Raw genomic sequence first — 72,089 nt, forward strand, 5'->3', positions numbered from 1 at the left:
ACATGAGATTTAGGGAAAGAAACAGGTAAATTAATTTCTGGGTTAAACTAATCTCAGAAAACACATTAGGAGGAAACTTGAAATGGATTTGTAAAGACATTTTTTTTAGCAAGAATGTTTTGTAGGAAGAATCAGCTTTGATGCCTTGGCAGATATTCTTGCAGAATGGAAGCCACAGTTAATGGTAAGTGTAGCAGCAAAAAAGTCACCCCAAACTGGAACTGTGGTTCTACAACAATCATGAACACCAAATTCAATTCCTATAGTGGAAGAGGGAACCTCATTACTGAGAACAACTTGTCCAGTACCTTAAGGAATTTAAGGACAGTTAGCTGTGAACACATGGCAGCTCTTCCTATTATCTCCTGGTAGGTAGGAATGCCAGCTGAAGCTGTATCTATATTTATGCTTCTCTATGGGCTGTTGCATCTTTGCTGACATCCAATACAGCACCTTGGTGGTTAATGACTGGGAAAAAATGAGGGTACTTTTGTAGATAAGTCAGGCTGCAGGAAGGACTGATGTGATCTATGAACTGAACTCAACTGAAAAGCTCTCCCTGGTACCATACCATAAACGTTGGCTGTGTGAGCCTTAGGTGGACTACAGGAGAGGGTAGACATTTTGTTCTACCCAGTACTCCAAAATGACTGGGATGGATGCCCAGGGTTGGTTTGTGAAACAAACTTAACTAACCACAGTTTGAGGCCCTGTTCCATTTTGCTAAGTAAATATGCGTTCCCACAACTAGGGAGAAGCTGTATCAGAGGGCCAACTCTATACTATGTAAGCATAGTGCATAAGTGGGCGAACTCTAACTGACCAAATCTCATCCACCAAGCCTGCTATGAAATGTTGTAGGCAATTGCCAAAACAGCACAGGGTCTGCTATTAAAGATCATTTTGTGGAGGAACAGTTTTGGTTTCATTGAAAATAGTTCTAATACCCTCGCCGCACTAAGTTAAGCATGGTCATGGAACTGAATGTGTGCCTAACTTCTAGAAGGGGAGAAAAAGTGTATGCCAGCCTTTCTAACCACTGAATGAGCACTGTCACCAGCAGGATATAACTGGAGTGCAAACAAAAGATCTGAGAGTACCTGATGGTATTGAAGGCAAAAAAGTCCATTTCATGATATTCCCAGGTAACTGAAGAACATTGGGGATATCTGATCTGTCATGAGTGATCCAACATAATAAAGTAACTCAGACTGTTCCATGACAATATTTAATGTGTTCAGAAAAAAAAAATCTAATATGATACAGCAATTCTGAAGTCAGATGAATCCTGTTTAATGGGATGTAGTATGCAGAAGTCATGTCCCTGATAATTTACAGGTACTGTGAATGCCTGAGACAAAAAAGCTCTCGGTATGCCGCTTGACAACCTGATCACCTGCAGGCTGACTTATTTGTTTGTTTGAAGCCCAGCAGCCCTACTATGGTAGCATTTGCTAGCCAGAACTACATAAGTAATTTGTCTGTCCCAACTGGTCTGGGCAGAATGAAGGATAAAGTGGTGTCCCCTTGTACATGTTGTGTTCTACCATTGGAACGTGGAATTTTGGAAGCCTCAAGTAGTCAATTAAAAGATAAAAGGGTGATTGCTTAAGTAGCTCACAATCTGCAGACAAATGTATACTTCTTACAGGTATAGTATGGCATGAGAATTTATGCAGGTGCATGTCAGTCAAGATCTCCCTGTGGTGGAGGGGTAAGAGTCCAATTATGTGATGAGATCCTGTATAATCTAAAATTATTTCTGATGTATAAATGCTGAAGTAATAATGGAGTCCTAATATCACCCTTGAGATTTCTAAGGATTCAGTGGCCATGAGATGCAATTTGTATCCCTCTATCCTTAACCATGTGGAGTCAAAGAAAAAGAAGTAGTGTTTAAGGAATCAGGTCTCCTCATCTGACAATCTCTTTATCCGTACAGAGATGTTGTATTTTGCTAGGAGGTGAACTATTACTTGTGCTAGAATGTCTGTGAAGATACTTCATGCTGTGAAATGGACTGAACTGATGAAAGTTGTAAGCCTGTGCCAATGTTAGACAAAGACATTTTTTTATTGTGGCAACTTCATAGATAGCAGGTGCAGTGAAGGGCAATAAACATGAATCAGTCCTTCTTTTGCAGATGTGAAATAATCCAGTAAGAGTTACCATCCTGAAATTTTAGGTATTTAGGTTACAGATATTGAAGATGAGTTGCTGTCCACCCTTATTCCTTGAAAGTACCTGTTCTTGTGCTATGATGGAGCCAATTCTGCAGCTACTAGCGCTAGCAGAATGCATCTCCTGCCAAAGCAGATTCCCAGAAGGGCTGCTCAGAAATGTATAGGAAGACCAACACAGTTTTATTTACTGGTATAGGTATAACCAAATAACAGTAAATGGAAATGGGACATTTTATGAGGTAACTGAAAGAAAAATTCAGAGGAGGCGTTGGACAATATGAGAAAAGGGCTAGTCATGATCCTTTGGTGTGTGCATAGTGTTAAGGATGCAACGTATGCAGCTGAGCATTTGACAGCTATATAAAAACAAAACATAAAATAAATCCAACTTCCACCTTTTCAAGCAAAATAAATGCCGGTAAAATTCCAGCAAGGAAATGGTGTTTTCCCTGTCTATGGCACTGTGTACAACATATATGGCATGTGTGTGTGCAGTAGAGGTAGCTTATATCCCATATCCTGAAGTCAAGCTGACAGACCTCTGAAGTGAACTGTGAGGTTCATCAAAGACACATTCAAGGACATCAGTAAACAATTTCATCTGTGAATGCCAGGTGCTGCTGAGGAACATGACAAGGTTGGACAGAGTCAGTGATCAAACTATAGAGCCTTCAACAGGAGTGTAGTGAGCTTCTGAAGGGGAAAATGAGATTGAAAATGGGTCCTCCCTACTGGAAATGATCCCATAAGTGGGTCTTCCCTGCTAGAAAATGACCACATATCCTCACACATTTAGGCTAACCTTTCAGAGACAGTGATCTCAGTTTACAAGACAGGGAACACTTGAGTGGTAAATGAGTTAATCATCAGACATATAGATTGATCTATATTAGTACAAAGGGTAAAAATAAAAACCTCAATCATTGTTTGATTTACACTATAACTTGAGAGAATTTATTAGGCAGTATCTAAGGAAAATACATTCTTATGTAAAAAATTCTTATTCAGAAAATGTTAATTTTGTTATATTTTTTCCTGTGGTATCATATTCATTAGTGTTTCAGATTCTTCTTTGTTCAAGTTCTTTTGACTTTATTCATATTTCTTTCAGCCCTTTTATGGATACCCTGTGGGGTTTGTGCACGTGTATACGTATGTGCAGTGATTTAGGTTGGAAATTACAAGATTTCTTAATAAAAGAGGAGTGAAGGTCTGGAATAATCATCCAGAATAAATGGGAAATATAAGTTAACAAATTCATTTAAGCTGAAAACTGAGCAGTTTATGGAAAGAGAGAGCCAATGTGGTTGCTTACAGTAATCTAAGGAACTGATCTCAAGTACCTGAGAGATCCTTTCCAGTTTCATGTTCTTCTATGTGAGTAAAATAAAATTTTAATCTAGATGCTGGGAAAGAAGAAAGACTTTACAAGTTATCTTTTTTATGTTATCTCATTCTGCAGAACATGGTGTAGTTATTTATAAATGTGTAACCACCAGCTGCCTTTTCTCACAGTTTTTTTTCTCTCTCAAAAATACACTGATAAGAAGCAAACAAGGAATGACCACAGGACTACATGCATTTGTAAACAGTTATCTTCAAAAGCAGTACAACTGGGATACATAAAAACCATGAAAAGCCAATTAACAGGATTTCTTATGAACTTTTGCATTTCTTTTTCACTTGCTTTGTATTTTCATAGTGGAGAAAGAGAAGAGAAATGCATAATCGAAGACGTTCCCAGAGACACGTTGGTAATTGGTAGGTACCTGTCAATGCTACATGATGTCTAATCTATGCAATAATAAAGATAGCTTGTTATGTAGCAGGAAAATCTGTGATTGATGAATATGCTAAAACCATGGTGATAAGAAAGAGGGCACACTGACAATAACTTCCTGCAGCAGGGGTTAGTCATAATGTCCTCACACATTGTGTGTATCCATCACACAAAGAAATGCAGGTTTCCGGAGTGCTTGACTCACTACATGAAGTAAAAGAATGTCTTCTAATTCTACAGTAGTGATGAATTGCTGCTTCAATATGTGCTTCTGTACATTCTGACTGATTTACTCATTCATACTAGAATTTCTGTAACATGGTTTTCCCCATATAAATGGGAGCGTTACTTTTTTGATTAATGCTGGTCTGGAAAGAAGCAATTCAAGATGTACTAAAGTTCCATTTTACCTGGGATATCACAAGCACATTAAATTCATCTACAAGATTGTAAATGTAAGATTGAAAGGGGATAGTAAAAATAATATATAATCATATTTTTAATAAATAATGTAATAAATATGAAAGACAATCCTAAAAATGTAATTTGAATACAGCACACTTATGCTTTTGGAGCTCTCGGCATGCCTTCTGTATGCTAATCTTGCCATAGCATTAGAAGTAATCAGAAAGCATTACTTGTTAATCAACCATTTCTGTAGTATTCTGGAACATTTTCTAGTGTGGTAAAAATTTCTTGGATTTCACACCATTATAAAATGCCCCCTGAGAAATTTTAATCAGAGGCACATGAAATGTATACATTGTTTTATTGTTAATAATTTATATTTATATTTTTGCTGAAAAAGCAATAAAGAACTTTAATATTAAGCTACATGTTATTTAACAGATTTTTATCTATGTTTTTATTTAGGGAATTACAAAGTACAACGTTGGGATATACATAAGCAAGAGTTTCTGGAGTCTGCTCCTGGTTTGGGAATGTTTGTGACTGTCACAACTCCTGCTGCTGAGGTAAATATGCTTTACAAATGTTTCCAAAGGATTTATGAGGTGACTTTTGGCACTGGCATGCAGCACTATCTAAAAATAATAGGCACTTTTGGGGAAAAAGTAAATGTACAGTCTTAATCTAAAAGTAAATCTACATCTTCATTTTTTTGATGCTGAAAGGTATAAGCACCTTGTGATTTCTATCAAAGTAAAGAGAAATGGCAATATTTGATAATGATGTGTATGGACAATTTTTGCATTACTACCAGATTTGGGAAACTGTGTCACTAAGAATAGTAAGTGACAACTGAGAAAACAGGTTAAATTCTAAAAATATGAAAATTCACTAATGAAATAAAATGGTACAGAATGTACTTGAGCAGCAGAAAGGAAGGCTGATGATAAACTAAACTGGAAAAGTCAAGATTACCTTGAAGGTGCATATAGCCGTCATGCATAACAACTGCCTGTGTTATCATGAGGTCCTAAGCTTTTTCAGCAATGAACAATTTATTTCTGTGCCTGAAGTTTTCAAACTTTAAATGCTTTAAAGACCATTGGGTTTTGTACACTGCAGAAATCTATAACATTTCAATGTTCACTGTGAGCTAAAATTGTTTATTTTCCTCTAAATCTATTCTGAAATTCAGATAAATTTAATGATGTCAGGAGGTTAATTGATTACTTTTTACATCCAATTCACAGTACTGTTTTTTGATCGTTTTACTGATGTTTATAATGTACATACCCAACATATATAATATCTAAATTACAGGTACTATTGTCAAAACTGTATGGGCCACAAGGAACATTTTCTTTCACATCCTATCTATCTGGGGAGCATGTTATCTGTTTACAGTCTAACTCCACAAGATTTGTGGCATTTGCAGGAAGTCAACTGGTAGGTGTATTAAATATTCTTTGCAGTAATAGTATAAATTGTTTACAAACTGAAGAGATTACAAACTAGATTAGAAGTTGGTCTAATTTCCAGCAGATAATTCAACATTTCCTAGTAATTAAAGAAGACAAACCTAGAATTATGAAGATGAAGAGATAAAAAGACTCTGTTCTGATGTTTAAGTCAATTATTAAAGAGGCAAGACTAATAACTGTAGAGTGATTTAATGTTTGTACAGTGCTTTGTATGTGAAAGATTCTGATCAATAAGAACTATTTGGTTCAGAAAGATAGATATGTAAGATTGACCAACACAAACACTTGTCATAAAGATATTCCATGTCTTCACTAACTTAGACTGAATTCCTAAAGAAAATTTAACATCGTAATTTTTGAAAGGTATTAAAATTAAGAACATATTAGCATACTTGATAGTCTACTACCAGTAAAGTTGGTCTTAATGCAGATTGTGAAAAAAAATAAGAAGCCATCAGAGGTGATATCATGGCTCTAATTTATTTCAGCAAACAATTTCATAAACACTGTTTTGGAAATTTAATCTATATGCCTCTTCTCAGATAGTTGAACAGGTGAGAATTACTCTCTAGGGGTGGGGTTTTTTCCCAGTTGACTGCAAAAGCATTAGGTAACCAGCTAGATATAAACATCTCATAAATGTCTTATGTGAGGTAGGCTAAATTTAATCCTAGATGTAAGCTTTGGGAACATGTAGATGACACAGAACTGAGAGGAGTTAACAGTACTGAAGTGGGACTATTACACTGGAATAAGTAGGTGTTCTTATGGACTGATTTATAGAAATGAGTGGGAATTTAATCATATACATTATAAGAGCACTTAGGTTCTAATAATAAAAATTGTGGAGCTCATCAGCTAAGGGGGATAAAACATTGGTTGGTCATAGTTAACTACACACCATGAATATGATTCTGAGGATACACCAGGAGATTTTTATCTGCTTTAGACGGAGCTGTATTAATATCATTCTACATGATGCATGCACCATGTACAGTTCTGGTTATCCTGTTTAAAAGAAGTGAACAGGTGCAGGGAAGGAGAACATTAACAGCACAAATACTAAAAAGGGTGGTTTGTTTAGCTTAAGAACATAGAAGTAAAAAAGGAAAATATTGCTTTTTATAACTATATCTGCAAGAATAAAGATACCAAAAGGAAAAACAGTCTTTAGCTAAGTTAAATATTTAAGTGGTTTTCTGGAAGAACCAGATGCAGTGGTGGTTATCTGAACTGCTTCTAACCAAAGTTAAATAAATTAATGGATGAAAGCTACCATAAGACCGTGAGATGGGTTTCTGGATATTCAGTTAGCTAACTCTAAGAGAGCTGAAAGAAGATGTGCTCCTCATTTTGCATTGATGTCTGAGTAGATCAAACTTCTACTGTGATAATACCAAGCTATATGATTTCTGCAGGTTATCTGTTTGGCTAAAAATTTTTATTTTGTCTTAGGTACAATATGGCTTCTAGGAGAAATTTCTCCTATCAGTTTTAGTAAAATTTTTAATTCATGCCAAAATAAGTTGCATAATATTGCAAGTTCCATTCTTCTCTTTTCTTTCTATGTGTCTATTGCTTGGCAGATTTGGGGAATTTTTGCTATAGATCGTACGATAGCTTATAGAATATTGGGAGGTATTTCATACTGGATAAACCATGTGTGGAGAAAAAAATAAGAAACCTTATGGATGGTTCTGCTTTAATACCTATGACAAACTGCAAATAATGATTCAGCTGGTCTCCTTCCGGTCTTATATTCCTAACTGTTAGTGGAGGAAACCTGGAAGTCCATCTATAAAAAACTTCTTGCAGTCCTACTGAAGAATTTCTGCAATATTAGGATGGAAAGTGAAATACAATGAGCAGTTCTAATGGTGCTCAATTTTTTAACTAGTTTCAACAAAGAACAGAAAACATTTTCATGGTGGTTGAATCAATACAAGCATAAAATAATGCCTTAACAGTAGTTAAGATTGTAAATTTGTATAATAATTTAAAAATAAAATTAAGAAACACCTTAAATATCTCACCTGATTCTTATTTTAGGAAAGATTTCTATAAGCAACTAAAACCATTTTTCTGTAATGAACTGAAAGGGAAATTACCCATTGTTTCTTTTTTTCTTAGGAATTTTGAAAACACAGAAGACACAGTAATGAGAATATTTTTTCTGTTTGCAGCGTATCCATTTGGACATTAGAGTTGGAGAACATTTTTTGGATGAATCTGTTGTTCAAGCCAAAGACAAAGTGAATGAAGTTAACTTTAGACTAGAACACCTAATTGAGCAAATTCATCATATATCCAAAGAACAAAACTATGAAAGAGTATGTATGTTCCCTGATGGAAATGTTAAAAATATTGTACATAAGCTTATTGATTTATAAAGTATTATGAGGTTTATCATTTAATTGCAGTGTTATTTTTAACTAACTCATAAAAATCTATTGCTATTTAACCAAAATAGCCTACATTACCTTGCAAAATATTTTTAAGCTGTAACATAAAAACTAATTAATCACTGCGAACTCATAGCAACAGGTGGTATTTTAAAGCAGGAATTTCCAAATATAATTTTCTTGGTCAGAGTCAGTAACAGCAGCTGAGCAGGTGGCAGGTACTGTTGCTGGTGATGTTGCCAGCTGTTGTTTCCATGCTGGTCTGTGTGCATAAACTTTATTGGAGTGGGTAAGGAAATGACTGTATATTTATATATCTTCATGCAGTTAGAAATAAAGCCCTCCTTCAAGTAAGTGTACACCTGTTGTCTTCACATTTCTATACATACACAGGCAGTCAGACTGTGTTTGAAATATATCAACTAATTACCTAAAAAAAAAAAAATTTGACTGCAGAAAGGTTCTTGACTGCAATATGGAAGTGACTGTAAACCTAAAAAGGCTTAAGCCTGTACTAATGGAACATATTTAGCACAGTATATCTTTTGTCAACAAGGGAAGCCTTTCTGCTTCAGGAGACAGTGTGTCTGCTTCTCAGGTTTGATTTGCAAAGGTATCCACCTTATGGATAGGAACAGACTTTCATTTTTATCAACATGAAAAAAGCGTTTGTTCATTACTATGCAGAAGAGGGATACCTGCCTAGTTTCCTGGGTAGCAGCATGAAACATACAGATGCCAAAAGGTAATAATTATGCTTTTCCTTTTTTCTTTAGGAGCGTGAAGAAAAATTTCGGAAGACAAGTGAAGAAACCAACAGCAATATTTTGTGGTGGGCTATTGTACAAACACTAATCCTCATCTCCATTGGAATCTGGCAAATCAAATCTCTCAGAGATTTCTTCATATCTAAGAAGCTTGTTTAAGTCTTATAAAGTAAATGCACAGATTGAAAAATTGCACACCATGTAATACCTAACATCCAAAGAAACCCTGCATCTATGAGAAAATTGGTTGTATATGACTCTCAAGCTTCTTTCATCTTCTATTCTGATTCTTACTCTAACTCTGGTTTCCCCATCTATATCACAACCTCTGGCATCCCCTTACATTTTATTCCTTGAATCCCTTATTTTATCAGGTTTTTTTCTCTCATAGATATAAAGCTAAATCTAGAAGAAGGACTCAATGACTAAGGCACCATTTAAGTTCAACTCTGGATTGTTAATAAAATAGAAATCTAAAAATGTTACCTAATATTTTAAATTTCTCTACTTGCTTAGTAATCTTATTTGGTACTACCATGAACAGATCAGCATTTCAAAGTGACTAGGATTCAGATAGTAGGCAGAGAAACAACTATATCCCCTGCAGTGCTTAATTTGGTGAGAGTGTCTTGAACTCAACCTATGTATGTGTAACACCTAGCTTTTTCTCAGATATAATTGTGACTGTTTTTTTTAAAAAAAAATCAAAGTTTTAAGTGATGTTGGAGCTCACCCTTAAGATTATGATCAGTGGTTGCACCAATTACCATGGAAAAGAGAGACCCAGACAAACAACTCGGAATTATTATTTACTTCCAGATAAGCTGAATACATTAGGCTATAGAATTGAGATCAGACGTCTCCCACAGTTGTTTATGTAAATTATAGTCTTTATGAAGTATGCTAAAGTAAACCAAATTACAGGTTTCTTGGTAAACACTGAATTTGTGCCTATGTATTTTATTTTAAGTTATTCCTACACTAAATTCTTCAGCCTGTTTTTGTGTTGGAGAATTATTTTTGTTTTCATTATTCTGTAACTGTAACATGACTGTCTAAGGAACTTACCAGTTTTTGACTTAATTGTATATTTCCACTTTAGTTATTGCAGCTTGGTTGGCTATATCTTTATGCCTTAATTTAGCTAGCTTATGTACAACTGGTAGAGTAGATACAGCATTGTGCAACTGCAAGTAAAAAGCTGTGGTTAAAAAATCAGATAATCAGCTTGACAAACTGCAGTAGTGTAAGGAGTTGGAGGTGGTTATAACATGACCCATCTCAGCACTTGGTTAACGTAAAAACATGAAACAAGTGCTATGGTAGCAGGATATTGTGGTTTGGCTTCCTACTTGTCTTTCCAGACCCTTCAGTAGTCTAGAAGGTCATGAAAGCTGAAATCTGTAGCCCAATTATTGTTTTAAAGGCACTGCTTACTTTCTTTTTTTCTATCTTCTCACCCTGTGTTTTCACTAGCAAGGAAATGACATTGCCCTTTAAGTTCACTTATGTTTACAGTATGGGAATGAAAATACAGCTGTGAGTATGAGTATGTGAGAATCCATACAGTTGATACAAAGTAGAGACAAAAAGCAATGCTCTGTGGACTAAATCAATCAAAATCTCATCAAGCTACTCACTGAGATGTGTCCTATATTTAAAAATTCTGAGACTTTAGAGTTGTCACTTGAAATGCCCAGTACGTAAGTGTTATTAAATTCATTTTTACAGAGCACTCACTTACAACGTGTCTTGTAATAACATCTTTGGTGGTGGGAAAGAAGGAAAGATGTGTTATAACCATATGGTATATGAAGTCCAAGAAGAAAGTTTAATAAAAGGTTGCTATGAGCTTGTGGTTCAGACCTTAGCTGATATTTAGTGTAAGGCTCCTAACTACATCCCAATGACAAACTTACAATACACTTAAGCTTTTAAACCAAATGGACAGCCACACGTCAGAATTTATAAAGGAGCTGATTATGTTCCTCTGTATTAATTAGGTCTAGAGTCAAACCACCACTGAGACCTGGAGCCTTGACTACAGCTTGAGAGTGCTTCATTCTTTATCTGTAATAATAATTAAATATCTTTGCTTTGATGAAATGCTTTCAGTCTCCTCCAAAATTTTTAATGAACTCTGTAAAGCAGAAGCTCTTTTGGGAAGGTCTTTGGGGGCAGCACTCTTTAGGAAGTTAAAAGCCAGAGGTTCCTCCTATGCAGTCTGTGGCTCTGTCGTACCCAGAGCTACAGCCTACACTGCAAGTAGGTCTGCAAGGGAATTTTCCCCTAAAATTTTCATCAAGGGAAATTAGCAAGCTTTGGGTTTTTTTCAGTCTAAGAAATGAAAATCAAAACTCCTTGTTTTGCTCTTTTTCCTCACCAAAAGAAGCGACAACCAACCGCTGACAGTAAATTAATAACCTTCCCAGATTTCCTGAAACACTACCATTTTCCACATACCTACTGTCCCGATGGCCGCCTCTGTCAGGAGGACAGGTCTTGTGGCAAAGCACTTACCCAGAGCCCCGGTGGCTGGCCCAGTTCAGTCACCCACCTTTGGGGAAGGGAGGGAGAAATCTCTCGGCGAGGATCCCCTGTTGTGGGCACCTCTCCAGTTTGGTAGTGAGAGGCCAGAAAACCCCCTTGTTTTGGGGTGTGAGGGTCAAAACCTGCTGCCATCAGGCTCCCCCACGGGAGGGGCAGCACCCGCCCTCACCTGAGGCCCGGCAGTGCCTCAGACCGAGGGAACATGGTGGAGGGAGGCCTGTAGGCCTCACCCCGGGGGCAGCAAGGAGGGCCAGCATCTGCCTCAGCCGCCTGCTCCCTGCCGGGCCCTCCTGCCCCTCCACCCCATGGCCGTCCCGGTCTTTTGCAACGTCTGCTTCTGTGAGCCCCGCAAGCCCACCCCAAGGTTCAGCCTCACAAGCTGCGGCCATGTTATCTGTGAGATCTGCCTCCAGAAAGGTAATGGCTGCTGCAGGCACGGACGGCTTGGCCCTCTGCTTCAGCCGGTCAGGCAGTGCCGGTGTGTGCACATCTACCTTAACCATTAGCATTTCTGACTCACTGTGGAAAAAAAGAAAGGCCTGAGCATTTCTTCTTCTCAATCTAATGTTATTGATAAACCTTTTCAATTCTTGGTATTGATTTGCTTTAAACAGTAAAAACCACTTGCGTCTGCCTCCAGATGAATCTGGCTGGAGCAATGTGGCTTTGAGAGCAAGCCTTAGATACAGAAAACTGGAGGCTTTAATAAAATTTGAGTCTGGATACTTACGATCCATGATTGTACTGTGAAAAACATAAGATGGCATTCTGTTCTGTCTAATTTTGGAAAGGGCATACTTTTTCATTAGTGAAAGAGCAATTTGCAAAGCATAGGATTTGTTTAGTGCAGGTTTTGCTAATAGTCTTAAGACATTTTAAATCTCAGTATTGTCGCCAAAACACTAGAAAATTTTCAGCAGCATTAGGAGGATTGGAGGTGATATTTTGAAGCTCCTCTGTGTCATATGCAATTCTTGAGTCATATTATGGGGCTCCTGTGATGTGCTTAGTTGAAGATCTTTGGAAAAGATAGTGGAATAAGGAAGTTGCTTTGCAAAAGGAAAAAATAACAGACAAATATCAATATTTTTGCCTTTGAGGTCATGCTAAATGCCCTGGTTTTTGTAAGGGCACACAGAATAAATGATCAACCTGTATTTCAGAATTAAAAACTTTTGACTAAAAGTTTTCACAAGGGTGCTCTTGAGGAGAGAGGGTCATAAAATGCAGCCTCTAAATACAACTTGCAGGCTCCTAGAACCTGAACAACAACTTTCCTTTTTGCTTTTAATACTGTTCGGCAGAAAAAAACCTGAGATATTATGTGGGGTTTTTTTTGCTGTGGATTCACTAATAATGATAATATCAGATTTAAATTTAACTCTTTAAAGATGTTTATAAACATTGATCCTTAGAATCCTTACAAAAGAAGCAACTAGTAAAATTATCAATTATAAATATTGTAGTAATATGCATTTACTAGAATATTTGCTAATACGTTTGCAAATAATCAAATAAACATTTTTAAAAATGGTGAAGTTTTAAAAAGTGATTTGATTAATTTTTCACTGGAAAAATTCACAAGGTAAAATTATTAATTCTTTGAAGTCAAGGTTTCATGTATTTTATCAAGCGAGCCAGACTGGGCCCCAATCTAAAAAGTCATATATCTGTTTGACTCTAACTCATTAGTGCACTTCAGCATACATTTAATTAAACCAGGCAAGTAGTCCTATTTAAATCAACAGAACTAAAAGTCACCTGCATTCAGTGGCACAAATAATATTCATAAAATCATTTACATGAATGCTTATTTGCAGGAGTAACAGCTGATGACATACACACACATTTTCCCTGTGCAACTGTGTGCAATGGATACAGAATCAAATTCTGTATTCATGCTTATTTGCATTTCTTGTATAACTTTCAGATTCCTTCCACAAACTCCAAAAAAAAGGTTTAAGCATCAAATTCTGTTAAGTAGGTATTCAATATCTATTCAGTTTGATGTATATTTTAAATGTGTCTTTACCTTACAGGCAAAAAAGATGAATGTTTGATCTGTAGAATTCCTTGTCATACATTAGTCCTTTCAAAACAGGTAAATGAAGCTTTACTATTGCTGTATTACATTAATCTGTAGTTTGCTTAACAGCTAAATTATTTGCATTACAAAATACTTCCCTTTTGTTTGCCAACTGTGACATGAATATTTACTGATGATAGGTTGGTAGACTTAGATATTTATGCACCAAACAGCTTTTAGTTTTATGGATTTCTTCAAATAAAAGCCTACAGAAAGTTTTTACATTTTCAGATTCTGCTGGACTGTAAATCATTCCAACCTTTTCAAGAAACGTGACTGGCTACTGTGTAACTTTCAAACTTTCAAAATCTGGAAAAATGTTTATTGACTTTGACATTTGTACATCAGAGAAAGTGGACTGTAATGAATTATTCATGTAATGAATGGAATCAAAAATCTGCATGGTGGCACATCAATATTTTGAAGTGTATTGGGTTTTTTTCCCTGTTTTCTCCTAAGCTTAACTATTTTCCTCATGGCCATGTGATTAAGAGAGGATCTGGAATATTATTGGGAATTCTTGTTATTCATTAGAGAATTAATAGCCTTTAATTCCCTTTCTTGATACATCATTAGAAAGATCTAATTTTCCCATTTCTCCCAGAAACCATCTTCTTCTTAGCTAATTTCATAAATGTGTTGTGAAAACATTTGTATTCTCCTAGACTGATGCCTACCTAAAAGATAAGCCTGCCTTACAATGGTAGAAGAAAAACAATACAGCTAACACATAAAGTCCTACAAGGCTGTAAGGCAATCATGTATGTGAAATAGGGGACAATTTGGGACTAATCCTGACGAGGTGACCTTGAATGACGTCATGATTTCTCTGGATACGTTTAAAACTGAGCTGATAATATCTAAATACAGAAATCTCTACCTCTATATACTGTATATAAAAAAGTAAAAAACTGTTACACTATATTTCATATTTGTAAACACAGAACCTTGCAAAACTGAAACAGGGTGAAGAAGACGATGCTACCAAAAGTAAAAAATTACAGGAAATTGTCAGAATGCAAACATAATACAAAGGAACAATGCACACAGTAGTCAAATGAAAAAAAAAAAAACCAACCAAAAAGTCTCTCCTAAAACTTCTAAAGCAAGTATTTTAATAAGCTTTCAATATCAGCCTATCCTGGCTGCAAGTTTTGTTATTAATTTCAGTCACAGAATAATTTAGGTTGTCAGGGACCTTTTCAGGTTATCTTGTCCAACACCTTGCTCAAAACAAAGCTAATTTTGAAGTTAGATCAGTCTTAAATTGCAGCATTTCAACAGAACTTGATAATTTACTTCAAAAATACTGAAGAAATTTAAAAATGCAATGACTGGGATACTAACAAAAATATTATATGTTTCATTAGAACCTGCCAGTGCTCTGGAGGACTGGAAGGAAGCAAATTACCATATTCTTTAAAAAAGACATTCATGATGATTGCTTAGCCTTGATTAAGAACAGATAAAATGATTGGAATGATAATTAAAGATGCATATAAAAAAGTCATGACTCTATAATTCAGGCACCCGAGTGGAAATATACCTGGTAACCTTTATGAGCTTGATGCTATGGAAGAATTCCCAATGAGTAGGAGGTCCTATAAATGTGTTAAAACTCCTCATTAAATTGCATATTGGGGCAATCAACATCTACACATTAAATATTCTCATCTTTACAGTAATGGATGCTTGTCACCTTTATATCTTTCTTCTATGTCTCATGATCCCCACTTGCTTTTTCCCAGAGGATGGTGAAGTGTTATGATAAATCAGAATCCCACTGTTCATTATTTCAGAATATCATATTAACATCTGCTACTCCTCCGTGCAACAGATAAAATATTAACAGTGTTATACAAACATTTATTTTAAAGAGTCTTACATCAGCAATGAAGCTGCTTGTTTCTTATTTTTTTCAGATCTGATAGGTACTTAAACCAAGGTCATTGCTTTTTTAGGACCCTAAATAGGTTTCTAGAGCTTGCCTCCTATGAATACATTTTAAAGATGATAAATGTATCTTCATATATACAGTAATTTTTCTAGATGAAATTTTATTGTCCTGTTTGTATTTTCTTTACTTAAATACCATAGATAGGTTAGACTGTGGTTGCTATCTGTCTATCTGCTTTTCTCTTTCTCAGTCTGTCAATTTACGCTGTGGAAATTTTTTAATGCTTTGGCTAATGTCAACCAAATTCAGAAAAGCAGAGGAAGTCTCAAATACAATTAATTTCCTCCTGTGAGTTCTATAAAAATTAGTAGCTGGGGAAAGCAAGGAAAAGCAGTTTAGTTCTCCTGGTGAGAGAAATGTGAGTACAGCTCATCAATAATCAGAAGTGCATTTGGCAGCCACATGCACAGTTCTACAGTAACCAAACAGTGCATGCCATCTTTTCTCAGATGAATTGCTATACAGAACATTGAAGTAGCTGATGTCAGAATATGGGGAACAAAAGATATAAACCTGTTGCAAATCCAGGTTATTAATTTAGCTCCTTATGTAATTATTTTTCATACATATAAGACTTAATTCCCTCTTATTAAAAATATATAATATAAACACATGTTGAAAATAAGTTTGGCAAATACAGCTGTTATTTAGTCTTGGATATCTGACTTTATACTAGTGTTATACTATTTCTGGAGTAGGTAAAAATATTGTGTCTCCACATGTACATTTCTAAATGAAACAAAGCCTAATTCATTTTTATTTCAATACAATATTTTTAATTTAAGTGATAGCACTTATATTTCTATTTTCTTATCAGCTTAGAAAACTGTTGCTTCATTTACAGTTGGCCTACATCCTATTTCTTTTGACAATTCACCTTTCTTTAATTTTTCAGTTTTTTAAACTTTCTGAGATTCTTTAGTACTTCTGGGATTAATTTATATTTTGCCTGCAACTGTTTCAGTTCTTTTTGACTGGATTTTGAAAGGTGGTTCCTTACATGAAGGATGCCTTTTAAATGGGACAATCTTCTTTTATCATCTAAGTACGCTGGGATTGTTTTTGCTTTTTTATTGAACTTTTGGCTAGTTGTAAGCCTATCTTCTATTTTACAATCACAATACATCAGAGAACCCTCCAGTTTGCAGTTTACAGGTAGATTTTTTATTTTTTTTGCTAAATTCCTCATTTTTAAAGGCTGTTTACTGCTACAGTAGAAGATAATTGAAATAAGATCACTGTTAGTTCTTAGTAATATCACTATTTTAACTTTAGTACTATAACTAGTATAACTATTTTGGGGTTGTATTTTGTTTGGTTTTCTTATGAATAAATTAGGAATACATGTATTCTGGATAAAAGTAACACTTAACTAAGTTATCTACATTGCTTTGTAGATTTGCATAGATGCCCAAATGTCAGTATCATTCTGAGAAGTGCTTTATATTTTGTAGCATTTCTTTCTCACCATAAGTAATAAATATATCTTTATTACAATGATAGCTTAGGTACAGCATTTTCTGAAAACACAGATGGCCATTTCTGAGGCCATATCATGATCTCTGATTAAAAGTCTCAGTCATAGAATACTCGAAAAATTCAACTATCATTTTAGGGCTTTTTTCTTATGCTAGGATAGCATTCTGCTGCTTAACAGTCAGGAGTGAAAAAGGGATCCCAGTCAGCATTTGAGCTATTCTGAAAAGGACTTTGAAACAAAACTGAGTATAAGATGCATCCATGTGGCTGGGGACGGTGAGAACCAAAAAGCCTGGAAAGGGACTGCCAGAAACCTGGCTGTTGGTCTGAAGGCAATGTCTTTTCCAGGGGACCGAAACATCTTCCTTGAATGTCCTCTGGAAATGGTTATTGTCTTAGTTACAATAAGTATATATGTGTGGAATATATTTAAACAAAAGCACAAAGCCTTCCAGATGGTTGGTAAGGGCATTAAATAAAACTGTGCCTGTTTTCAATTTCCGTATCATCCCACTTTTGAGCTGTCTATTTTTTATTTATATACATCAATCAGTTTAAGGAACACTTCACAAAATGTTTTATTTAGTATAACTTGCAAATAAAAATGCTAACCTTGGTACACTTTCTTTTCTTGGTAGACAAATCCTGATATTCAATCACTGTTCATGGGAATAGATACGTTATGCAAGAAATATTCAAAAGAAATATCACAGGTGAATCTGCCTTAAAACTTTTTAACTCTATAAAATAATCAGCAACTTCTACTGATCTTTATATAAATTGGAAAAATATATGAGTGAATGCTTGAAAATGAATGCATGCTTATTACCATCTTTTCTTCCTTAATTCCACAGTTTCAAAGTTCTTAAGAAAGCATAAATTACTCAACACGGTCACTGCTTATGTTTTCAAACTCTCTCTGAGGACCACTAGTCTGGTTATTTTAATGGTGTAAAATCACTTTCAATGTCATGCAGTGAAAAATTAGATGTGCCAGAACCTTAAACATGCCCAGATAGTGTGCCCTAATTATAGCAATAAAAAGTTACACAGTGAAAACCTGAGCGGGCTAAAGACCTGAGCTGAATGCATGCGCTCACTCTCTCTCCTTTTTTCTTTTTTTTTTCTCCTTGTTTTAAATCAAAACAGGTCTGCTTTTTTTAAGACAGATGCAATAAATGATTCCAAGGTAAATTTCCTCCCTGCCTTCTGTAAACTCCAGGCAGGATCCTTTCCTTCAGGCTTGGTTTCCAGTCCAGAAATTTAGTAGCTGTCTGGGATAAATGAATACATATAAACTGCTATTCCCTCCTCATTTTCTGAATCTTTTCAGCTTGCTTTTGGGACTTGTCCTTGTCCTTGTCCTTCTTACTGAGCATTTCAGTGGCAGTTTCAACCACTCTAGGTTGAACTGTAGTAGTACATTCTCCCTTGAACCCACCTGTAACCTTCATTGTGTATTCTCATTTCATTTGGGCTTGGTACTTGTTTGATCTTGTGGTGAGCTTCCTGATCTAGCAGGAAAGTAACACAGGGAAGATCACCTGCTTTCTTCAGTGGTTATTATGGATTCACATTTGCTCTACTCTGTGCTTCACAAACTTCTCCAAAGCTAAGCACTGTCGCTATTCTCAGCATTCCTTCTCCTAAGATGCATAGGTGACACAAGATAAACAAGAAGCTTTCCACTTTTAACAGCATGTACAATGATCAGCAGTTAATCTGTAAACTGAACAAATCCAGACAGCTATACCACCAATCACATGTGAATACAAACTTCTGTAACACGTCAAAGAAAGTAAAAAGAGGACACAATCTCAAAAGACTAAGGTGGGTTTTCTGTAGCCTGAGATAAGCTATGGAAAACATATTGGAGTATAATTAAGGCATTAAGATATGTTCAGAACTTCCACCAGCATCAGAAGACATACGAGCAGCTTGTGCTGTATTAGGGAAAAGATTTATCTAATCTAATATCATGTCACAACAGCGGGCATTCTCTTATATGAGAGCAAGGCTGGCATGTAGTGATATGTCTTCAGAACAGCCTCCTAGCTTTCAACAGTTTGTGACACAGGGATTTCTCAAGGTGGGGTTGGTGCCTTTGCATTCAAAAGCTTTTGGTAGATAATTTTCCCCATGTAATTGTCAAGTTGTTTTCTGAATATTTAGCATCTATCGCATACTATGGAAGGGAAGTCCACAGGTTGTAAACTGTGTGATGATTTCCTTTTTCAGGTCTTAACCTGTTACCTGCTAGTTTCGTTTGATACTCTTGAATCCCATTGTAGAGGAAAAAGTAACCATTCCCATGCACTCCATCTGTGCATCTACTCCATCAGTAGGCTGCTAACATATCCCTTCTTCAAATGTCTTTTTTTCAGCATGAAGAGTCATATTGCGTGTGGTCGTTCTTTTACTGAAGCTTTTACATACCTCTGATTAATCTGAACTATCCCCAGACCTACTATATCTTTTCTGAGGTGTTAAGCAGACTCAGGATTTAGTAACATATATTTTTTAAAGTGGAATAATGATGTTTACTATTCTATTCCTCTTTTAACCACTTCTAAGACCTGATTTGCTTTTTTTTTTGACTGGTGCTGAGCACTGAATTGACATTTTTACAGATTTCTCCTTTATAGACCCAAGACCTCATTTCTGAGTGATTGGAAGCAGCTCAGAACCATTACTTTCTGACTGGCTGTTTCTTCCATCAGTTCTGAAGACACTTCTGATCCTTTGATGAGTATTCAGTGGGAACCTCCCAGGCTCTTCTACAGTGAATAAAAAGGAACCATTTCAAATAGATACTCCACTATGGGTTTATCTTCTCAGAGTGTTTCTTTTTGATTTTCTCTATCCCTACACATTTTCTGGCAGTTTTCTTACACATCAGAAAAAAGATTTATTAGTAAGTTATTGCTTATTGTAATTTGTTCCTCAAGCTCTTGTCTTGCCTACCTTGTATGTTTTTACTTTTAACCTGTCATGGTTTATGATCCTCATTTGGACACAAGAAGTGCTTACACACCACCAGACAGTGTGTCTAACAATTATTTTTTAATTAACAGGATATTTTTACAAGGCAAGTTATAATTACCAGTAAGACACATTACTTTTTATGTTGCCATTAATTTTATGTGTTTGCTTAGCACTAATGAGTAAGAAACACCACAGCTAAACTGGCTTCCCAATGTCTTTACCTTGTAATTGAACATAGTGTTAAAATATAAATTCAGTGAAACAAATCTACTAACTCTCGCGTAGGTCATACTAGATTAAATAAACTTTATAAGATTTTCTCTAATAGTGATAATAACTTAGAATGTTTTGTTGGGGAGGATTTAAAGAAGATATGTTAAATACTTATTAAAATATAGAAAAAATTTGAATACTGTGAAGTAGTTCTTCTCCATGACTTTTTTTGCTAAGGTTGCATAAATGTAATTAGGTGAAACTTGATATAACTGTATTTATTTTTAGATTTCAGAATTTCAGGAAAAACATCGTAAACATTTATTAGCATACCACAGACAAAAGGTAACTCTAATTGTGATTTTCTTATTTTTGTTGTTTATGTTTGCCTTGTTACTTTGGTTTATTGTTAGAAAATATATTCAACTTTTATTGGAATACTTAGAATAATTTATCAGGATTGACTAACTTCTGTCATTATAAATACCAGTTTTTAATTGTTTAAAATCTGTGAGGACTTTATTAATTATGGTTACTATTATTTAATAAAACAGATTTTAGTTGTGGGGTGACTGAGATTAAATGGAGAGTCAAAGGACAGGGAGAGAAGAAACCATTTCACTGTAGGAGAACAAAGTGGAAGAGGTGGGGAGAGAGTGGTACTCAGATGATAAGCCTAGAGGAAAAGAAGACTAGGGCTGACAAACTAAATGAGGAGCTTGAGCAATGGAGAATGAGACCCCGAAATAGGGATAGCTCAATGGGAAGAGGAATAGAATGAATTATTCTGTGAAGAAGAAGTACTGAATTTGTGACTATGCCTCTTCCTCTGTAGGTTGGAAAGAAAATTTCTTTTTCATTTCTCACCCACTTCTAAATATTTGATAAAATGGTTGGTTGTTTCATTCATTTCTAAGGACACAGCCAGGTATATTACTTAAAGTTTCTTGACAATACTGGTGAATCAACCCATCAGTAGGTGCCCAATGTATGAAACGATAGAGGCAAACTCATATAGCTGGCCAGGTGGCCATTTTGTGTGTGAGGAGAGCATCTCATATGGCTCTCGTGGGTAGAACAGCTTGGAAACTTAAGTGCTTGTGTCACATTCTCCACTGTTTTCCATGACTGCATTTTGGAATAAGTCCTAGTGTCCTGTCCTTTTGCTTAGAAAGCCAGGCCATGGAGGAATCCTGATTTTATGCCCCCCTTCTAATCTATTGTACTGACTCCAGATGGTAAACCTGAAAACTGTAGACAAAGTAAAATAAAGGTCTTAACAGAATTTTGCATAAATAGAAATCTGATCTCCAAAGAATCTGTGCAGAGTTTTAGTAGTTTTTGATGGTAAGTTTCTAAGCTCTTTACTGTTGAGGTATTCATTTAGCAGTGGCTGTAAAGTACTCAGGGATGCTGCTTGACCCAAGGAAGGCGTTTAGGTGTCAGTACAGAAAGAGCTGAAGATTTAGTTGGTTGCTATTTCAATGGCACACTATTTTGGGTGGTTTTGTTGTTGTTTTGTCCATTCTATGTATTAGTATTTTAAATCTGCTTGCATTGGATCAGGGTCAGAAGAGGCTGGTTGTCTTAAACATCCTATGTGCAGATATGGCTAGCACTGGTGAGGCTAATTTGGTGGAGAAATAGTTTGACAGTGAGGCTGAGGTAAGCAAGGAAGAGAAGCATTTCCCTGTGTAATGACATACTCATCTCCTTCCTGTGAGTTTCAGTTAGCAATGCTCCCTCTTTCAGGGCTACTGGGAGGGAGTCTGAAGGAGCTGGGGAAGGCCAGATCACAGCTGGCAGAGGCACACAGGATGAGAGAGTGGGAGTAGATGCTCACACTCAGGGTTATAATCTCCATCTGAGTCTTCCTTCCACTGTCTTTGAGATGAAGGTGAGTGGGAAAAGGATGGAGCAAGAATGATTATCACTATAAACAGTTCAGCAAATGGCAGTGACCCCAGGGCAGATGAAGCAGCACAAAACTACCCTTTGACACAAGTGCTTCTTCCTGCCACTCTCCACTCTGCAGGTGTTGGCTTTTGAGAAAGGTGGAGTACTGCATAAGGAAATTCTCAATCAGGTTCTCATGCTAGGCTATCTTGTTTGTGGTCCCCTTCCTTATTTCTAGTATGTCATCCTTGTCACTGTCAACCAATAGGTCTCACGACATTGATAAAAGCTTCTTTGTTGCTGTTTCTGCCAGTTGTACAGATACTGTGGTGCAGGTGGTAGTGTGTGATGTGCGCACTTGATGTCCATATTCCTGGCAAGTCTAGACCCTGTGTTGTGCTAGGACCCAAAGATATTGAAACCCAAATAGTTATTCACCTTATTTAAGGCATTTTGGCCTAAAAATGATCCAGTCCTACAGAGTGACAGGGTAAAGTACATTGTTCCTGACATCCGTCCTGCTCACTTTCTTAATCAAACCTAGCTTTCATTAGGAAAAAGAAAAAAGAAGAATACACAAAACCAGATCTTATGTAAATTAGATGTTGTCTTCAATCTGTTTTGCAGAGTTTCACATCTGCAAAAAGAGCATGTATCTCCCACAAACAATATGATTTTATAAAGGTGTATCAGGTAATGTTATTAAAGAATTTGAATAATATTGTGAGGAGGAGCATGAAAAGTTAACAAGAAAATTCATAATTTGTCTTCAAATCAAAATATGAATAGTGTGAAGTAATGAAGGACTAAGGTCACACAGTGGAAATTAAGGGTAAAATATAGATGAAGTATTGAGGCTATTGAGTAAATTTTTACATCCTTCATAAAATATAATGTATGATAGTGTAATGAAAGACTGTAAAAAATACACATACTAGGGAGCTGACCTAATGTACTTGACCTTAATGTTCTTCAATTTTGCAAGCTTATAACATTCTTTAATGGAGATATTTTTGATTGTGTCTATAACATAACAGGAAATACTCTTCACACAAGCTTATTACAAATAGATACTGCAAAGAACTGAATAAATTTTGAATCTGAAATGAGAAATATGGGAACATGGTCTTTGGTATGTTGTACAGTTATTGGTATCTTTTCCAGATAATTTCATATTAAATGCAACATAACTTTTGCATCAGATATGGAAAAGAGGAATAAAAATAAAAGCAAACTATTTTTAAACATTTTTCTTAGTATTCATTTATCCAATATCACCAGCACACTTCACAAAAGGTAATCAAAGTAAGTTCGTAACTGCCAAAAAGAAGCATATATTTTTTCAGACTCTTTAATGGATCCATATAACAGCTTTAGTCTTGCCCCAATAAATCTGGAATAGCAATGATATCTAAGATTAAACCCAATAGAAAACAGCCTTTCAACACTTTAGAATACTAGTTGTATGAAAATGGAGTGGTATATCACACAAATAGATTTTGTTTAAATCTATTATTATCTCACAGACAGTAAAGTTGGAAGAATCTCTCAAGAAAGTAACACAACAAATGCATCAGATACAATGGTAAGAGGTTTAATGCAGCAAAAGTAAATGAGAAATAGTCTTTTTAATCAAACAACAGCAAGTTTAATTGATAAAACAATAAAAAAGTTGTGCTTTGTTTGCCTTTCTCATATAGTGTGTTGTATAAATAGAAGAAGCTTATTTTTATAAAAATAAATGAACAGTTATTTCTGTCACCAGGTCCATTTTCTTCACATTAATCAAGCCTGTCAGGAAGGAATTCTTTTATTTTTAAATTCAAGTCAGTAGTTACTCTAAAAATGAATTTTTAGCAATCTCTATCATATAGATATTAAGTTTTAGAATTTTTATTTGTATTTACATGAACTTGTTTGGTTTTTTCTAATGGGCTTTCCAACATCAGCTTGGGAAGTACTATGATATCTTTCCTAGTACCTAACCCATTTGCAAAATTACCAGTTTTTTGTAACATGATTCTCATCTTCTCTGTTTCCTGTAAAAATCAACTTCTTGACTCAGTTTAGTCTTTTTTCACAAATGTGGCAAGGAGATAGCCAAGAGTTAGCTCATTGTTATTCCCCTGCTGTTATACCTTAATCTTTCCATCTTATTTACTTCCAACTTAAAGCCAAAGTTCTTATTGATCCCTAAGTGCACTCTGTGCTATTACTTTTAATTTCATTAAATTTTATTTCAACTATTTGTTTGAAAATATCAATTTTTTTAAATCATTATGTAGTTCTCCTCAATATTGATGTAATTTTCTACCTTCAGAAATTTCTGTCTTCAGATTTCACAAACTGCGGGCTATTCCCGAGTCATCAGGGAGTATATTAAACAGGACCAGTTGTGAGACTAAACTGAAGGGGACATGTCTAAAAACATTTCTGCACTGTCTTCATCCTTCTTTGTTCCTGTTTCCCTTTTAACGTTATTTATACCATACATGCCTGAATTAATCACTCTTATCTCTGCTTTAAAGTCCACATGGCCTATACAGCACTCTAGTGTTTCAATTGAATTGACACAGAAAAAAATGTAGTATCTTACTACTGCTTAAAAAAATCTGCTTACCAGAACATGAAACAAAACAAAAAAGATATCAGATTGATCTACTGTGATCCACTTATGGTGAAATTATGAAATTTTCCATATAGCATTTGTTTCTATGTCCTATTTTATCCTATCCATTTTCTAAGATTTCAAAAATATCTGGGGAAAAACCCTAACAGGCATTGTCTGCTTTTCCCTTTTAGTGAATATGGGTATTAAGAGTACTTAGTGTATAGTTACAATGTAATTCTCCCTATAGATCCATCTTCTTGAGAGAAGCCCTTCATGAATGCCACTTTATGAACACCGGAGATCAAGGATGTTGAAATCTCCTTAATAAGCCAGTTCATGAAGCCAGCAATTTAATTGCAAAATTTTGTTGATCTTTATTCCTTTTCTGTGTTTTTTCAGTATAGACTTTCTTTTGACTCTGACATGCACATAATACTGTGTTATGCTCTCTTATGCTTCTTGGGCTACTATAATGGAAAGAAAAACAGCATAAAGGAAACTATGTATGTGGTGGATTATCATAGTTTATACATTTTTACCCACTGCCTCCTTTTTCTTGTCTGCATTTCAAATAAATAGAATTTTGGTTATACCACACACAGAGTTCTTACTGAATTTCAGATTTTTCAGAGGTCTACCAAGAAAATGTGACTTAGGGCTTCCCCTTGCATGCCCACTAGACATGTTCTATTTACGGTTATTGGCAAAGGTATCAGTTTTACATAGCTGTTGATCAATACTATAAAGATGCCAACATTTCTTTTGATAACTGGATTTTTTAAAGTTTGGAAAATGTATACATCAAAATGAAGATTTTTGGCTCAACTGTAGTTAATAATTGTATTTTAAGATCTGTTGTTCCATAAAGTACGTAATGTTATCCTAAATTGATATTGTTGGGCATGTGATGACTGATACAGACATTATGATATAGAGAAGTAGTTAATAGCTTATCAAATACATTGTTATTTTGCTTCATGGCAAATAGTGTCATGTTAAAACCAGCTATTAATGAATAAAATGCTTTGATTTTATGCTTTATTGACCAGCTAAACAAATGAACTAACCAAACCAGCTTTCAATTTATACCTGTTATTTCTTCTGTTTCCCCTTTAGTATGAAACTTCCTGAACAAACTACACAATGCCCATTTTCCAGTGCAAGTAGAAATCCACTTTCCAGTAAGAAGTGTTGGTTTAAGATACTAACTATGGGATACATATCACTAGATATAGCTATGTTCTAATATTAAATTTATTGATGTCTTTAGTTCCTTCAAGAAAACAAGATGGTTATTCTTCATGTTCTCTTCATCCTAGTCATCCTTCCTCTTCTGAAATGTAGGTACAAATCTGTAAATTTTCAATGAAAATCTTAACAGTGACAATATACTGATATTTTATACAGAAAGCCATTTTTTTTTGGTAGTGAGTTTAAAATAAGTATATTTTCTGATTTTGCTTTTTGTTTCTGCAAATTGTATAAATAGGAAAGAACGGGAGAGTGTCTTACCTATCCAATTGTAAATCATAACTACTTCTATAGATTGCCTTTGTAATCACTGGAAAAAATTCTAAGGCATGATGCACATTATTCTACAGGCTTTCTGGCTAGATTGATTAATTAGTGAGGAACTCTTCCCATTGACTGCAGGGAAAAACTAAATGACTTGTACAGACACCTATATATACATTGTAGTTGTCTAAAGTTAGATGGGATGAACTCCAATAAGGCTCGCTAAATTTTAAATAAAATACAAATAATAAAATACAACTTGCTCAAGCTAAAAGATTTCCATACCTGTGACTTTGACTTTATTTTTTATAAAAAATAAAATTTCAGAATGCCCTTGTTGTGGATACAAGTAACAAATATATAAACATGCATATTTATTCTGACGTAAATACAAGAATAACAATGCTAATCATAAAATAACTTTCTCTATGAATGTCTAAACCAAAGCTCAAAATCAATAGATTTTTCTTACTGCTAGTGGGTTTTGGAACAAGTCCTAAATACTCATATGTGTTATGCATTATGTATTATGCTTTTCTGTTATTAGTCAAATTTAACATGAGAATATAACGTAATTTTAGTTGTTATAATGAATGTGTTATTTTTATTACAATGTCATAATTATTTTGAACTTTGTTGTAAGAATGGAGTCAATGGAAATTGATCCTGTACCTTCACCAATGAGGAAAGTAAGTGGTATTTTTATGTATGTTTATATATGTATGTATATATACATACAGATGCTTTTGATTTCTCCTACTCTGATAACACTGCAAAAAATTAGGATCCTCTCTCCACCTCCTTCAAAAAAATTCTTATGTATGTGCTGATTTCAGCTATGCTTGATGCTTAGTAGAAGTCAGATGTTCCTAAAAAGGAACCAAAAGGAAATAAATCACAACATCGATTTCTGGAATTTTATTTTAAACTTCTGATGCTAAATTAAATGGCAAATTCTTGAAATCTCAGTATGCTTATGTTAAAAAAATGTTGTAACTGTTTCCAAAATAAATGTTGGTAATGCATGAAACTGAGAGTTGCAATTAAATTTAAGTTCTAACATATTAAGCAATGGAAGTATACATAAGATTTCCACATTCACCAGACCTCATGTGGATGTCTGCAGTGCAGATTTATGCTAGCATCTCAAGGTTTCCTTAATAACCTATAGATTGTTTGTATCCATAGATAGACCTATATCCATAGGTATAACCTATGGATTAATATGTGTGATTCATCTCATTCTAAAGGGAACTTATTGGTTTCATTCCTAATTCTCTTCCTTGACCATAAAGGGAATTTCAGGGTATAAGGCTGGATGTAAATGCTGCCATCGCAGATGTCTGAAGTTACAAGAGGTGAATCACTTGGCACTCCACATCACACTGATTTTCAAAACATTCCTGAAATTTCATTTCTGATGGATAAATGTTTTTTTAAGCCACAAATCAAGCGAGTAATTTTCTTTCACCTTTCATAAACAATTTTGTTTGCTGCTTGACCAGGTGACCTTGCTTCTGTCTGTACTCAGGGGCATCAATGTGTGTACAGTATCTTCACGTGTTAAGAAAAAGCTAGGTGTAGAGGTCAGTGGTCTAAAAGTAGTGTTAGAACCTGATATATGAGTAGGGAATTGCAAGCTTGGAATGACGTCTCTAACATGAGAATGAAGGCAGGAGTTTTGCACTGTATTAGTATTCAGATTAGGAGAGATAACTTCCAGGAACAGGTGATAGTTTAAGAACGGAATCTCAGCACAGAAAATTATGTACGTGATATTTTTCTTATCTGAATGTGACAGAGAGGACTTCTTGGAATAAAACTAAAATACATGTACTTTTTCTGTCCATGTAGATCTGTAAAAAATAACAACTTAATTCTGAGGTTTTGCATTTTAGTGCTATGAACAAAACTGGCAGCAGAGAGCACCAGAAATCTGCAGGCTTTATAGGCCTCAAAAATGTAAAACTATTGCTAAAAATACTTAAATAATTAACATACTTATTACACTGTAATTAATCCCTTGCCATTCATTTAGCCTGAGACACCGACCGGTCCAACAAGATTATCGTTAATAACTCCACCTCAAGATGGACGTATGGGTGAGTAAAAATCAAAGTTTGTAACTGGATAACATTTGTATTGCATTAAGAGGATTAATAAATTAAAATCTGTATATTAGCAATTTACTGAGCAAACTTGAATTGTATTGAGGTATAAGGTACTTATCATGTATACATCAATCCAGCAGATGGGAAATGGTTAAAAATGAAGAATGAAATAAGTCTTCCTAGTACTGACCTACTCTGTTCTGACAATAATTACTTGTAACCAAAATGATTTTTGCTGAGCAATCATAGGCACCAGTTGCAAAGAAAATACTGTAATGATGTGTATGGTTGAACAGAACCGGCATACTTGCTATATATGTTGTTAACTTTCTATTAACCTTCATAATTATATTTGTTTATAGTTACCAGAGATTAACATTGTCCATAATGTCATGTTAAAAATCACATGAGGAAAAGGGGGGAAACTAAATGGAAGTTACAAAGCATAACAAAAGCAAGGCAATTAAGTTGAGACCAAGAATTTCTTCAGAAAGGTGATTTTTGTTTTTCACCATATCACAGTAATAGGATATAAGGCATCTTACCTGCCTGTACTTCCTTTCATTCCTGGGCTGTTGCAGAACTTGGGTAACACTCTGATGTAAATAAGACATGAATGACAGCCTACTGAAATTAGTGCAGTCTCCTTGAGTACTGTTTAATTGTGAGGAGTTTCCCAGATATTCCTAATGTTCTGCAGGTCTATCATTCATGTCTCCCTCCCGTTCTTGGTTTTACATTCAGCTTGTTTCTGTAACAGTCCATTCTCAGGCAGTCTTTCACCTGGCTTCAGCAGTTAATAGAACCATCTCTAGCCACTTAAGGAGCTTTAAGCACTCTTGTGTTTTTACATGGTGTAAATGTCCTGAAACAATGACAAATGCAATTGTAATGCAATTGTAATGAAGGAGCAAAAATTGCTTTTGCTATGTTATGTCTGATTTATATGTTCACATCCTTCCTAAATGCATGATTGCCTATAAATTTTTGGATAACAAGACAGCAAGAGTTGAGGTTAACAGTTTTTTTATTGTGTTTAAATATAAATAGATACTTAATGAGATAGTAAAAGTATATGTAGAACAGTTATTTGTTCAGCACATACCAGAATCAACGCATAAAGTTTTGCAGTGGACAAAGCTGAATGAATCAAAGTGTACTTGCAAAAGTAAGGGCAAGTAGAAACAATGATTTAATGGCGCACTAAAGAAACTTTCCTTCTCAGAGATGGACTGGGCAAAAAAGGATAGCTGAAGAAGTGCAACACCTCAGCAGAGCGATCTTGATTGTCTAATAATAGTCTAATAAATGAGAGAAGGTGAAATAAACCAACATATGTGTTTAACTTGAAAAAGCTTTGCAGGAATGGTGCAATATGAAGTTTTTGTAACAGCTAAGCTCTATATAGGATTAATCTATTGAGATTAAAGGCAATTTTTCACCTTTACCCTCTGTTGGAGTACTGCTGAGGACTTCTGATAGCGTTCACTTTTTCTGGATCTTCTTCTAGCAAGAGGTACTGGAAGACAACTCATGCCTCAGCAAATGTCTTGTCTGTGCTAAATTGTAAAAACACATTATTATTTTTTAGGGCTATTTTAATCCTTTCTCAAGTGACATGGTGACTTAATTTTGTCAGCCAATTCCTTATCTTTCATTGTCTGTTGTAATTGTGCACCATTTCTAATCCTCGAATAAATGGATCATGAGTTTGTCCCAAATAATGCACTTAAAGTACTAATCTTTGTTTCCAAAGTTACCTCTTAAGTAAAATGTGTAATTCATGTTTGTCCAGCTTTCAAAAATTCGATTCTTACAGGTAGTGTATCCTACAGAGGTACTCAGCCATCTGGAATAATGTCAAGTCAAAATAGTAGAGCAGGATCTACAAGGTAATTAAATACTTTTTCAAGATGTTACTGTCTCCTATGAGAGACTGAAATTTCTCTTGTCTGGCCTGTATTAATCTGTATGTTTAAAGGCTATATTCTATATCTGAAGAATGTTATTGTGCAGGCTAGCTATCACCTATATGAATGTGTTTGATTTTGTTGGAAGGTTTTATTTTGAAATTGCTTTGTTCAAAAATGTGCAGAGATAATCTGAGTTCCTGTAGCTGTGGACATCTACAGTTGTGGTACTTTTACACAAAGGGTAGTAATTTTATAGTAAGAAAGTGCAATGACCTCTTTGCTTTATAATTCTTCTAAAAATCAGAGCTGACAACACAATATCTCTTCTCTGAAAAACTTGAACATCTTCATGCAGCATGTAGCAGGTGTTTCAGGTTTTTCATCTAAACATTGAAAATGTCTCAAACTGTGAAAATTATTAACATAAAGAAAAAACTTAAAGTGGTTCCAGAAAAAGTAATCTCTTGTTCTCTATAATCATTAAGCCAAATAATCTTCCTAGCACAAATTTAAAATGTATATATAACAATTTTTTTTTTTTTTTTTCCATTTCTGGCTCTCATATCATTTGTTTTCTCCTTCTGCTTTTAAAAATATGTAAAAATCCTAAAGAAGTAAAAATCTGATAAGGAATATATAGAACACAATAATTTATAGCATTTTCTATTAAAATATTAGCACTCTGAATTTAAGTGGTTTTGAAATCTCTTGTACTATGAAAATAGCCTCAAATCTCATCCATGAATTAATTTCATTAACAGATCCACACCTATAAAACTACCACATAGTGGATGTTCACTTACATCATCATCTGGATCACAAAGCAGTAGAAGGGGGTCATGGGCTGCTTCTGATTTCAGAACCCCTCAGTTGCATCCATTTACATCACCTTCCCCACAGTCATCTGTAACAAGACAGCCAATCACCATCTCTGGACTTCTGCAAAGACAACATTTAGGCAAGTATATTTTATAAAATAACAACATTTAACACTTCCTGAAAAATTTTCAGCATAACATGTTTATTACTCATTTACTAGAGAACAGTAAATAAGAAGTAAATTAAGCAACACAAAAATATTTCAAAATTGGAAGTAGACTATCAACAAAATATGAAAAATGTTGATCTGTATTTTGCCTTAGTCATCTGTGCAATAGAACATCTGCTGTGAAAATGTGTTCTTGCTTCATCTTGGAATGATATTTTAAAAGATATTTAAATCTGATAGTATCCGTAGTTGTTTTCTAGAAAAAATACCCATTCTAAACTATGCAAAGCATGTAATAATTCTGCAAAAATTAATCTTGCAACACGTCCCAAGTATGGAGTAGAGAAAAGAAACACATGAGTGGAGGAAGTGCAGTGAACTCAGTGGGAGTCATAACAAGACTGAGATAGTCAACAGGAGTCCTTTAATAAAGCAGAATAGTTGAGTTGACACATACAAAAGAAGGAAAAAAATGTCTATAATGAAAAGAATGAATGGGAGGCAGTTCCTGTGTGACCGAATGGCGCGCTGTAGAAAGTGGGTGATGGTTGACATCTGACTGTGTCCAACAGAGAAAAAAATTAATATAAAAGGAAACTGCAGTATTCTGAGATTAAGAATTTAAATATTAGTTACCTGGTTATTAGGAACTAAGGAATATTAATGGAAATGAACAAATAAGTGAACTCATTCTGCAAATGAACAATGGATAGGGAATGAGCAGATGATGAGACAGAGCAGAGGAAGGAAGATGTGTTAAGGAAGAGAAAAAAAGGTGAGGATATTAAAAGGGTGGGGAGTAGAAAAGCGCCCAGAACAGGGCATGGGACAGAAAAAAGGCTATAGATGAAACAGATTAAAGAATTTATGAAGGATGGAGATAAGAATGCAGAATATTAGTATAAAAGAGGAAGCAGGATGGACCAAAGGAAAAAGGATGAGAGGACACTAAAGGTTATTTTTCCTGTGAAGCAAGATAAGCACAAAAGAGACACCGTGGATAGTTACTACAAACAGACCAAACAAAAAAGCAAAGAATAAGGACATGATGGGAACAAAGTTAAAGAAGACAAAAGCATTTTCTGGTCTTTTATTTTTGTGTTTTATAAATATTATTATTTATTTCACTGTACTTCTGTGTCACATGCTCTGTATCTTCACAGTTTGGGAGGAAAGGCTTAGATGATAATTGTGATTTATTGCTTGTGGTTCTTCCCATAATCTGTATGATATTAACTTCATTTCTTTTACAATTACCTGTTATCCTGTCACAGACTTCAGTAGTAATCTTCCCAATCCCAATCCCAATGATTTTTTTCAATCCTTGTACTGTTCTCTCAGTTGCCAAATTTTTGGTCTCAACTTCACATTTCTTAAAGATCTAGCTCTCAAGACACCCACATAAATGTCCACAAGTGACAGTAAAAAGGGAGATAGTCTAGGATATTATTTGTTGAGTGCAGCATAAAACTAGCAAAAGTAGCTGCATAGAGACCAGCCCAAGAGGGGTGTAGATAGGAGTTGCACTGGGGAAGATTAATTCATAAAATCCTAGAATCCTAGAGTCACAGAATCATAGAACAGCCCAGGTTGGAAGGCACCTTGAAAGATCATCTGGTTCAACCTCCTGTGGGAAAGGGAGCCTAGATAAGGTTATCTAGTACCCTGACAGATCACATCTTGGAAACCTAATTCCTCATATTGCAGAGTTTACATCGCAAGTGAAATCTTTGTTATTTACATTAAAAGGATAATTCAGCTATGAAGCATTTTTCAGTCCATATTAATAAATGTAACCTTTCTATTCCAGGAATAACACATCCCAAGCAGTCTTGAGTTCATGAAACTTCATGAAACCAAAATAAACGTTTCTTAAGAAATTCACTTGTACTCAAGTTGTGAATGCTTATAGCTTGTGGAAGCTTACATCATAATTGTTTTTCTTGTGGAATTTCTGAACAGTGATATAGCACGTCAAGTAATGCATGAACCTGATAGAAACTGTAAATAATATACTGGAAATTAAAGATAAACAAAAGAGCAGCTATATTTATCTTAAGTATTAGTTTTCTTTGAGCTATACAGTTACAAGTTAATTGCAGTTCATATGCAGAGCAATGTTTTGGATATTCACTTGTGTAGCTGAAATTGGAATAAGGCAAAAATGCTTTTACGGAAAGAGAAACCTGATTCTATTATATAAATACAAAAGAGCATATATGGATTCATAAAGAGAGATATACAAAAGTTCTCATCAAAATGTATGGGTTTTATTTTTAATTTTTGATAGTTTTTGCTTTCTCTCTTCCTTGAATAAGATATCAAAATAATTTACATGAATAAAATTTGCCTTTAGTCTTACTAAATTTTTTTCCATTTGTACTTGTATTCTTGTTCTAGGAGCAACTAATCTTGGAGGACATTCAACAGAAAGATAAGCAAACTTCTGTGAATTTTTTAGTCAATAAGCATCTGGAGAAGCCCTACACAGTCTTTGGATATCACAGTATTTGTAATTTCTATAAAATGTCAAACTGGCATAAAATACCTAACTATTCAGCATGAATAATGTATTTCAAACATCACTGATCTTGCTGATTAACATCTACAGTAGTTTTAAACAGGACTACAAAATCCTCTTGCTGTTTTTAGAAATTTTGGCTTAAAATATATTGTATAAATAAACAACCTTTATAAACTAAGTATTAAGACAAAACATGTTCATATATTCAATGAGCATTCCTTGCTGTGAATGCATTGAGCTGCAGCAGAACTCTATTTTAAATGGTTGCGTCTGTATTAGAGATGAGCCCCAGTCCTAAAAAAAATGTAATTTATGGACTTTTGATTCCAGAATTCCAAATTTTGGATCTTACTCAATAGATCACTTTTTGTTTGCACTGTTGAAAGGGGTAAGGTTTGAGGGATATTACATTCTAACACGCTCTGCCGAGCTCATAATACAGTATCTATTCCACACTCCAAGAAGTTTACCATTTGATTTAGGTAGCAATGATATCTTTCTAAAATAGAACAAAATGGGAGAACTGGGATCAAGAGACAATACACAGTGGAGACTACCTTTACTCTCACATAGGAACAGCAAATGGATACTCTTAATGAAGGGTGCCAGAAAGCAACCTTTTTCTTTTGAGAATAACTCTTAAGTTGAAATCCCCACTATTAGTATGTATGTCTGGCAAAATTTTGCTATGACTGAATCACCAAATACACACCTTTGTTTTGTTTTGTCCCTAACTTTACCTGGAGTATTTAAAAAATAATAAAACTAAAAGCTGGTTTTTTTGAGAGAAAGTCCCCTGAGTACATGGTAAATTTCTTTTGGGTTGAAATGTTTTGCTTGACCTGAAAGAAAAGTTAGACCAGAAAGGGGAGTATAAGGGAGATTTTGTGATGCTGAGACAAAGTGTTAATTCACCCAGAAAACACAAGAGTCAATAATTGTTCTACTATGTGTGAATTTGATTTCATTGTTCTTACATCATCTCCTTAGCTAGCTACTGCAACGAGTTTTTAACTGTCAAGTGTGCCCCGTGAAAGAGAGTAAAATAGATGGATAAAAACCTGTTTTGTGAACATCTCTGGATCAGGAGCTTCCATAACAAATGTTAAGCTTCACATTTCCCTTATTTCAATGTAAAACTGCTTTTACTTTTTTACTATGGAAAGTTGTGTGTTTTCTCCTCCCCAATATTCTTATACTTCCAACTTTAGATGGGATTTCTAAGTAAATTTCCTTTCAAGCAAACTTCTATTTGAAAGATTAAGTTTTACGATACCACAGACATATATAAGTAAAGGAGTGTGGTGTAACTTCTTAAAATTCCTACTCTCCTTTAGTTCCAGGTGAGCTAGAATAGCTTGAAAAATGAGGCTAGTAAAATATGATTGTTGGCTTCCATATTAGTTGTGCCCCAATAGTTTTCTCTTTGTTTGGATCACAACACCGTATTATTTCTAATTTTTATTTTATCACACTGCAGAGTCATACTATAGATTTTATAATTGCTGAGAGTTGCATTCTACAATCAGGTGAAATATTTGGGTTTTATTAGTTTTATTTCTTCCCCACCCTGCTCCAGTCAACTGCACGGTTGTAAATGAAGGCAGGTTCTGAGGTTGATAAAGCTGTAAAGTTGTGTCTGTGAATAGGACTTGTCTGAAGGTTCCCTGGAAAGAATCATATAGGAAGGAGTCACATATGCTAGTTCTACAGAACTAACAATAATAAAAAATGAACCCTGTAATGTGGCTGTATTGTGACTGTAGGTTGAGAAAAGAACTTGGACCATCACATGAATACAGAAAAGAAGTATAGTATAAAATGGAGTATTTATATAATTTTACTTCTGCTTTGAACTACTTAGTAGTATCCAGTAGTATCCTTTACTTAACAGGTACTACCTAATCTATTTGAGCCCACAGTCCCATCCTGAAGAGAAAAAAAAATGCTCATCTTCAGAGATGTTACAGCTTTGAAATGCATTTTTAAGAGAAAACAGAATGTAATCTGAGTAAAAAAAGTCACAGGGGCTATACTTGCTGAGCAGAAATACCCTTGAAAGACATGGTCTTGCTTCCCAGTTCAGACAAGATGAAAATTTTGAAAACACAAGTTAATGAAGTGACTATAATGTGAAATTTTTCAAAACATACGTCTAAGTGGCTCTCATATAATGCAAAACAATTTCTAGAAAAAAAAAAAAAAAGAAAAAAAGCCATTTGAGGAATGTAATTTGCCAAGTTCAATGCTTTTATCACTTGTTCAAAAAAAGTTGAAAATATCTTAATTCAGTATTTTCTTCTTTAAGAGGACGAGAATAAAAAAAAGCAAAGCTTCCTCTATCTTCCAATAAGCACACAAGTTTCTATATTTATCTTTTAGGCATCCATTTTCACCAAAATTTTCTTGCTGTCGTGAGAAATCGATGTCCTTTAATCTTTAAGGAAATTTGCAGTAAACTAACGATACACCAGAGGGTGCTAACTTACCTCTAAACAAACTTATTTAGTCATACCACTCTTTTGGGTAAGGGAAGTAAAATCTACTATTCTGGCCTTTTCAGTTTGGAATTTATATAGAAAAGTTACAGATAATAAAAAGAAGGGCAACAAATTGAGGTAGAGTCTGAAGATAAAACATCAGAAATGCACCTGAAGATGAACAAATGTGAGGGACTGAGTGAAACTAAACTGGAAGTTAAAACATTAATTCAGATACAGTAGTCCACAAATATGTGAAAGGTAAAGATGGAAGCAGGGATTAGTCATGCTGGTGGGGTAAGCAGTAATGATCTGAAGGAAGAAATTATTTAGGCTTGATATTGGGAAACTTCCTTAACAGAGTACTTTGGCAACGCACTAATGTCTTGGGATAGGGTCAATACACCATCACAGTGAGTATTCAGGACTTCAGAGTTAAGATGCCAGTGCTAAAGCTGTGGCATATAGCTTTGAGAACCACAGTGTCTGAACTGGCCTTAAGTTCTTTTTAGTGTCTCTGCCTGCAGCTTTCTGGCTTTAAGTCATAAGAGGGCACTAATTTATCTTTTGCAGTTTTGTGAGAGAGAACACAAGAGTATATATTTCAGTACAAGGGTGTTTTATGCACACACAGATAATAGCATAAGATTTTATTACAAGTCAGAATCATGCTATTCATGCAACGGGGTCACCACTAATGCTGAATGTATCCTCTTGTTTGCATTATTGTTGCCAAATTCAGCTTCATTTCACAGTCATCACCTTTTTCACAAGGTGACGCTTATACCATATAAGGTAGCACCATGTCTATTTATTGCTTTGTAATACAAAGGAAGTCTGTTGCAGACAAATGCTTAGTCTGTTAGACATAATACCTGATACTTGCCAAGTAGCATTTTCTACAATTGTGCCAATTAAAATGCGAAATTGCTACCACTTATTTTTGAACTCTCATGTTCTGGCAGTCAGGAAAGAATGCCATAACTCATCAAGATGCAGCACTGTCGGCTTATCTGTGATAGTCCTATTTTTCCTCTAGAATTTAACCTGCTCGTGACCTGAGGAAATGCAATTTGATAATTCCCTCCTTCTGTGGTCTCTGTGTCAAAAGTGCCAACATACGTCAGTCTGTAGATCAGCTTTGCATGCCTCTGGAGCACATGCTGTTTCTGATGGTCAGACATGTGCCGTTGTCCCAGATTCTTCCTACAAATCTCTTCTGTGCAGACAGAAACATCTGCGCGGATAGGAGGATGCTGCTCATGTCCATGCTGTGAGCATTTGGGGTTCTTTCATGTTGCACCTTTAGGATTACTAAATCTCCAGCAAACTTTAGCACTATGCAGTCACTAAATGATATGCATCACTAGAACCCTGGACTGCTACAGCGCTTTGCAGGGAAAACTGCCTGATTAGCACCAATGTGGACCAGTGCTCTTCCTAACAAAAGGATCAGCTTTCTGGATGTCTTCATGGAGAAGGTTAGTGATGTCCTGCCCCAAGGATCCTTTGGCTGGTGTGCCCCATGAGCTCTGGTCAGCTTTTCCCTCAATTATGTCTAAAGCCCTGATACTTTGTCCCTTAGAAAGACACTAAATATTTGTCCTGGATTCACAAGTACAGTAGTACCAGGGACTAGGGTGCCAGCTCTCTGGAGGAGATAGGGAAAGAAGGAACTTTCTTGGGGAAAAAGTGATACTTGTGTGGTGATGAGGTGGGGAAGGACATGACTGTGCATGTTAAAGGCTTTTCAGTGTTAGGAGTTGTGAACAAGCTGTGTTATCAAGTTACTCACAGTTTACCACCAGCAAAAGAGGAAAACTCTCTATTCTACAAATTAAAAGACTTGCTTTCCTTTTCTATGCAGGACATGGGAAAGGTGTCCCTCACAGCCCTGCCCCTAGCAAACAGCAGTCCCCTCACCTTGCTGCCCTAGAGCTATTCAGAAGACACCAAAGCTTGAAAAGAGGTTGTTCTACCTCCTGGTCCACCTTGCAATAGTCTGAAATCAGGCATTTACCCCAGCTGTGCTGCCAAGGCCCACATGCAAAAAAACCTCTGCAGAAGATCAACAACACTGAGAGAATCCACTTTAATTCTGGCACTCTAGACAATCACCCCATGCAGGCAGTATTTCGTCCTAACCAAAACAGGGCCTCTCAAATAAAGGCATACAACACATATCCTATCAGGGCAGCCTCCATAACAAGATCAAGAGCTATCTATCCCCCTGTTAAGGCATCTGGAGGAAACAACACACAAGTGAGGAGGAAATCAGTCCCACTAGACATTCCTAAAGGCTTTTTCTGGCCCCTGCCTTAACCAAGCACACATTTTATCCATGTTTGACATCCTTGCCCAACTTAGTGTTGAGCCAAACAGAAGCTGACTTTGGAGATGGTCTAAGTACATCTGCGTCTTTATGCATTTGGCTTTGCAGAATATGGTGAAAAAACATTTCAGCCATCTCCAGCTCCTCTGAACTCAACTGATTTGAAAGAGGCAGGACAGAGCTCCGGGAGTCACAGTGGGTGACGACAGGCAAGGCTTCGTGTGATGGGAGTAAGGAACAGATGGGCCATTTGGGATTACCCAGTCCAGTCTCAACCATGTTTTCGACCTATATTTGCAAACAAGACCCAGCCTGGGAGGGGGACAGCTCTCTGTGGGTTAGCTGTTACGCTAGCAGTTGCCTGTAACGTGGGAGCATTGTAAATCGGGGACGGTGCAGGGGAGGGCTGGGAAAGCCTAGCTGGGAGATAGAGGGATAAAGGGAGTAAGAACAAAAGCAGCCATGAGTATCAAGGACTGTTTTCAATGTAAACAACCTTGTTCCAGTCTCGCTCAGCTTTTCTCCTTGTGTGTACTCAGATGCTCATGCCTGTTCTCCTTTCTGCTGTTTCCCATGCAACATCAGCAATGGATTGATCTTGGAAGGCATTTAAAACAAGGAGAGGCTGTGGGATACCTAAAGGCGAGCTGGTTGAATGTCCCTGGTCAAGACTTCTGCTGTTTTGTGCTTTGATATCATTCTTCTTGGAACAGATATGCAGACCTGGATTGCCTTCTTTCTTTCTTTCATTGTAAGCTCTGAAATGAGCATTTCCAGCTTTCTATGTATTTTTTCCCCCTTCTATTAGAATCTCTGCAGTACCTAGTAATGGCTAGCAGGTCTTTTACAAATTATGCAGCTTTTCTAACTAAGGAGTAAATAGATAAAGGGATAAGAAGTGAGGCCAATAACCTTCATAATGTAGAGGACTTGTACTTTTTCACAAGTATAGTGCAGTTACTGTTACTTCTGACCACATTTCACAGTTTACCAAGAGTCTATAGACTGTGTGGGTAAAAGTAACACAGCCTAGTAATGTTACAGCACCATACATTAAATCTTTGCTGAAACATAAAAAAGAGAGCTCTAGTTTGTGTGTGTGAAATTACCAAGTTTGCAGATTATTAGCGTGAACGTAAAAAGCTTCTAGCACAGCATACGGTAAATACATTAGCGCTATATTCCAGAAAGCATCATTTTCCCAAGCTATAGGTCTTACTGACATATGTGGTGGAAAGGCTAGTTCTGCCAATTGTCTGCTTCCTTCATATCCTCCAATTCTGGTGAAAGTTTAAAGCAATATGCTTAATAGCCTTAGGCTAGTATTTTGAAAAATTGCAATACTATCTATCTGTGTGGAAAGTCACATATCAATGACATTTGGTTGGCACAGTGGGTTTTGAGAAAAATGGCAAGGGAAACAGTTGGCACTGAGTTTTGAGAAAAATGTATCAGAAAGTGTGAGTCTGTATGCAGTAAACTCACATTTTATTTGCTCATATATCACTTTGTCAGGGTTTTCAATAGTTCTTGTGGAAAATGTGTAAATGAAATATAAAGCAGCTTTTACATATAGTAAGGATTTTTCCTTTAACCTAACTGGTGTTCTTACAACCTATGCCATATACAGTATGCTGGGTAGTACAATATTGTTCTCCTAAAAGAATTACATGAGGCCCCAAAGTAATTTCTTCGTTAAAGAGCCCATCCATTCACATTTTGCAGTACATGTATGAGGCAGGGGTGGGTGTGTGTATGCACAGGCTGACTGACTGGTACCCTGCCATGGATGCATGTGGACATGGTGGATCTGTGTCTTCACTTGCTCATGTAAATATTGATGCTGTGGTTGCAGATTTAGAGGAAAGCTGCTGTATATTTCCAGTTCAACTCCAGCTGGAAACTAGCAAGCCTCACCCCAGCCGCAGGCCTTCTCCTTCACACCATAAATCACAGCCAGCTAATAATAATAATAATAATAATGATAATAATAATAATAATGATAATAATAATAATGCTAAGGCATCAGACTGCTGAAGCTTTTTGGCACACTGGATGAGACAGCAGCTTTTGGGGGTTCAGGAATAAGGAGTTCAGATTCTCACTGGTGGGCTGAAATTGGCAACTTTTGGCAGTCTTTGTAGGAAAGTGTGGATGGGGCAGAAAGTCATCTCTGTGCCGGTGTATGGAAACCTCTTTGGAGTCCTTACATGGTGGTGCCCCTGCACTTCTCCTCCCGTAACACTCAAAGTGACTTTCCTATGGCCTATGATTAATCGTTGTAACACTTCAGCAGTAAAATCTGCTCCACGTGTCCTGACTCTGTAACTCAGACCAAGGAGTGACTTCATAAGTATTTTTCACATGTGCAAGCATTTTAATGCATTACAACTTGAGCCCTCTTTCTTTGGGGCGATCTTTGTTTCAAACTATATTTCCCTTAAAACTCTTACCTCGGCTGTTGATGGAGCAACAAATATTACCACTAAAGATACAAGCTATGAAATAAATGCCACAAATATATGTACACTGTATATAGAGTACATGGACACTGAAAGCCTGTTGTTTGTAACGGGTAACTGTTCCTTGAGAATCAGTTGAGAAAGATATAAATCAGAAAATCAGCTCCCTATAATATGCTGTTGAGGTAATTGCAAATTTTCTACACTGATTGTTAATATGGCGACAGAGTGTTTGAGGGGACAAAAAAAAGGGTTGGAGAGAAGGGAATAGCTCTTGTAAGACTCAGCTGTGCCTGTCAGAACTGTTAAAAGAGTAATAGCTTTTGTTAGGCAATAAACTGGAAACCCTGCCGTGCTTCATTTAGTTTCCAAAATTCATAAATGCAGCCTGTTTCCAAAAAATTAATTAGCTCCTGAGCAAAAAAAAAAGCACAGACGTTTATGTAGAGTGCTTTAGAGCCTTCTTGTGATATGCTAATTGGTGTTTTATTTTACCTGAATTACCATTCAACAGTATTGAACTATCTGAATACACCATATGTAATGTCATATTACTGCATAGATCATGTTTAATGAGATACTGCTGTACTAGCTATATATTTCCCCCAACTTTACACAGTGTTTAATCCACATTCTTTATACCCCAAGACAGTGAAAATTGTGACTATTCGGGGAATACAACCTCTTACGTTTTCCTTTTAAGCAGTAATAAGCAGATCCTGAAAGAGTATATTAACACAGCACAGCTAAAGCCAAGTCAGTGGGCACAAGCCAGATTTTGCCGTCGAAGAGCCCGGCACCCAGCAGTGAATTTACTCCAGCAAAGACTCTCAGAACACAGCTCATGAGCCAGTGGTCTCCCACTCACGCGCCGAAAATACAACCAAACAGGGCTGAAGTGATACGTGAGCCTGACCATCTGAGCAAGAGGGAATTTTATTCTTTGTGAAGTTTTTTGGGCAGAGGTGCCTGGAACATAACTATTTGCTGCCAACAATTACTTTTAAAATAGAGCAACAAGTCTTTTTTATACTGAAGGGAGAGAAACAATTTCTATGAAAGTCAAGCAGGGGTGAAACACCGCCAGCCATGCTCATAGTTCCTACCCACATCCCGGGTTTTGGTGGTTTAAAAGAGATACACGCATGTGTTTTGCCACATAATTTCATAAATAGTCAAACTTCTGGCAATCAGATTGTTATAACTGGGAAGGTAAAAAATACAAATGTTTGCTCAACAATTAGTAGGGGTAATGTTTGAATTCTTTTCCGTAAACCTGATATTATTGCTTTGGCAATACCAAATAGATCTTGAATGTCTGATTATTTAGCCTAAAAATAATATAAAGAAAAGAACAAAAAACCGCAACTTACTTCAACTTTACAATTTATTTAGAAAAGTCATACAAAAAGTTATACTAAATGGTAGTAGCTACATATATCCTTTCTTGGAGTCGCAGTTATGCCTCGTTATGCTGTCCTGTCATAAATATTTATGTGATGTATAACTCTGATATTTTTAACAGAGTTCTCAGTGATTTTCTGGTAAACATTTATGTGCAAACTGGTGGGGAGAGACAGCACTTATTAGTTCATTGCTGAGGGAAAGCCACCAGCTGGATGCAAAAGTGTTCAGGCACCAGAGAAACCCCATGGGCTGGTGACAGTAAAAATCCAAGCCGGTGTGGCTCGGTCATATTAGACACACAAGAATCCACTCCGCCATCAAGTTGCTTTGCTGTGAGGAGCCTGGGAAGTCTAATTAGCTGTGAACTCTGTCTGAACCATTCCTTGAGCTTAGTGCTACATTGTGTGAGTGTCTAATAAGGGTGAAATCGCACTGCAGCACTAATCTAATTCAGGTAAAAACAAACAAAAGCATAAGATAGCAGTCTGCTGGAGGCCAGCCTTTTTTTAGTTCCTGTACTCAAAGAAGTGCTTGTTCATTTAACCCCAAATAGTCCTTCTTTGTCTAGTGCTTAGTTTAAAAACAAGCAGCAAATCATTTGTGGTATTGATCTGCAAAACAGCCTAAGGAAGTAAGTGTGCAGGTCCCATGCCTGTAGCTAGCACTGGTCTTTCTGTGGTTTAAAGCAGCAGAACTGGTCTTCAGCAAAAAGGAGTGAGTTTTCCCAAGATAGGTGTTTTTGGTTTTTTTTTTTTTAATTTCATGTTCATTGAAAAATATGTGGGCTTTTCATATTCTTCCCACTTGTCAACCTAAAAAGAAAGATCATAAACACAAACTGTTCTACCTGAAATAGCATATTCTTATTCAGAGGATAGTAAAACAGGTATCCTGGCTGCATCCTCTCCCATCTTTTTCTTCCTGGGAGAGCAAGTGGAGCTAAGAAAGCCAGGATGTCACATAGCAAAGCTTGGCCAAAGAACTACTCACCCAGCCTGCTGCACCTAAGCAGGATCAATATAAGAACAGCCACTTGCCCAGTTTCCAGAGGGCTGAGGTGACATCTTTTCATTCGGTCACACTGGATTTTCCTTCCAAGGATGTCTATATAACGTAAACAGGGATATTAATTTATCTGTTTTCAGCAGCAAAGAAGAACTTTCTCTTGTTGCTTCTACATCCATGAAAACATGGTGGGATCAAATTAAAGCAACATACATAGCATTTCTGGACTAATTTTAATATCTAGTCAGACGTTAAACTTATCCATTCCATGGGCCTATTTCTATGCAGCACAAAGTGAGATCTTAGGACCTGAAATGGAATAATCAAGGAATTTACCTCACTTTCATAGCTGTTAATTTAATCCTGTGGAATTTCCAATATTCAGCACAGCAGAATGGAACAACTGTGAAACAGGCTGAAACCTCCCCAAACCTGTTTCCACAATACAAAATATGAATCTGCAGTCTGGTGCAAATCTGAATACAGCTTGCAAACCCTGCAATAAATGGGAACAGCATTTCCTTGTGGCTGTGGTAGAGATAACAGGGTTGGGTCGATGCAAAAGCAAAAAGGCACTCTAAATAATGAATTGCTGAGTAAGAGCGAAGTCCGGATCACAGTACATACCTTATGGCTATCAGCAAGCAATACAGTGAATGGAAATGGTCTCTGAAAAATGCATTCAATCAGGGAAATTGCCCCACCTGTAGCTCATTAACCGGATTAAGTCCTGATACAAAGTGACAGTCAGTATTATTTGTTTAGGCAAAAAGCTTGCTCTCTTTGTAGTTTTTGGCATATCCAGCTGGCTTTAACAATATGGATCTGAGACAGCTAGCGTAGCTTTAATGTTAAATTAGCCAGGGTGAAAAGCTTGCCAAGGCCAGGCAGAAACAAAAGTGTTCTTTTTTGCAAAGCTGGCACGCGGGGCCAGTTTCATTTCAGTAGCACCCATGTGGTAGGTACTTCATTTCCCCCGTCCACGGTAGCATTGTTCCAGGTCTTAGATGGCATTTTGTCACCGGAGCCGCACGCTGTAGCAGCGCGAGGAAGACCGTGCTCTCCGGGGCCAAGCAAACCGTGGAAAAGGCTGAGCAAAAGGGGAAAACCCCAAAGATCAGCCTTTTGTTTAGAGGAGACTCACACTGCAGACATCGGAGGTCTGTTCCGAAGTCTAAACAAGAGATAAAGGCTCGAGTCCTCAGCTGGTAAAAATTAGTGCCGCTACTGTGAACTTCTGGAGCTGCTGCAGTTTTAGTTTATTGTAAGACAGCTGGAGTGTGGTCTGCAGCGCGTAACTGATTCATTGCTGCGTCGTTCCAGCTCCGCGCGGAGGAACCGGCGCTGGAGAGGCGTCTCACGCTCCAGTGCTTGCTAAATATGGCTGGTGGTCTGGATTTAGCTTCGGAAAATAAATATCAGAGGCTATTATAACAGTTGTTAAATTGCTATTTTGAAATCAAGCAGATTGTAGTTTATCTCCCTTTTTGTACTTGGAGGCTAAGGTCTGTGTTTATGGATGTCAGACAACAAAGGTTGTGTCAGTGTATTTAGGGGAATTATTTGTGTATTCCTGTACAACAGCATAGCATCCAAGGTGCAGAAATGTGTTTGTTATTAGTAATCAGTACTTTCCTTTCTAAATGCAACTACTGCATGATCTTCCCTTGCCCCTGCTGCTGCCACCCCACTACCATGCTGCCCAAGGCAAGCATAAACATCTTCCTGCACTGAGAAAATAATATGGAACTAAAACATTTAAAAAACCCATTTCTCATTCTCCATAATTATTTGCTGTGCATCTTTTTCAGGGCTTAATCCAATGCTTAGGCCTGGTGGGTTAGGAAGAAATTTTCCTTGGAGGTTACCCTGAGTCTGCTCATTTGCACCATTTTTTCTGCAGCAGCCGGTGCAAGAGCCACAAATCGGAGCCAGAGAAGACACAGCGGCTGCCATGCTTCTCTCCAGGAGTGCTGCAGTGCTTATGACTTTGGGCTCGTCCAGCCCAGTGATGCTTAAGGTAACGTGAGTTTGAGAACTACGATTTACTGTGTTTAAGAGAAATCAACATTAAACCCTATAACAGTCTGCAACGTCAGAACATGATACACTAATATCTTAAATAAAATGTGAAGTAAACACGGGAGTTTAAAATCTATAAACGACTGTGAACTTTGGCATTAAGGGGGGCAGCAAATGCTGGAAAAGTTTGTTCATGTCACAGCTTAGTGAAATCCTAATGATTAAGAATCAGGCGCGCAAGATAAAAGGAGCAGTGCTGAAAAAAGAGAAGACTGATATATTCAAAAAGTCTGATCAAAAAGCAGAATACAGTACTCGCCAGAGAGGAGGCTGAGGTAGGTATGTGAATCAAGCTATACCAAATCTTTACAAAAGAGGCTTGTTTATGCTTATTGTTCTAGCATTGAAAGTAAATGGGCAATATAGCCATATAAGGCACCAGAATCTGTCACCACTTATAGCTAGAACAAGGCCACGGAGAATGGACTATAATGCAATCTAAGTAGCACTGCCATGAAACCAGAGTAATTTCATTTAGATCAGAGGATTCAGTTTGTGTGGTATAGACTTATGAATATAATAATTCTTAGTCATGACAGATTAGCCTGCCAATGTACTACAGCACTCCGGGCTTTTACAGAAATGCCATCCTCAGTTACACGTTTTGTTTTAGTCTGTGCCCTGTGATATGTATTAGATTTGCGAAATATATGAGCCACTAAAGACCAAACTGAAATCCCTAAATCCAGCATAGTCTCAGGGATCATAACATAAGCTGCCCAAAACAACAAAAAAAATTGTACCATTAACTCAGAGGATATAGGTGATCATAAGTAATTTTTTGAACAAGTAAGAAATAAAGTCATGAAAGGCCCAAGGAACTGGGAAGAATTATCCCTATTGCAGGAGAATGTCTATAGTCAGCCAATGAAACTAACATCTTTCTTGTAGTAAACTACGTTTAAAAGTGCTGGGGAATAGTGATTCCACACACATTTATTCTTGTGGTGGGCAGCAAGTAGGAAACCAGGAAAATTTCCTACCCTATCCAGTAGAAATGTCCTATTCCAGATCCTACAGGTGGTAAAAAGCTTACACTTTGTCCTCCTTTGCTTTGATCATCTCTATTATTTGTTATCGCTTGTTAAACAACATGCAGATATTGTCTGTCCAACTCCTTTTCTGTGTGTACAGTCTCATACCATCAAAAGTGAAATAAATAATTCCTCTTTCTAGGCTTAAATATTCTAGCAGGAAGGAAGACTATTGCCAACCAAGGAAGATAACGCTCTGTTCCTCACAAGCTCACATCATCCCTATCTGAAAACCTTCACCTTTGCCTTGCATGTTCTCCAAGAAGTTTTGAAGCATTTTAAACTACCTTAGACTGCAGGACAACTGTGTTTTTAGGGACCTCCACAATCCTGGCGCTGACCAGAGCAGGGATCTTGGTGGATCTTGCTTTGGCTCCCTTCAGTCCATGTGCCAGGGTCCCAGAGGCTAGAAAATGAGGGCAAACTGGGGGAGAGTGGAATAGGGAGGTGGGGAGTGGAGATTTATACCTGCGGTACTCCCTGTGTGGGAGCTGAGATGTAACTAGAGCTCGTACTCAGAATAAGAGCCCAAGAATTGCTCCAGGTTCCTGCAGTTCACACTCAGCCCTGGTTGCTCCATTCTTAATGTGTAGGCAGAGACATCATAAAATGTAAGCTGACGTTTCTCAGCAGTGACTTTCTTTGGAGTGTCAAATCAAATCATGGTTTTAAGTTTTGCACTGAAGAAGGAAGCCGCTAATGCCCATATTCATGTTTTATCATTGCAATTGTCCAAAGGTTTTATAACTGTGGAAAATATACAGAAAGAAAAATCTTGAGGGACCTAGGGCTTGCACAGAAAAGAAGCCAGTTGGATTTATTTAGCTACCGCATGTTGGATCATTGAATAGTAACTTGAGAGTAGCGCAGGAACACAGTAACGTCTTTTTAACTTGTTTTTATTCCATGTATTTTAACTCCACAGAGGTTCAGAATACAGTCACTGTTACCCACAAGCGTAGTTAGTTCTCAGCTTGTAATGCATATGTGAAAAAAAAACATTTGTCTGCTTAGCCAAGGTTCACTTGCATTCACGGCATATGGAGCTGAACTTTTCCTGTTTTCTTTTCTGGCCAAAAAAGCATTGGGTCAAACTTATATCTGGTGTAAGAGTGCTGATTTCAGTTACTTCAGCAATGAATAAGACCCATAGCTTATTTTTAGGCCAGATAATGATACCAGTAAAACAATACTGATGACTGTAAGTTTGGCTCACATTAATAGATTAAATGTGGGTAGATGCAAACAGATGGCATTGGTTGCTTTGTCGCTTCCTGGCAGAGCTGGCCTCATTAAAACAGCAATTTTGCTGAAGCTTTTGTGCCTGTGATTAAAGTTGCCAAAACTTTTAAATAGGCAGAGTTTCAAAGTGATAGTTGGGATAGTTTCCAAATGTATCTGGCATAGTATAGCACTGCACATTAGACTTGTAAAGCTGGATGTTTTTGAGAATAAAGGAGATCTTTCATTTACCCAATAGGCACTTTTAACATTTCATATGTCATCTGTTGTATTTGTAAGAATGTTTGTTTCCCTCCAAAGAAAACAGTCAGTGGGATGTAATGAAGAATTATTTAGTAAACAGTATGCTAGATGGCTGTAATATCACTGACGCTTCTTCTCTGAGATTTGTCAGAAACAGAACAGAGTGAAAATGTTCTCACAAATGAAAATTCAGAAATGAATGTGGGCGAGAGGGAGAGACGAGTATTTGGAAGCTTGAGCACAACTTTTGTTGCTGTGCAGGAAAGCAGAGTGCTGACAATTACCAGCTTTTATTCAAACTACAGTTTGCTGCTTTTGCAGCGAGAGGTGGTTCTGCTGGTGGGAAGAGCAACGCTGTTCTCAGGTTGAATTCGTGGGTATATGCGAGAGCATTAATATTTATTGCCCAAACGAAGGGTGGCTTTCAGTACTGCACTGGCACTCCTGCAAGATGCCTTATCCACAGAGCTCCAGTGCAACCATGAACAAATCATTTAACCTTTCTGTCCCCTGTATTTTTCACTGTCAGGGTGGTTTTACTTTTTTTATGGGGGAGGCAAAGGATATAAAATTGTCTGGAGATTAACTGCTGCAGGGTGCTAAGAAAATAAAACTACCTGCTAGTGGCTGTAAAATGAATAGATATAATGGTAGAGGAGAATAGAACCGGTCTGACATTTGTGAGTTGAGGCTGAAGGGGGAAGATGCTATATTAGCAGAAAGTATTTTGTCTACCTGTAAATTTGAGCAAGTTAAAACTGGAGGGGTTGCTTTTTGCTGGTAATTAGCAGATTAAGGCTTGGATCTGATGGTGGGAGGTACTGAATGAAAACTTAGATGAATCTGTTGAGTGGAAAACTTATTTGACATTTGGAGAAATGAACCCAATCTTTTATAGGTCTCAAATATATAGCAAACATTTTAATTCCCTCAGTTCCAAGAATATTACAAACAGTCCACATAGAAAACCCTGAAGTTTGATATACAGTATCTGGCTTTAGGAAGGAGATTATGCTTGCACATGTGCTGGGTCTCTTGTAGTTAATGACATATGAGAAAGAGTTTTAATGGGTTCACAGATTATTTATTACAGGAGCAGAACATCATAAATTTGATAACCAGATCCTCCTGATTTGCCAAAATATGTAAGAAACACATTGATGTAATTGTGTTTGTGCAGTATTCACTTGTGTGGAATAGTTTAATTTATATTTATGGGAAATTTCCATTCAAAGGCAAATCATGCAACAGTATGTGCTTCTGTGCATACATGTACAAGATCTTACACAGACGTGCAAAATTCTACTACAAAATACTGGTATCTCCAGGGGAAAACAAGGATATTTTGCAATTACAGATTACAAGCTACTTATAAATTGTCAAATCTCTGAATACATCTGTGTTTCTGCAAATTTACAGAAAAACATTGCCCCAGTAATAAAAGTAGAAACTAAAAAAACATCTATGGAGAATCTATTCCACTGATTTATTAACACTGGTCCTGGAGACGTGCAGATCAGACTGCTGGATGTAATTCTGTCCCATTATACTGTTTGACCCATCTTCTAAGCAAGAAGTCAAGAGCAGCTCAGCATGAGGGAGCTTCTAAGTACTCTGTGAAGCTTACCTATCTTTTAAAATAAGATCAGAGAGTGAGTCTAACTATAATATGAAATGGACCAATAGTGTAGGTGAAAGGTAGTTACTGAAGTGACACATTCCCACAGCACTGTGTTTTTATAACAAATATGAAATCATTCATGAATGGCAAAATCATCTCCAGTTTTAAACTGAAAGCAAGAATCCCATTCAAATTAGTGTAATGAACTGTCAGTAATAGATAGTCTTATGAGATTATTATTTTAGCTGTTTTCAGGAGGATGTGGCAGGAGAAGGGGGTGGAGAAAGGAAATCAACCAAGCTGTGCAAAACCTCTTATTTCCATGCAGTGAGTGATTCTTACAACCGATTCCTTCCTGCTTTTGCAACGGAACTTGCAAATTACTTGATTTGGACACACAGTTTAACTGGTGTCTTCAGGAAAGACCTCATGTTCTCCTCAGGAGGGATATTATTTCCTTTCACTCCCTCAAAGCAATTTAACTGGCCTACTAGATGCGTGTTGCACAAAACGATGGCATGCAGGGTATTTTCCCCAAGAGAGGAACACTTTTTAATGTGACAGTATATAATCACTCTTACTACTCATGAATTCCCAGCTCTTCTTCCATGAGTGATTTTCATGAGCAGGCGCAAGGGCTTCTCCTTTTCTTCACATGAGGAACTTACGGTATTTTCTCTCTGATGAGAAAAAAGGTGGGAACTCAACCAGATTCAGATGGTTCAGTGATCTCAGGCCTAGGCGTGATCAACTTGGTCTTGGGCCTACATTTCAAAGCTGTTTGGCAGCTTACGCTATCACAATATCCAACAGCCCACCAAATGCCCACAGCAAGAATTATGCCGATGTGTTGTCAACAGCACAAGCTGCTTCCAGATTTCAAGGAGATGGAAGTGTTCCTTTTGTTCATCAAAACCAGAAGCCTGACTCTAGCAGAGATACAGCTCTGAATGATGTGTCTCCAACTAACTGGCACCGCATGGGGTGTGCATAGCCCTGGTCTTGGATCCCAGGCTCGGTCTTGCATTGAGAAGGTGACAGGTTACAGAGTGCAGATGACCTGCTCATCTTTTCATTGAATTTTCTCGAAAGTTATGCACTGGATAAAAACCACAGAGAACTGTCTGAAGGGCTGTAAGAGGTCATAGATGAGATATGATTCCAAACGGCTCCAAAAAATATGACAGTACTAGCCATTAGGGAGCTGACCTGTCATGTCTGAGGGCTGCAGGGGAAGAAGGACCAGGAACATGGTAGCATTTCTCAAAGGTCACTAGAAACAGTAAGCCCCGTCACAAAGAAAACCTGAAGGATGACTTTGAATATTAAGGCTGAAATCCTTAGCCTGACGCTGCTAGCAGAGTAGCTGGCTACCCTCCATGTACTTATGTGTAGGCACAAAGATATGGATGTATATTTTCAGATTTCTGAATGCCAGTTTATGTCATGGGTCTTGAACAGATGTTAAGCCTATTCCATGTGAAAGTATGAACTGAGAATTAGAAGAAAGAAGGGTTTAGTTCTGCAAATAACTACGAATAAAAAATAGACCAGAAAGGAGTGAAAGAGAAGCTGAAAGACCATTTTCACAGCTCCTTCAGGCCTTCAAGGCCCCTCAGTTTAGGAACCCTGTGTTTTCTTTAGTCTTTGACAGCAAATGTCCCTTGATCTTTGTGGTGTTTTGTTAAGCTGCTATTTTAGACGTATAGTGTTCCAGGAAAAAGAATCGTCCAATAACCAGACTTTCTTACATCCTCTTTCCTAGAAAATATGATGGTTCATTTGACACATGGTTGTGGTTACCAGCAGCTATTATACACTGATTTTATTGACTGCATTTTGAAATGATTGACTGAGTTCAGAGTAAGCCTCTGTGTTGTTCCTCCTTACAAACAGAGAAATTTTAAGTCTGTGCAAGTAGATTGAATATTTAAACTCCTTCCTATCTGATTTTGTCCCATCACAGTAATGGTCTGCCTGAAGTATAGCGTGGGAGCAGAAGGGACAGCTGCCCATCAGCAGCATTTCAGAGCTGTCACACAAGGGATGGGTCAGTCTCTACCTACCTTCGACCAGGCATAACCATGGCTTGCCAAACAAACACAAACAAAGCATTGTAGTCTGCCCCAAATAAAAAGATTTGCTAATGGGGAAATAGAGCCCTTGGTGGAAAAATGGGAATCAGAAACAGCAGTCAACTGTGTAAAAGCTTTAATCCATCACTCTTCTGGTGTGACAGGGTGCCAGGTCAAAGAGACAGGTGGGATATTTGTTGTTTGGAAATGCCATCTCCGCAGTGACTTGCTGTTTTCTGCTGAACAAGAAAAAACTTCAGTAACTTCGCTCCACCCACCCACCCCACCCCCCGCCAGGTTTTGTGATCATATCAGTCAGACACCTGCAGAATTTTTTTTGACACTGTTGGGCCTTTAAAGAAAAAGTGGGCATTAGACAAAATACTGATCTTGCAGGGGTATAGTGGTGTAATTTCTTCTCACACAAGCTTAAAAAGATGTGAGAGGTAAGCAGTGACCAAAGTAAGGAAGCCACAGCTGGTCTAAATTAGCTTCCACAACCAGTATAGACAGTGCCAGATTACACTGGTCTAGCCCAGACGCTTTGCACTGCTGTTCCAGTGATCCTAAACCTTGTATGTTTAAGCTAGCATAGGTGCTTTGCGTCACCGTAGCATTATAAAGCCACTAGTGTACACCAATGAATAGGAAATCCACCTCCTGAGCACCTAGACACTTACTTTATTCAGAGAAATCCCTGCCTCAAGCAGTATTCCTCTTTATGAGGATTCCTTTCTAGGTGGATTGACTTTCATAGGAAGCGAAACATTTTTTCCAGGTTCACTTCCATTTAGTTCTATGCAGGGGAGAGGGCATCCAAAGCAACTTTGCAATAATGTGCATATTAAGTCCTTGTTCATACAAAGGTCCTTATACATGCTGGGGGAAGTCTAAAGAGCTAAAAATGGATGTAATCCCTCTCTAAATTGCCAGAAGAGTGCAAGGGGCCTCAGCATAAGTAAAAATCAGGGGATAGCTGGCAAAGTTGTGTTTCAAGATGTTCCTTCCCAGAAGAAGCCCTTGCTCCATTGAAAGCACCAGAAGAAGGGAGATTGGAAGAAAATCAAGAGGGCAAAGGAGGGAGAAGAAAAGCAGCATTTTATAGATCAATATCCCTGTCAAAGGCGAATATTTTCTCCTGTTTTGTCTGGCACAGACAGTTTTGGAGGGGATATTTTTAGAACACGTTACATGAATTTTTGATTACCTTAAGAGATTTATTTTCTGCCAAAACAAAGGCATCGTATTTCTCTAACCAGAATGTGGCACTTATTGTGAGGAGGGCCAAATCTTGCACATAATCATTGAGGTCATATGCAAATAAAAGGCACCATACTTTGTGTAAATTCCCATTTTAGCTATTCTTACAACATTTCTTGTTTATAATATTGTAACTATTTTATGAAAAGCTCTCTGGGACTAGTCCATTAAACCATAACCAGCCTATTTTCCTTCAGCTCCTGCTGAGGAACTGCCTTCAAGGAATATTTTGAGATTTAAAAACTAAAAAAAAAAAAAAAAAAAAAAAGGTGCTTTTTAGCAGTTTAGTTTGAACCCATCCTTTAAATTCAGTAATATCAGTAATATCTTGTTCATCTGCTGCCATCATGGTCCATCGCAGCAGCGATGGTGTCTGCAGGGTGGGAGACGCAGGAGGAGGTCCCTGTTCTGGTTCTTCTCACCCTTCAAGTGACCAAACGCTACTGCGTGCTGCAAAAAAAGGGGTGCCACAACCCTGCTAATCCCTCTGTGCAGCCAGTGCTTTTCTGTACTCACCATTTAATCAGTCCCCATTCCCTCTCCTTCCTCTCGTCTCCCCTGCCCCAGCCTTCATCAAATTTCCTTTTTTGTCTTTTCTCTGGAAAAAAACATTTGTCTAGCATGTTGAAAGACTTGTGGGAAGTGTGTTGTCTCATGTATTTGTGTATGAGGAGGCCAAGGCAGGGGCTGCTGCATTATAACAATATTTCTTGTATGTTAGTACTGTAATTAGGGTATGGCATGTAACGCTTACTAACAGTATATTCCAATTCCACTGCTAGGCTAAAAGGAATTAATATTAGGTCTACAGACATTCAGATTACTGTCTCTGCTAACTCCTTTCTGCAATCATAAGTGTTATGATTTAACCGCAGCTGGCAACTTAGCCCCACACAGCCACTCGCTCGCTTCGCCCCAGTAGGATGGGGGAGAGAATCAGAAGAGTAAAAATGAGAAAACTCATGGGTTGACATAAAGACAGTTTAATAAGTAAAGCAAAAGCCGTGCACACAAGCAAAGCAAAACAAGGAATTCATTCCCCACTTCCCATGGGCAGGTGTTCAGCCTGTCGCACGTCAGATGGTGTTTAGCGATCTCCAGGACAGGAGGGCTCCATTATGCTAAGTAACGGTGACTTGGGAAGACAAATACCATCACTCCGAATGTCCCCACCCTTCCTTCTTCTTCCCCCAGCTGTATATGCTGAGCATGACATCCTATGGTCTGGAATATCCCCTGGGTCAGTTGGGGTCAGCTGTCCCGGCTGTGTCCCCTCCCAACTCCTTGTGCCCCCCCAGCTCCTCGCAGAAAAGGACTTGAGCAAGCACTGCTCAGCAGTAATGAAAACATCCCTGTGTTATCAACACTGTTTCCAGCACAAATCCAAACCATAGCCCCATACTAGCTACTATGAAGACAATTAACTCTATCCCAGCCAAAACCAGCACAATACGTTACAAAGCTTCCTACTGTTCTTCTGAGCTGTCTTGTTCTGGCCACTTACTGACATCAAGCAAAAGAACCTCAACACGGAAATTAAACCCAGCTTTTTTGTGTAATTTCAAGCAAATGTTTGCCTGTTTTAAAGCTGTACTCCAAATATCTCCTAGCAATAATAGGGCTACATGAGAGTGATGGGAATGTTTTGCACACTTGGTCTTGTAGAATGGATTTTCTGTCTCTTCCTTCCTTTCTGCACAAAATCTTGTAAATGTTTTTTAGCTACCTGCCATCTGTGCTTCATCATTTAGGTGCTATTTCCACAGTCCCCACTTCATAAATATCTCCCCACCCATACCCCTCTGCTGCCTTGTCTCTTGCCAATTTGCAGACCCTCGTTTAAGCCACACATCTTAACTGCCCCAGAGCTGGACCTGGTCCTTTGTCCTTATCGGAATGACAGGACTCAGCAAATTATTTTTCACATCAACCTGCACAGGCTGACAGCTCTTCCAGTCATCACTGGCCTCCTGTTTCAACAGAACTAACAATAAAGAAGTTCTGGCTATTCCACAGTAACTGATAAAAATCTTTATTTCATGGCTAACAGTAAGAAACCTTCCAGGTAAAGTAAAACACTTCCAGGAGAGTGAAAAGAAACCCTGTATGAATGACTTGAATGACAGATCCACTTTCTTCATGAGAGAGATAAAACATACTGCACTGGTGCCATCTGGAAGCTGCTCAAAAACACCTGCTCTGGTGCAAGGTCATCGGCTGCCTTCCACCCTTGCTCTCATACCTTCTCACACACACAGTGGTCAGGGAGCATAGCAGAAATGATTTTATACAGGTAATTGCTACTGTCATGCTCTGTGAGCAATTTGTGCCTTGTTTTCCTGACATGATCTGAAGGCAAAGATAACTGACTGATTCCCTCTTCTTGGAATACACCCTCTATCTCCTATCATAAAATAGCATAGCATAGCATAGCATAGCACAGAATAGAATAGAATAACACAGAATAGAACAGAATATTTCAGTTGGAAGGGACCTACAATGATCATCTGTCCAACTGCCTGACCACTTCAGGGCTGACCCAAAGTTAAAGCATGCTGTTAAGAGCGTTGTCCAAATCCCTCAAACACTGACAGGCTTGGGGCATGCACTGTCATCTTCTGAGTCACACCATCTTTCTGTTTTCCTTGCTTTCCAGCCATAGACTGTGTGGCAAAGAATTTAGGGCATCTGAGAATATCCTTGTTACCTTCTCCTAATGCAGCTGTTCCGCTCAGAGGACAAGGAATTAAAGGTTTTCCTTGTGTGCAGCAGCAGCCAGCCACGTCCTACCGATGTGAGATTACAGACCCTTTCCGTAATGGTAATAAATCCCCAAAGTCAACTGGATGAAGAGAGCACCTGAACATGATGGCAGCACATGGTGCTAGCACAAAGCCCTGAGAACCTTGTGACATGCAGGACATGTCCAGTGGCTTCCCAGTCATCAGATCCCATATTTATGTCACTTACTTACTTTGTAAATGCTAATGAAGAAATACAACCCTCTCACTGCGTGAGGTTCCCCTTCACTACCTCCCCACGTTTGCATGCAGACACTGTCTGACTTCAGCTTGTAACAGATACCAAATTATCTAAATGAATCTTCACTACAAAGCCACGTTCTCACCCCTGTTTCCCAAGCATCCCTTTATTGACCACCATCAGAACTGCTCTTCGACCAAAAGGAAAGAAATAAGTAGTAATTTTACAGAAGTCAAACACAAGCACTGGTATTGCAGCAGAACATTATTTACTAACCCAAGCAGTGCAAACTGCTTGCGTTTGAACCAGTGGTTAAATGCTTCTGGGGAGTTTAGTACAGAATTACATCCTCAGTGCAGAATTTTTAGGTTTCCTGTAGAAAGGCTTTCACTCTCTGTGACATTGTGCTGTTTTGCAGACTAATTTCTACGGAATATTTTCTTTTTTTTAGCCCTATTCAGTTCTAAAAAGTTTTGTCATAAATATTAGGACTCCTAAGTGATTCTAAGACTGCTGATGATCCCCTCTGAGGATGTGTCAATACCAGTCTCTGAAGATGCAGGTTGTCACTGCTCTACCTCAAAGAAGACTGGAGGATCGTAGTTTGGATTCATCCGTGGTTGCTCCTGCAGTGTTTCTGAGCACCTGCGCATAGCTTTTGTTTTCTATAGGCCTGCACAATGTTACCACCAACAAAAGATAGCTCTAAACATTAGACATACTTCAAGAAAGGAGATTATGTTTTTCCATTACCTTACTGTGATGTCTCAGTGCTGTTTCTTCCTTGAACTGGATGGCTCAAGGGCCTTGTTGAAAGATACAATTTTCTTTTGCAAGCCCAGCTAAAGTCCAGTCCAGCCTGATAATAAATGCAAATGGTATTTGGGCTGGTGGCCCATTCAAAATGAGATGATTAGCCTCCATTCTGTTCTCAGTTACCAGGTGTTCACATTACATAGTTGTACTGCAGTGGTCTCAGCAGAGTTATTAAAACCAGACAAACCCCTCTTTCCTTAGCAATGATCCACAGGTCAATGCAGTGGCATGGGATCGGAGGGATGTGGGGACTGATGAAGCTTTTCGTCCACTTGATTAGTTATATCTCCTCTTTACATCTCCAGCTGCTGTATATAGAGGTGGATTCCTTGGCTTCAAACTAACTAAGGTTTTGGCCGAGCAACTTCCAGTTTTCAGAATTACAAGCCACTCCAATATTTCTCTGGAGTATCAAACTCACACGAGCTGAAATAATTAAGCCTCCACATTTTACCAGCCCTTCCTGAGGAGCACTGGGAGGAAGAGACTCACAGGAAGGTACTAACTCCTCTGTCTCCTTCACAGGATCTGCATCCATCTCCGTTTTCCGTTGTCCACAATGACTTCTCCAGCCTCATACAGCTGGCACAGGCATTCTCAATAACCATGACTAATAACTGAATGAATTCCCTGAATTTTCCTCCTTGCAGAAGGTTTTCTTCTAGGGCTAGATCCATTCTCCTAGTTGTGCCTAATCCAGTTTCAGGTGGATGCTAAAAGGGCTCTTTGACTGGGCATCATGGGCTCCATACTCTGTGTAGTAATATCTCCAGGTGCTTGGGATTTTGGGGTAGTTGAATGGGCGTATTTTTATTATTTTTTTTTTACTTTGGCACATAAAATGGCACCTGAACTCCAAAGATTTCTTTTTTTTATAAATTAATCCTTTACTCAGGAAAGTGTCTCTCCTTTTCTAAGGATGAAGAGGTTGCTTGTCCCAGTCACAATCTCATTTTATTTCTGTTTTGGAACAGTTTTTTGTTTTAGAATTAGTGTGTCTGACATGTATGCTATTTGCAATTCATTTATTATCCTATGAAAGCTATTCCTCCAGTTTATTATTATTGTTTCCCTCCCAGTTGCTCACAGACACTCCTTTGTAGAGTGCATGTAATAGGTTTTGGCAAAACTTTGACTTTTTTTTAAGTTCATTCTGTTATTTAGTCTTTTTCAAAGACACTCCAATATTCTACTGCCATTTCAGCTGTATGAGGTGATGTTGATCAGCAGTGATAGGTGTAATGTTCATGCTAGTCAGTTATTCAGCTCTTCCATTTCTGCATATTTGGTGAGTGACATGACCTTTCCATCTAGTTGCTTCGCAAAAGGTCTGTTGTTCTCAAAACCTCTTCCTTTGGGTAGGAAAACAGAATATTCCTTCCCATGAGCTCTTCAGCAGATGCCATTTCATGAAATTTCTCATTTAAGGCATGAAAAGTGTCTTTGTCAATCTTACTTTTGTGGTGTTACATCCAGGTTTAGATACTGATGTAGTTCTCAAGATGTTAAGGATCTCATGTTTTCTGCTTCCATAAAGCCAACATGGGATCTCTGAGGTGGGTCTGGTGTGCAGTGTCTACATGCATTGTGCACAGTTATAGCTCTTCAGGAACATGAAATGTGGTAAAACTTCCTCATGAAGCAGAAGTTCAAGAATCCATTTACAAAGAAACTTCTGAAAACACTTAGAAAAATCACGTTTCAAATATTTATGATTTATTTCCCCAAATATCTGGGTGATTTTTTTTTAATGGAATAGTTTATTCATTAAAAAATGCAATCTAGTTGTCCCAAAATAATTTAGATATTTCAGCTAAATTCACCAAAGAATTGCAATATTAATTAATATTAATATTTGGGGGACTATTTTCAACATGCAAGCGTTCTGATGGAGCAATTAATTTCATCCCAAAGGTGAAGCCTACATCTGCTTAGGTGAATCTCAACCTAAAACTGCCTACTGTTCCCCTCTGACTGTCTAGGAAACTTCAGCGAATAGCTCAGATGCAGATATTCACAGTGTAGATGGCTGTGGTTACAGGGGATAAGTACAGGGGATAAACCAGCCAAAGGGAAAATAGGGCCCTTTTGTTCAAGAGGTTTTAACAGCACATAACAAGATCCCAGGACCTTACATGTTGTGTTGAAAAAAGTCACAGGATGAGACAGATTGGGACAGATGAGGTTAAAAAAGTTATTCAAGGTCATTTAGCGGCTTAATGGCAGAGCTGAGAGCAGAGCAAGGTCAGTGCCTCATTCTCCAAACCAAACCGCATCCCCTAATTATTTATGAAGTTTCTTGGCGTTGGGCAGGACTGAGAGAGGGGAAAGGCAGCCCACACTGTGAAGGACTGAACACAGAGGAGACAGGGTGCGCGACAGCATCAAAGAGGTGAATGACTTCATGGTGTTCTTTTGGCCCATTATTAGTTTCTCTTTGTGGGCGTTTTGAAAGGAATGACTTGTTAAAAGGGACTTGAACGAGGTAGGGATGTAAACAGAGACACTGGCAGGATGCTTTAGATACAGAAGCAACCGGGAAGAGGGACATGAGAAGGTGAAGGGAGCAGCAAACTGGACCATGAAGAAAGGAGTGGAAGGAGAGGATGGTGATAAATTTGGAAGGGAATGGTAACAGCTGGAGTGTCCAAATACATACAGCAAAGACAGGGAGAGAATTAAAAAAAAAAAAAAAAAATCAACTAGGCAGTATCTATGTTAACAAGAGTTAAGACTGTGGAGATTAGAGAAAACTACAATTCTAAATGGTCTTTTGGATTGTCCTCCAAAGCCCCTGCAGTTCCTTCAGGTTCAGAACTAACCTTGGCACCTCTGCAAGGACATGAAGCCTATACTGTTCTTTGAAAACCCTTCAGCTCCAGACTGGCTAGTATTTCTGTATGGTCTGACTACGTGAGGCCTTCCTAAATATTTAGATTGAGTACTTCCTATATTTTATATGTAATGCAGCATTGCAAAAATATTTTCTGCAGGATGGTTGGAAAAAATGCATCTGCTAAGGAGGGTTCTGCACATTCCTACTATGAGGAACACTGTTGGGGAAGAAGAGTACAGAGTGGGAGGCTGTGACGTGATTTTGAAACTGAAATGTAGGAATCCAAAATAATCTCCAGTAGAATTTACCGGAGAATCCTGTATTTACACCCAGAAGCCACAATTACACATATAAAAAACAATTAATTTCCCCTCCTTTTCCATGAGGCTGGCACTGAGCTTTGTTGTGTGATTTCTGAACACCTTCACATCCAGCCACACAGGACTGGCCCAGGTTTAGCACAATGAAGTTCTCTGCAGAGAAGCAAGTAACTTAAATATAAGCTCAGAATAAAATCCAGTTAAAAATATATTCAAAGGGATTGAACAGGAAGAGAAAGAAAAGCCCTTTACATTAATGAAATGGTTTTTTTTCAGATGATTTCATAGGCATCAAAATATTTTGCTAACCTCTTCTTGGCTGCACTTGAGCAGTGGAAACTTATTTCTCTGTGCCTGTCATTCTCTTGAGTTGTACTCACAATTGCAGGGAGTTGTACTCGCAGGGAGAAAACTGTGCCTTTGTATCTATTCCCCAAGAATACGTACTGTCTGCCCGCATGTAAATAGTGATACAGTTTTAAGAATAAAGAGGTCATTTCCTTCCCTGCAAGGAGATGCAAGACAGGTCCTTTCTGCTCTAGGCTTGGTTATGTGGGTGGGCAGGTCTACCAGCACAGGGCAGCCTGTCTCCCCTTCCCCTCACGCTTTGGCCTCATTCTCCAGAACAGTAGCTATGACTGGGCTTCCATCCCTGGTCAAGCTACAAGATGGCTGGAAATTCTGAAGAAGCACATTAAAGTCCTCAAACTCTGTGCAGACAAAATGTCTGGGTGGAAAAAGCAGAAGAGTGTGCGGAAATGCAGATGCTTCGTTGCCCCGTGGCTTCTTGCAACGCGGGGAGTCATTCCTCACTAGTGCATAAACCAACATCTGTTTAACAACTTCTGTCGATGACATCATTTCTGAGCCTCGCATCTGAAATGGGTTAGCTGTTGTATACACACATTGGGGTGCTTAGTTCTTGTCCCTGAGGAGGTATAACTTGAACAGGAAAGAGAGGGGAGCAGGATTCAGATTAAATCAATTTAAATATAGAGGGGATTAGATAGTAGCAGGTGAAAAAACTCTGCAAGAATGTGATATTAACAGTAAGGGATCGGCTGCCTGTGAGGACTATGCTGGCTGAGGGTGCTCCTGGTGCTGGTACCTTGCTTGGATTTCAGTTTTCGCTCTGCTTTACTCTGCATGAATTGAAAGGGTAGATGAGAAGGGAGAAAGCAATGTAGACCAAAATCTTGGCTAAGGGATGAATGGCCCCAAACTTTGAGTCAATTGTGAGCCATGAGTCCTGTCTTAATCCAAGGCTTTTTGAGAAAATAAAAGGAGGTCTTGGGAGATAATGTTGGAAGAGATTTCAAAGAAGTATTTTATCCTACAGCCCATTCCTCTAAGGCAGGATCAGTTGTTCTCATGGACGCTTAAATCATTCCTGCCTCAGCTGTTTATGAGACCCTCCAGTGGTGGAGGTTTCACAGATTTTTGGACGAGATTTTCTAGCATGAAATGAATCACATCAGAAAAAAGTCTCCTCTGATAGCCAACCTGGAGTTTTTTCAGTGCTGTTGAAACAAATTACTCCTTGTCCTATCATCAATGCACATGAAAAACTGTCTTTTTCTCCTCTGCAGCTACTTTGTGAGTCTATAGTTCTTCTTTTCAGTCTTGTTGTGTGAAGACTAAATAAACTGTATTTCTGCACACCTTGTTTACTACAGCTACGACTGTGCTGCTTTTTTTTTCTTCTCTGGACACGCAAAATTGGTCCAGTTGGAAAAGTTGATTTAGGGAAGAGGAGAAAGCAGATGATATCTTGATATACACTTAGGACCAAAATGGATTGAAAAGTAAGAAGAGAAAGTTTATTAAAGAAGTCAATACCAAAAAAACCCTCCCTGTCCACCTTTTCTCCTGCCTGGACATGCTGTGTACATCAATGCAGCTCCTTCTCCTTTTACTCTGGCAGCTGTGAGGTTTGTCAGCCCTTTTGTGGCAATTACTTTAATTCCCTGAAATCAAAGCACCTGCCAGAGAAGTGGCTTGTTTTACAAAATCAAGGCCTATTGAAACATTTTAAGGAAAACAGTTGTTTCATTCTGTAAAGATACAGATCTTCTCTTGAGTAAAGGAAAGAAGATAAAGGGGGAAAGTTTGACATTTGACTTCACTCTGGAATGCAGGTAAAGGCTTGAAATATAAACTCTGAGATGAACAGATTTGATTAAGATATCATTTTAAACTACTGTCCTTCTTTTCCTTATTTATTGGTAACTGTGAAAGAAAGACAAATAGCTTTATCTTTGCCATTGGACAAAAAAAAAAAAAAAAAAAAAAAAAAGGCAAGCTGGCAGCTTTTGCTGCGAAGTCTCAGTGACTTTGATGGCTACCATGAAAGTGTGTTGGTCTGTTTGATCTTTTGTTGACTAACTGCAGGTTTGGGGATGTTACAATACATGTTTACATAATGTAGGCTAGCTGCAAAGCCTCACCTTGGGTGAAAAGACACAGCTGGTTTTAAAAGCAAGCTAGGTCAGGATAAAAAGAAAAAGAAGTTACACAACAAGTTATGAAGTTTCAAAGCTAATGCATGGGTTATACGGCCAGCATATAAAAAGACAAAAAGACTATACACCATCAGAAAAGAGTGCAAATAGATTGGGATTTGATGGGATCCCTTGTAGTTTGAAGCCAGCTTAGTGTTCAGTATAGAGCCAAACAACATTCCCTTTGAAGGTTATTTGTTAAAGAAAAAAGATGATACAAATATCATCACCTAAGTCCCAGGTTAATCCTTCTCCTCAGGAAAATTTGCTTTTAGAGTTCCTTTCTCATTGCACTGTCCCAGTCCCAACCTGCTCCCACCAGCAAGATTTTCTAATGCTGATACTGGGGACTGAAACCATAGTGCCCTGGGAAGTAACCAGCTAATCACCAGCTGTCTGTCATCTGGATGCATGCAATTTAAGGTGTCCAGCCACCCTATGCCACCACTGTGTTCAGCTATGAACAACAACACAGTAACATGGGTGGGGGGTTAGATTCACAGAAAAGTCATGTGGTGATATAGCAGATGACCATTAAGTGCTTTTGCTGCTTCAGGAAAGTCAGACCCCTGGCCTAACTGATGCGTATGGGCCTGTAGGCACCTAAGAACTGGATTCACAGGAGCCAGAAACATAATCGAAGTAAAACTTCTACCAGAATAAAGTGCTAAGGACAGAGCTAGACCTTAAGCCTTGCTCAAAAGAGCTTCTGTAACTAACTCTGCAAAGGGACAAAACTTAATTGAGCTTCTACAAGTCTGTTTCTACAATAGCAAGCAACTTGGCAGAAAAGGATTGGATGGGTATCTCCAAGGGCTTGCTGCTGAGGTCCTCACATCCACAAATAATGTGGTTCAGGGGGGTTATTTCCATTTATATGTAGTCTGGTTTCCTGCACAGAAAGGCCCCACCAAGCATGTGGGTTGAAGCAATGTCCAGAGCATATAGTTTGGGACCCTCACGTCCCTGTAGGAGAAAATCTGGGGGGTGCTACAGCAGAGGTTTCGGTTTTGTCTCCTACAAAAGGGATCTGGTGCTCTAAAACAGCTCTGTGAACTGAGTAAACTCTGTGAACTCTGCAGTAAAGGGAGTGAATGGGGGTTGCTTCAGAACTGCACAAGTGCTCCATACCAAAGTACTCATGTAACATAGCCAAAGCTTACAGAAAGGGAGAGGAGCCGGTCCACTTCTCTTTAAAACACAGAATGTCCCTTGAAACCACACTGGTGACGTCTCTTCCCAAGCACTGTGAGATCAGGTTGCCCCTCCTGCCTGAGGTGAACCATCTTGATATCACACTGCTTTGATGGTAAGTGCCATTACCTCCATGCTTTGGTCCATGCCTGGAAGCCATGGAAGTCAGTTCAAGACATTATACTTCACATTAACTTTACTGCATTGCTGTTACTTCTTGGACAGCAGGTGCCAGGGAAGGGTACCTAATGCGCCACTGGGTCTTCTTGACGATTTTCAATTATTCACATCCTTTTGAAGATGTAAACTTTTCCATTGACTCCAGAAGGCCTTTGGACTTGGGCCTCAATTGCTGAAATAACCAAGAGAAAATACTCTGATTTTTTGCAGTGTTGATTATAAGCCACAACTGCTAATTACTTGGAATTTTATCATAATTTGTAAAATCTTGGTTTTCAGTGTCTTTATGCTATATTGAGTATTCTGTGGATATAAGCTGTCTGTTGGTCTCTTCATAGAAAGAGCAATTAAATTTTACTGTGTTCTTTAGAGGAAAAGTGAGATTTAAGAGACACTGTATAGTTTGTCCATGATTCATCCTGAAAACTTGTTATGCAAGTGGTGACAAACTATGCTGGTAAACAGAGAGAGGAAAGGAACAATTTTCCAGTTGTGAAGAAGGTTATTTTCAAATTTACTGTATGAAGATGAATGCAGTGCTCTTAGCTCAATAGAGATGGCTCCCCTCCAGCTGAAACATTCATTAAACCCCACACAGACACTGCGTTGTTTGTTTTTTGGGAAAATCATCTTGGAGCTCATCAGAGTGAGAACACATAGTTCCTTCTAAAATTTCAGCTTGATCTGTGGGCCATTACAGGTTACCCCTTTTCAGAGTGCTCTGTCTAAATTCAAATATTTTATTCTTTTTGTTCAGCCTCCAAGGAAGCAGTCTGATAGCAAAATCTCCCTACAAATTTTGTTATAGAAGTGCCTGTGATTCAGCATTGGAGGCAAGTGGTGTAGAGAAATGGGGATGTGCACACAGTTCGGTATTTCTGACATTCCTGACAGCAAAGGGCATATATGGAGAGGATGGGGGGATAGGTGAGAGAGTGGAATCTGGGAAGACTTTTTAATGAGCACTGGTTTTTGTTTCCCTGGAGGTTGAGTTTAAATGTTGCTCAGACAATTTTTTGGCAAGATAGTTGTTATCTTTTTGAATAAACACTTGGAGGAGTAGTTAAAACAACGGGAATATATTTGAAATCACTGTGAGAGGTCTCAGTGGTCCCAGCAGACATGCTGAAGAAAAAGCACAAAACGAACACTCAACAAAAAACCTGAGAAGTATTTAGTTAAGCTAATTGCCTGATACAGGTATTTTAAAATTGAAGAATGAGCAGTAATGCCCAGAAATCTTTAAATAATGAGGGAACAGGCAAAAAAAGCTTTGTTAAATTCAGAAAATTCCCTAACTTTACTGGAATTTGTTTAATATAAACTACTCAACAGAGTCGTAACTGTCTGCAAGACAATTCAGAGTGACTTGGCTCTGCTTTCCCATTGCTACGCCTGGCTGAATGTGGAAAATACACTTTACTGTAAGCAAGGATTTCTCTGAATAAACACATTTGTGTGAATTTGCTCCCATCTATAACTAGCTTTCACGGTAAAAATACAATTTCTTTTCATGAAACAAAGTCTTGTTGCCTCAGGGATAAAGACAGTTTTCAGATTACATTTCATAATTCAGTCTACAGTAGAGTGGGTTTGACCATGAGGACCCTAGTGGGGACCATTTTCGTCTCTGTGGCCTGTGGGATCTCTCCTCTGGGTAGCAACTATTTATTCAGCTTCCAAAATAACTGACGAACGAAGAGATGGGACAGTGCCCCTGAGCTGAAAATGCCCAACTGATGGATTGTGAACAGGGGAACTAATTTCTGCCTACTGCTCTCGCTGGATTTCCAGCTGGCTGCCTTGCCAAAATGTAATACAGTCTTAGCAATTGCAAAAAATGCATCAGAAAACACCATTTAAATTAGGCTCACTTAAGGCTTTGAAAGTAAAACATATCTTGCAGTAGTTTAGCTGTAGTCTCCTGTTCCCTTGCAAAGCACAGAGTATGCAAGGGCTCTGATATCAGATTTTCTTACAGTAGATTTACCCCCAAATATTCCCACTTATATCAGTAGATTTACTGTGATGAGCATCTGCTTTAATGGCCTGAACCAAAGCCTGTTTGAATCAATGAGGAAACTCTGCTGGCTTCAGTGAGCTCTGCTATAAGGCCTAAGAGAGACATCATGGGAGTTCCTGAGCATTGTAGGTGTTATTTACAGTGGTCTGCTGCTAGGGGAGTGCTAAATCACAGAGTTATTTGTCTGCTGGGGAGTTTAAATGGCAATCTGCTATGCTGCTGCCACAGCTACAATACCTTTTCTGTTGCAATGATTCATGACAGGTCAAGGGAGCATACGGAATGGAAATATGCTTTATTGTGTTCTATCACTTGTCAAATCTTATAAACACAACATTTTTATTTGGAGGTATTCTCACTTTATTCTGACAGATACCCATATGCAGAACCAGCGAGAGCGTACCTTTATATACAAAAATATCACCAGATGCCCTTTTCATCTTAAATTTTAGTATATTTTTCATTTCAAGGCTGATCCTGCTTACCTCCCAGTAGCTCTGGGAATTTTGCTTGAGAAAGAAATGCAGCACAAGCCTTTTCCAGATCTCGGTGGTCAAACTACCATGGAATGGGGAGGGGGCAATCGGCCTTGTGAAAGGGTGTGTTTAACTACAAAAAGGGCCAGGTTTAGGCTCCAAGAGCAGAAGTCTTCCATCCGTGGGATGTTTCCACACCAGTTCTGTGCTGCCACTCCTTGAGCCATTTTCAGAACTCTCCAGTGTTTTCCAAAGCGTTTTTCACTCCCAGTTCCTAGCCCCAGGACATGTTTTCCTGACCCCGTGCTTGCAGTTGCATTTCCATGTGGACAAAATTTACCACCAGCCACTCTTCAGGCAGGGTTTGCTTGGTCCTTTCATCATCTGCTTGACGTGGATGAGGACCATGGTGCCATACTGTTCGCTGGACTGGAAGCTGGTGTGAAGAACATCATCATTCAGGAACCCAGTGGGTAAAGGGAGCAATGCAATGCATCTTGTCTGCAGGAGAGGGGCTGGTGGGTAGGATCTCTGCACGCTTTGCAGGAACCACTGCGACCATCACCAGCTTCACGTTTTTTCTCATTAGGTAGCAATCTAGAGCAAACTGCACTGCAGTATCGTGACTTAGAGGAGTCCCAGAGGGATGCACAGCCCTGCAAATGTATTGGAAAGACATTCGTTCAGCCCAGGGATGGGGAGCAGTGGCCACTTACCTGTCACTTGTATTTTAACCTGAGTTTATCCTCGCCTTTAAGCGCATCTTCAGAGATGGGGCCAGAGCAGCCCAGTCAACTTCTGCCTTGCTCCTGAACGACTTGTAGTGCTGTGGCACATAGTGCCAGACCTGCTGAGCCTTGAGTTGAATTTTATCTGACTGCCTCCTCGTCAACAGACACACGGTCTTCCAGGCTTCAGTAGAAGTCTGTGATTTTCATGGCTGTATCTGCTGAGATTCCCATATGGCTACACAAACTACAGCACAGTTTATGTGTTACCAGCTACAGATTGTGCTGTAACTTGGAGTCTGACTCAAGCACGAATTGCCATGTGATGATAACTGTCATCAGACACTTTCAGCACAGACTCTGGGTTGCACCTAGTGCAAGACTTTGATCTGGAATCACCCCCATAAAGCCAGAGCCCTTTAGGAACTCAAGCATCTGGGCAAAAAAATCAGCCATTTTCTTAAAAAAAAAAAGGAAAAAAGAAACATTGTAAAACTCTAGGCCATGTGTAAAAGTTCAGACATAATTTCTTTCCTTACTGGATTGCTTTTACCTGCCTCACATCGTCTGCTCTTCCCCACCTTTATCAAAAATATGTGTCAGATATATCTAAAGTGGGGAAAAAATACACCAGACTCAGACTCAAGCCCTTGTTAGCAGCCTGGTGGCTATCAAACTCTGACGGAGGGTTGTCAGCTCCCTCTCGTGGGTAGAGGAGCACTAAACGGTACAGGCTGGTGTTTCCCGAGGCAGCTGCATGTCCCACGTCAGACCTGATTTATTGTGTGATGGTTCATCTTTGCGCATGACAGTGTCCACAAAGCATGAGAAGATACATGTGAACATACGTGTCTGTGCTAGCTCGCCCATACACATGCACAAATACGTCCACCATGGGTAAAGCAAGCCGAGCTCAGCCCTCAGCTTGAAAATTGGTCTGTTCCACACTTACGGTTTTGGGCAGATCATCTGTTTTAGTTTGCTTGCTTGTAAAACTCCTCTCAAGGATGGACAGCGGAGCAGCACTGCCCTGACTGCTGCAGCCTTCGTGCAGCTTTGCTGGGTGCTGCGGTGACAGCATGCCCCAACCCTCGGGATGCTCTCCCCCCGGTTGCTCTGGCAGGAGAGCTGGACGTGCCCTGCGTCCTCCAGCATCAGAGCAGGAGCGGGCGAGGATGCTCGGCCGGCAGCATCACCAAGACAGCTCTGATGGCGGCATCCAGCCCACCCTCAGCAAAGGGTCCGCTCAGCATTAAGCATCAGCTTGGGTGACAGCAATGGTGAGGTGCCTGCTGGCGCTCAGCCATACCTCTTAGCAAGGTAGTGGGAGCACTGTTTGGTCTTACTGTGGCTTCCAAATGTGTTGCAGGTTTACCAAGAAGGCTCAGCTTGGCTTCCTGCAGCTCAGAAATACCTGTGTATGACCTTCGGCTCACCCACAACTGGGCAAAGCTTTGTGGACGCAGGTCACTTCTTCAGTGTGCAAATGGGGATCGCTCACAGAAGATATTCCCATGACGCTCCCCCGTCTCCTGGTGGTGTTATAGCCAAATTCTTTTTGACATCGTTGATTATGCTTGGAAGCGATGCTTTATTTCTGAGTATTTATAAAGTGCTGCTAAAAGGATGGTGGTCAGGAGGCTGACTGGTTTTGGGCCTTCTGGTGGCGGTTGTACGTCAAAGTGTGCTCTCCATAGCCCCAGCTGGTCCTCCGAATCAGCTGATTATATGAGATAAACTTCGTGTTTTATTTGGAGATGATAAAGCACGGAGAAGTCTAGATCACAATATACAAAATATTTTTCCAGGATGATTTTTCCACACAAATGGCTGATTTTATGACCTCCTAGGTGATTTTAATGGGAATATCTGCCAATATCCACAATTACCACAGCTTCCCAAAACCTAAGACTGGTCTTCATGTTGGGAAGCACAGAGCTAAGCAGTGAGTTCAGGAATGAGGAGAATGGAAGAATGCCTTATTAGTACCGCTCAGAATCATAAAGTTGTTACAGCTCAGAATCATTTAATCATAGAGTTTTAACTCCTAAAATATCAATGTCCTAAAATAGAGATTTGTAGACTGAAATTTTACCATAGATCTTCTGATTTTTCTTCCTTCTTCAATAAGGTGGTCAATTTGGGGGTAAGACCTAACCAGGTGCAGAGACCCTCTTGAGCAAATGCTTTTAACTCCTAACAACATGAGGGGAAATTAGGAGACACAGCAGTGTGCCTAAGGTGCAAAAGATTTTTCAGGAGAAGGTCTGGATAAAGAAAATGAAAAAATCTCTTGGGAATCACTGTCAAATATAATAGGATTTCAGGGTCCATAGCCCTTCATAGTTATCATGTGGATTTATGTCCAAAGCCTGTGCTTGTATATGGTGCCAGCTCTTAAGCTAGGCAAGGAACATGGTGCAAATGCTAATGACATATTTCTACTGAAGCAAAACTTAGACATAATGTTTCCCTGACAGGTGATCAAAACATCTCAGCAACTATCACACTCCGTTTCCTACTGTCAGAAGTAATGGCGTTATCTAGACTGGGAGCTATTAACACTTTGTTATTGCACTGCCATTCACAGAGCCCAAGGGAGGATGTTTTTTTTTCTTAAATTGCAATCCGTCAGGCGTGAATGAAGATCTTTATCGGCTGAAAGATAACAGCTGATGTCTTCCCTCCTGCTCTCAGACAGGGAAAGTAATATCCTACATAATGGAACAAGGGAGCTGTAGTAGCTCCAGTGAGAATGAAGAGAGAAGGGAGTAGATTGTGTTTCAGGTGTAAGTGTTGAGCTATTAAGTTTCATGGAGTAATGATGTCCTACCCTGTAAGACAGAGTAGAAAGAGGCTTTTTATTCCGCTCTTGGGGGCACGACAGGGCTGTAATCACATTCCCATTGTGTGGGGGGACCAGGGGATGCAGAAGACACAATCTGTTTTCCTACTTCGACTTATCTACCAGAAGGCGAAAAGTTAACACTCTGATAGTCGAGACAAGCGTTTTTGAATGTGGTATTTGTTGTGGCTGGTAGAAGTAACCCCAGTTAACTAAAATGGCAGAGCTATTAAAGAGCCACAGGAAAGGGGTGGGCAGGGCATGTCTTATTTCAGTCAAGGTTGGTCTTTGAATAACCAGCTCCTGTAATAATTTGTGTTTCTGGAGTGGGTGAAAATCATGCTTCTAAGTCTCTGGGCATTCGCTGGAAGAGCTGCAGTCAATGGAACTGGTACCATTTGGCTCCCCATATCCTCAGCCCAGGAGACAGTCCTACAGCCCTGCAGCTGAATTTATCATTGCCTTAGCAGTCATGAGGAGGCTGAAGAAAGTGTAAATTTGGACCATGACAAGTCAACACCATGGGCTTTGATAATGGCACAGACAAATCTGTATGGGGAGGCTTCGGACTAGCTCAGGTGTCCTAGCAATGTCACCACCGCAGGCTGGAGGTCTGAGGGAGCTCGCAGACTTGCTACTCTCCTTCCTAAATAGGCTTTGGTGTCTTTCCTGGGCTGTGTGCTGCTATTGCTACACGGCTAAAGAAGACAAGTCAGCAACAACAATACAGTGGACACAGAGAACTATGTCTGGAAAAGTATCTCATGGTTCACGCTGGCAAAGGAGAGAAGTGTCAATAACCTGGGTTATCGGAAAGGACTGTAGCATTTTGATGACGTTTTTCAGCCTTTCCATTCCGAATCTTGCCAGATGCCCAAAATGCAATGAACATCGCTGCTGAAGCACCACTTGCATGTTCACGCTCCAAGATCAAGCTGCATCTGTGCAACTACTAAATATTTTTTTTAGATATTTCTTTCCCTACCTCTGGCATCACTAGTGAATTCTTCCATTGAATCGATATCAAAGAGGAGGTTGTGGTTTTCCTCACAAAGGAAGTGATACAAGAATGACAATTTGGTCTGCTCTTCCCCATATGATGAAAGGCTGAAGTCAGGTTAGCACATTACTTCAGAATAGAAAGCTTTCTTTTTGCTTTCTGAAACACTTTACAATTACCTTTTGCTGCAATTTACCTGTAAAATTACCTTTACCTGTAATCTGAGACCCTTGCTCACCCACCTACTCACTTACTAAAATGAGGCACAGTTGAATACCTTTCTGAACAGGAACACAAGAATGTGTTTCTCTAGAAGTGAGAGAGTGAACAAGTCCAAGGTCATCACACAGGGGTGGGAAAAGCCGTATCCTGCTTTGCAGGCTTCGGCCTTGCATTAATCTTTAACAAAGACCTCAGAAAAATGGCTTTGAATGCTAAATATGACCTTAAGTAGGCATGGGAGAAATGTGCAGGCAGAGCCATTTCCTTCAAGGAGCTGTGGAATACCCTGCTACGTTCTCTATGCAAGCTTCTGCCGGTGCTACTCCAGGGGGTCCTTTTCGATCAAAGTATCCTAAGATTATCCAGCTAAAATGGGTTGCATCCAGGATGGTCTCTGCAAGACGGGTGCTCTCAGACTATCACCTGGTGGTGTCTTCAGCCTGTTTGCACATAAATAAATGAGCAAAGACTGCAAGGATGATGACAGAGGGTGCCATGTGGTTCAGTTGTCTCTATTTTTTGTGCCTGCTGTATTGCTTTCACAGGCACTGTAGTCTTAATGGAGTGTAAAAAAAAAAATCTATTTACATTTAAAAATCAATCACCTTGACACTTTGGCAGATGGTTTTGGAGGCTGCCTTTTATACCATGCTTCTTAAAACTTGTCAGATGCTGCTTATTCTGTTTCAACCCTTCCCACCCCGCTTTTCTTCCCCCATTCCCTATCATTAACATTGTGGCTAAATTGCCAGACATATAAATGCTATTTTCCATTAAGGTTGCCATGTTACCAAATACATGCAAGTTTGAAGTAGGAACATGAATTTAATTCCCGAATACCAGTGAGACAGATGTTTCTGTTACGAGGAATTAG

The 72,089-nt window shown here is 38.3% G+C and overlaps 2 protein-coding genes across 2 annotated transcripts; both read left to right on the plus strand.

Moving 5' to 3' along the window:
• Window positions 1–3,626: 3,626 nt before the first annotated feature.
• On the plus strand, window positions 3,627–9,317 carry LOC126035727 (transmembrane emp24 domain-containing protein 11-like). The gene is given in 6 exon segments (XM_049794582.1): window positions 3,627–3,759; window positions 3,762–3,944; window positions 4,837–4,937; window positions 5,692–5,817; window positions 8,036–8,182; window positions 9,031–9,317. Coding segments are annotated over 6 exon segments (840 nt in total). The 3' UTR covers window positions 9,181–9,317.
• A 2,559-nt stretch (window positions 9,318–11,876) lies between these two features.
• RNF212 (ring finger protein 212) lies at window positions 11,877–33,763 on the plus strand. The gene is made up of 12 exons (XM_049797237.1): window positions 11,877–11,988; window positions 13,611–13,672; window positions 17,732–17,806; window positions 20,580–20,636; window positions 23,714–23,772; window positions 25,915–25,979; window positions 26,069–26,138; window positions 26,957–27,002; window positions 28,352–28,415; window positions 30,244–30,316; window positions 31,099–31,295; window positions 33,726–33,763. The coding sequence occupies exons 1-12, from the start codon at window positions 11,877–11,879 to the stop codon at window positions 33,761–33,763; spliced, it is 918 nt and encodes a 305-aa protein (XP_049653194.1).
• The last annotated feature ends 38,326 nt before the right edge of the window (window positions 33,764–72,089 follow it).

The sequence above is a fragment of the Accipiter gentilis genome, chromosome 3 (assembly GCF_929443795.1).
Source record: "Accipiter gentilis chromosome 3, bAccGen1.1, whole genome shotgun sequence".
In the NCBI taxonomy this organism is placed as follows: domain Eukaryota; kingdom Metazoa; phylum Chordata; class Aves; order Accipitriformes; family Accipitridae; genus Astur; species Astur gentilis.

Bases quoted from the DNA above. Each gene is read 5' to 3' on its own strand.
- RNF212 (XM_049797237.1), top strand. From the start codon at position 11,877: ATGGCCGTCCCGGTCTTTTGCAACGTCTGCTTCTGTGAGCCCCGCAAG. The intron at 27,003-28,351 runs GTAAGTGGTATT...CCATTCATTTAG, and splicing joins TACCTTCACCAATGAGGAAA to CCTGAGACACCGACCGGTCC. The intron at 31,296-33,725 runs GCAAGTATATTT...TTCTTGTTCTAG, and splicing joins TCTGCAAAGACAACATTTAG to GAGCAACTAATCTTGGAGGA.